At 31.8% G+C, this 60948-nt stretch overlaps 7 protein-coding genes and 3 non-coding genes across 15 annotated transcripts in view; 6 read left to right on the top strand and 4 right to left on the bottom strand.

Moving 5' to 3' along the window:
• The window catches only part of LOC105782289 (hexokinase-1), a 4743-nt gene extending 4030 nt beyond the window's left edge, over positions 1–713 (bottom strand). The window contains exon 1 of the mRNA XM_012606939.2: positions 219–713. Within this exon, the coding sequence (XP_012462393.1) occupies positions 219–490 (272 nt within the window). The 5' untranslated portion in view covers positions 491–713. The remainder of the gene's footprint in view (positions 1–218) is intronic.
• A 6611-nt stretch (positions 714–7324) lies between these two features.
• Positions 7325–12848, bottom strand: LOC105782287 (hypothetical protein). Of its 2 annotated transcripts, none has more exons than XM_012606936.2 (5): positions 12692–12848; positions 10348–11909; positions 9253–9498; positions 8273–8984; positions 7325–8113 (listed from the first exon to the last, which is right to left on the bottom strand). In XM_012606936.2, exons 2-5 carry the CDS (start codon positions 11849–11851, stop codon positions 7480–7482), a joined length of 3096 nt encoding a protein of 1031 aa, XP_012462390.1. In that variant the 5' UTR covers positions 11852–11909; positions 12692–12848; the 3' UTR covers positions 7325–7479. The 2 variants fall into 2 exon arrangements, with proteins under 2 accessions (XP_012462390.1, XP_012462384.1); XM_012606930.2 differs by having other exon boundaries at positions 12591–12816.
• Positions 12849–16021: 3173 nt separating this feature from the next.
• Positions 16022–17175, bottom strand: LOC105781917 (E3 ubiquitin-protein ligase ATL42). The gene has a single exon (XM_012606441.2). It carries the CDS (start codon positions 17132–17134, stop codon positions 16022–16024), a length of 1113 nt encoding a protein of 370 aa, XP_012461895.1. The 5' UTR covers positions 17135–17175.
• A 5488-nt stretch (positions 17176–22663) lies between these two features.
• LOC105783286 (probable plastidic glucose transporter 2) lies at positions 22664–28326 on the bottom strand. 3 transcript variants are annotated; one of them, XM_012608660.2, is made up of 14 exons: positions 28131–28326; positions 27204–27358; positions 26676–26787; positions 26498–26565; positions 26274–26406; positions 25659–25758; positions 25442–25554; positions 25267–25360; positions 24688–24841; positions 24411–24554; positions 24257–24330; positions 23819–23907; positions 23353–23467; positions 22664–23195 (listed from the first exon to the last, which is right to left on the bottom strand). In XM_012608660.2, the coding sequence occupies exons 2-14, from the start codon at positions 27292–27294 to the stop codon at positions 23013–23015; spliced, it is 1470 nt and encodes a 489-aa protein (XP_012464114.1). In that variant the 5' UTR covers positions 27295–27358; positions 28131–28326; the 3' UTR covers positions 22664–23012. The 3 variants fall into 3 exon arrangements, with proteins under 3 accessions (XP_012464114.1, XP_012464113.1, XP_012464115.1); XM_012608659.2 differs by having other exon boundaries at positions 27204–27353; positions 28131–28325; XM_012608661.2 differs by lacking the exon at positions 28131–28326 and having other exon boundaries at positions 26676–26776; positions 27204–27351.
• A 4968-nt stretch (positions 28327–33294) lies between these two features.
• Positions 33295–37640, top strand: LOC105784062 (protein CONTINUOUS VASCULAR RING 1). Of its 2 annotated transcripts, XM_052627185.1 has the most exons (8): positions 33295–33692; positions 34416–34468; positions 34647–34756; positions 35267–35434; positions 35571–35668; positions 36427–36553; positions 36949–37045; positions 37580–37640. In XM_052627185.1, the coding sequence occupies exons 1-7, from the start codon at positions 33552–33554 to the stop codon at positions 37038–37040; spliced, it is 789 nt and encodes a 262-aa protein (XP_052483145.1). In that variant the 5' UTR covers positions 33295–33551; the 3' UTR covers positions 37041–37045; positions 37580–37640. The 2 variants fall into 2 exon arrangements, with proteins under 2 accessions (XP_052483145.1, XP_012465298.1); XM_012609844.2 differs by lacking the exon at positions 37580–37640 and having other exon boundaries at positions 36949–37548.
• A 3080-nt stretch (positions 37641–40720) lies between these two features.
• LOC128036449 (small nucleolar RNA Z43) lies at positions 40721–40822 on the top strand. The gene has a single exon (XR_008193244.1). It is a non-coding gene; the product is annotated as a small nucleolar RNA Z43 (small nucleolar RNA).
• Positions 40823–41062: 240 nt separating this feature from the next.
• LOC128036459 (small nucleolar RNA U83) lies at positions 41063–41147 on the top strand. The gene has a single exon (XR_008193254.1). It is a non-coding gene; the product is annotated as a small nucleolar RNA U83 (small nucleolar RNA).
• A 51-nt stretch (positions 41148–41198) lies between these two features.
• LOC128036447 (small nucleolar RNA snR60/Z15/Z230/Z193/J17) lies at positions 41199–41293 on the top strand. Its single transcript, XR_008193242.1, has one exon. It is a non-coding gene; the product is annotated as a small nucleolar RNA snR60/Z15/Z230/Z193/J17 (small nucleolar RNA).
• A 3889-nt stretch (positions 41294–45182) lies between these two features.
• On the top strand, positions 45183–48484 carry LOC105783534 (protein CfxQ homolog). 2 transcript variants are annotated; one of them, XM_012609051.2, is made up of 7 exons: positions 45183–45568; positions 46368–46478; positions 46584–46682; positions 46775–46885; positions 46974–47277; positions 47392–47531; positions 47610–48484. In XM_012609051.2, exons 1-7 carry the CDS (start codon positions 45428–45430, stop codon positions 48144–48146), a joined length of 1443 nt encoding a protein of 480 aa, XP_012464505.1. In that variant the 5' UTR covers positions 45183–45427; the 3' UTR covers positions 48147–48484. The 2 variants fall into 2 exon arrangements, with proteins under 2 accessions (XP_012464505.1, XP_012464507.1); XM_012609053.2 differs by lacking the exon at positions 45183–45568 and having other exon boundaries at positions 46368–46482.
• Positions 48485–49245: 761 nt separating this feature from the next.
• Positions 49246–55117, top strand: LOC105783450 (3-hydroxyisobutyryl-CoA hydrolase-like protein 3, mitochondrial). The gene is made up of 10 exons (XM_012608916.2): positions 49246–49636; positions 50455–50556; positions 50718–50782; positions 51525–51659; positions 51772–51868; positions 52424–52553; positions 52945–53123; positions 53281–53408; positions 53551–53652; positions 54715–55117. The coding sequence occupies exons 1-10, from the start codon at positions 49537–49539 to the stop codon at positions 54814–54816; spliced, it is 1140 nt and encodes a 379-aa protein (XP_012464370.1). The 5' UTR covers positions 49246–49536; the 3' UTR covers positions 54817–55117.
• The last annotated feature ends 5831 nt before the right edge of the window (positions 55118–60948 follow it).

Below are 60948 nucleotides of genomic sequence, written 5' to 3' on the forward strand. Positions count from 1 at the left end.
CACTAAAAAAACCCCAGTGATCTCTAGGCTTCTTAATCCTAATTTAGTTGAATTTCAATCACGAATCAAACTCTTCTACATTTTTGAATCAACGGACTATATTTAAGCAATCGATCGAAACATTTAAAAGGGAAAAAGACCATTCCGAAAGTATTGGAAGCTAAATTTTGTATTGCGGAAAAAAATGGTTAGTTCATTGAGTTGATTAGTTGATTTACCCAGTGGGGAGATTATCGACGTAGCTGATGATCATTTTAAGCTTGCTCCCGCCTTCCGATGCGAGCCCGGCGTGCATCTCGACGGTCATAGCATCCGCCACCTGTTTCAGCTTCGAAATCGGCGTGCCGCACTTTTCCTCGAAATCTTTCAGTATAGATTGAGCCTGGGCCCACTTCCCCGAACTCTTCATCCGGTGATGTACCACCAACGCCGCCGCGGCACACACGGCCGCGGCACACACGGCCGCCGCACCCACCGCTACTTTCCCCATCGCAACAATGACTAAAAATCCGCAATCACGAAATCAAACGAAAACTTTAAAGAACACAAACAAACAAATGTTTTTTTTGAATTTTTATATATAGCGTTCAACTTCAGCAATAAAGCAGCAGCTATCTTGAGAAAAGCAAAGAAAGAGATTTTTATTTATTTTTTGATAATTATAAATAAAAATTAATTTTGTTATTATTTGAGAGAAAAATAAATAAATCTTGTCTCGACCTTGGAGGCGGATGTAAGAATGAACGAAGATATTTAAATGTGAGAAATTGGGAAAATGGACATTATATTTGATTAAAATTACGATAATGACCCTTTAGTTCTGGGAGTTCCAAGGTAAGACAGCTGTTCGGTTTCGGCTGATTTGCACGTGCAGAATCTCCCCATTCTTGACATCTTTTTTCAATATATCCACTTATTTTTCTCGTTTTATAATTATATTTAAAACATTTAATAAATTAATAAATTAATATTATTATACATATAATGTAATAACTTATATTATACAAGTTTTATTATAGTTGCATTCGTATTTTCTCGTAGACATTATACTTTAATTATTTTTTATTTCATTTTTAAAAAAATATTTTTATTTCATATTACATTCACGGGTGACATTTTGGGTTTTAACTTTATCAAATTTTATATAATATGTTTGTTCTTTGTACTATGTTTTTTTATGCATTTAGTTTTTTTACTATAATTCTTTTTTATTTTTTATTTTGAAATATGTGTTTTTATTCTTAAAGCCAAATACTTTTCGTTAATTTTATCTAAATAATTATAATGATGTGACATATATATTTTAATTTTTTTAAATAGCATAATCTTTTACAATTAAGTAAGACAAAAAGGAGAAAAAGTATGATATTTATTAAATTATAAAAAAATATCAATTAATATCTATCAAATCACCATGTGTTTAATTTTCACAAAATATTAACAATATTATTGAAGTAATATAATTTTATATTGATATATTGCATACATAAATAATTATATTAATTTAATATAAAAATAAAAATATTTATTTATTTAAATATGTACAGTTAAACCAAAACTAAATTCATGTACTAAATTATACATTAAACTAAAAGTTATGTATAAAATTAATATTTATCTTGAAAAACAAACCTTTCTGAACAATATATGGTTTTCTAAATAGAATAAGCATAATATAAAATAACAAATACTAATTAATACAAAAACATAATAGGACAATTTGCATTATTATAAAGGTTTTTTCATGAATTTGACGTTAACTAAATTATTATCCGACCTCTTGTTATTTATAATTATCCATTCCGATTTATATATAATTTTCGGTGGATTTTTCTTCAAGCATGTGTAAAAATATATATTTAGTAGTCGATTGAGTTTTAATTCATTAGTATATGTATTGTTATCAATGTAGGAGGGCGTGAGTTTGAGTGCGTTGAAACGCATTATCCTCTTATTTATGGGTTGGGTTGGGGCTATAGGTAGTTTTAAATATTATATCAAAAAGAGCATATATGATCAGAACCTATAATGAGATGAGATTGTTCAAAAAATATATATATTTAATACAATATTTTTAAAGGTAGTAAATACAATTTTTTTTTAATCTACTAGAAAAAGTTGGGGATAAACCCGAGCATGCAACGAACAAGAAAAATAACGGAAAATTAAAAAAAAATTGAATATACAAATTTTTACGTGGAAAAACTCCTCTGAAGAGGATAAAAATACGGGTAAAGATAACTTCACTAAATCAGCAAAAACGAAGAATACAAAGATTGAGATAAAAAAACTAAACATCTGAATCCATAAATAAGAATACTCAAAACGTAAACACAAAATTTCCTAAAAGCTTATAAAAGCTAATATTTAAACGTGTTATGGGTTATTATTTCTAGAGTTGTAGAAGGCCTATTTATAGTTTAAATTTACAGGTAAAATATATTAAAATAATTTACAGTAATCAATGTTTAAGTGGGAAACGAAAATAATGTTTAACTGAAAGAAGTAAAGACGAGAAAATTGAGGAACACATTGCCATGTTGCAACGTGGCTTTCTTCTCGTCGTGACGAAGTATGGCCGCGTCGTCAGGACGAAGAGCTCCTTCTCGTTGCAACGTCACACATTGTTTATGCTGAAATGCGAGGCATACTTCACAGTAAATGTAAGATTGCTTAATAAAATATGTCAATTTCAATTTTAAAGAGAGTAATCGTAACTAATTTGATCAATTTTAGTTCATGTATTTTTTAAATTCAGGAATTTTAGTTAAAACACAAACAATAGTTGTTAAATTCGTTTAGTCAAAATAAATTTTTAGTCTTGAACTATGTGTACAGTTGTAGATTTAATTCATATTCTTCAATTGGATTATTGTAAGTCACTATACTTTTGAATTTTGAAATTTCGGTCTTAACGTCAATAACAGTTGCTAATTTATTAATTGAATTTTAACAAATAATATATAAAACAATAAGTTGATATGACATAAAGCATATGATAATATACTTGCCACATCGATTTTGAAAATAACTTAATTTAATAAATTTAACGTTATCGTTTAATGATGAGTAAAAATTAAGATTAAAAATTATAACCACTAAAAATAATTAAATTAAAGTCGTAATTTTGTAAATGATAACTCATTTTCAATATTACTTTTTAGTAATTATTGCCGGCATTTTCTTACCAAAATTAAATTTGACTTATTTCATTAAATAATTTAAATAAAAATTAATTAGCTATATTTACAATAAAACAAAAAAAAGTTCATCCACTTGGTGTCAAATTGTAATTAAAAAATTCTGAAATTTGAATTTCATTTAAGAAAATAAAATTTTGAAGGAAGTTCATAATTCATGCCATTCCGGTTTTCAAGTAACGAGAAACGACCGGTCTGCATTTTTGCCTCTTGGTAACAAAATTAAAACCGGGGAAAGTATCTGGTTTTTAAGCCAACGATATTTTTTTTAATTATACAATATTAATTTAAAATATATAATAATAAAATTTATATTATTGGCAAGTTGGTGGATAATTTTATGAGGTCACCAAATTTGGAAAGTAATGTGTCTTGGATGATGATTAATAAGATTTAATTCTTTGCTTTAATTGACAAATACATATATCATACTTTGATTTGCTTACCATTAAGATGCTTGCTTCTGTTCACTCTTTATCCTATTTAGTTAATGAAAATGTATTCTGTTTTTTTTTTTTTCATTAATTACAGTAAACAAAATGTAGTTCAAGAGAGTCATAAAATGGATTTAAATATACCTGATCATAGGTTGGTCTATGTCGATGCAAAATTTTAGATTCGGATTTGGTTCAAAAAATGGACTTAAAATTCTGGTCAAGCTCGTCACAGATTAAAAATATTAAACCTGAACCTGGCCCGCTTGTATTAACTTTTTTTAGATTATTATTTTTATATAAAAATAATTTTAAAAAATATAATACATCAAATACATTAAAATAAATATTTAGTTTTTATACTTAAATAACACTAAGATAGTTACAACTTAGTAGGAAAATACATCTAAACCAGTAGTAAAATTAACAATAAAATAAGAGTTATAAATTATATAAACAATAACAATAACAATAACAATAATAGCAATATAATAACGAAATGAAAGTAAAACAATAGCAAAATGGTAGCAAAACAGTCTAGACAAAAAAATCCTACTCGAGGCTCGGCCCGTTTAGAAAACGGGCCGTATTTTTGTTCAAATCTATTTTTAGGGCCTATATTTTTATCCAAATCCTCTCATTTTTCAAACAGACCTTCAAGTCTAGACGGGTGGCCCAGCTCTTGATCGGGTCTAGCTTCTAAATTTATTTATGGGTGAGATTTTAAATAATGGTGTTAGGAAATTAGGTTGATTTAGTTTAAAATATTATTCAATAATATTAGATTATTGAGTTGATAACATGAATATATTGTTTTGTTTGCATGTCATGAACCACACATTCTCAAACTTTTGTCTTTCGATTTTAAAAAGAGTCCAAAGACATCTAGACTAGTTCGTATGGTATCATATTTGCTCACATGATTTTTATATCCTAGAAGTCACGAGTTCGAATATATTGATGCACAAAACTCTTCAATAATTACAGTTTTTTCAATTTAAGTATCGAAACATGCTCTTAAAATCCTTTCAAAGTTAAGAAATAATCTTGAGAGGATACTAATGATGACTCGCGAACAATGCGTTTATTTAAATTTAATGGTAGATTACGCCGCTTAATATCTTGTGTTCCATTAGGTAGGAATTTTTTTTTCTATAAAAGACTATAACATAAAAATTTAAAATATATAAAAATTTGGAGATTTAGTTTGTTTGTTTTTTTAAATCTATTATTAATCAACATTGTCACAAGAATAAAGGAGACAAAACTCAATATCAATGGTTTCTTTTCCCAAAAAAAAAAAAAAAGCAAGCACCTTAACAAAAAATAGAAAAAAAATGTGGTGTATTATATGTATATTTTTGATATTTTATTATTGAATGAATATTGTAGGTATTATTGTTAATACAGGAGAACGTGGGTTTGAGTGCGTTGAAACGGGTTATCCTCCTATTTATGGGTTAGGGAGAGACTATAGGTAATTCTAGACATTATTAAAAAGAGCAAATATGACCAGAACCTATAATTAGGGGCGAAATTAAGGGGGCTGGTAAGGCCCGTCCCCCCCCTAAAATGGAAAATTTCTATTTAGGCCTTTTAAAGTTTTTAAAATTTAAATTATTATAGATGAAATTACACTTTGGCCTCCTTTAAAAATATAAAAATTTGATTTAATCCTTTAAAAATTATAAAAATATAGACTATTAAAATGGTAAAATTACATTTTGTCATCGTAAAATTACAATTTCGACCCTAAAAAAATTTCTGATTTCGCCCTGCCTATAATGAGATTAATTAAAAAAATTCTTTCTTTTTTATGTTTTTAAATGAGTACAAATTAAAATAAATAAAATATTATATTATAATAAAAACTCTAGAGACTTTTTATAGAATTTAATCGCATCTACATTATTCCAATTATTTTATAATAAAAGAGTTAGCGTATTAATTAGGTTTTAGTTAGGTTTAAGGGCTTATTAATTAGGTTTTTAGTTAGGTTTAAGGGCTTCATCGTCAACTAATATTATCCAAAGATACAACCAACGACCAAAGGAAAAAATCGCAGAAATAATAAATCTATAAAAAAATCATTTCTACTGTTTAAAATTTAACCTATTTTTATAATTTTTCTTTGTATAATTAATATTTTAATAATTTAAGTTCTAACAATTGACTTTATCAATATAATTATTATATATTATATTAAAAAAATTTAATTTCGTTAGTTGACTAATCACTAGTATAATGATAATATTATATTTCTATGCCACTTGAGCACATGTTAGTAGCACAAACAACGTTGACTCTCCCATTGGCTCTGCTTGAAGACAATGAAGAGATGTCATGTTGGATTATCCGTCATAATCAAAGGAGCATCAACCTTTTGCTCTCTCTTGAAAGGCATATATATTTACTTTTTAGGTGTGAACATACTTTCAAAGAGTATAACAATTTCGCACCCATCAAATGCATAATAGAATGGGCTCATAGTGCACGTTCTTCACATATTGCATGATAGCAACTTCTTTAATAATAACTTGTCATGTCGTGTTAGTGGACAAGATGATCTCTCCTATAAATATTCTTTTAACGATTAAAAATGATTGACTTTTTAGCCTTTAAAGTTACTTTGAGCAATTATCTTCTCTTTCAGCAATGCAACCTCTCAAATTTTAGACGGGTCGTTAAGTTTGGGTGGGTAACCCGACCCTTAAACATGTCTACTCTAGACTAAGTTTAATAGCATGGTGGTTACCATTCCTCTCTTCAATATTTTAGGAGAGTTTGCCTAGAAAAAATTCGAGAAATTGATGTTGGTTTGAATCATGGTATTTGGATGATTTTTGAAATACAAAATAAAAATTCGTGATCATTTGAACATAACTAAAATTTATTTTTATTTAATTCATAATTGATTTTAATTTTTATAATGTAAAATTAAATAATTTATATTTAAAATAGTGAAATAACTTAAAAATATAAAAATTATGTTTAGGAAAATACTATATAAAAGTTATTATTTTTATTTACTTAAAATTATTAAATTTTAGAAATATTATTGAAAATTTTTGGAGCTTTATCAAATAATGTTTAAAAGCCATAAAATAAAGTCATTTTGTTGAAATAAAATCAAAAGAAACCAAAATCAATATTTAAAAAATCTAGAATTGAAGCAAACTAAATTATTATAAATGGCTTGAAAAATTCGAAAAAACTTATTAAATCGAAGCAAATTCACTCTTATAGGAGGGAGAAGGTCTGTTATTGACTTCTTACGAGATGATATTATAAAAAAAATCGCATTACATGGGCAACAGAAGTGATAGATACATTTAATGCAACTTGATTGGTTGTTAGGCTCATATGACTAAAGTAATGGGCTTGTCGTTGTCGAGTAAATCTTTCTTGGTAAGTAGATTTATTCATGAGTCAAATTTGGACAAAGATTTTATGTCTTGGGCACACCCAACTTGGCCGGGCTTAAATTCATTTTTAATAATAATAATCTATTTTTAGATTTAAGTTTAATTATAAAACACATGAATATTAATATAAAATGTATTTTTAATATTTTTATTAATTTTTGAATAATGAATATTAATTTTTATTAATATTTTAAATATTTTTATTTAGATTTGTTCAGTATTTTAATGTTGCAAAAATAAACTGGAAAAAGATAAACTGCTGATATCCTACAAAATCAGAAGTTGTTTAATCAAATAAAGAATCAAATTTATTTTTCTCTAAGTTCAAAATTAGTTCTCAATCACCTCCATTACTCAAAAATATTTCCCATTCATATCATTGGAAGTTCATTCTTACGCTTACATTTCCCCCCCCTGGTCTCATGCTTCTGTTCCGGTTTTAGTATCTTCAACCGTCTCTCCGAGAGTAAACCGAACGAACCTTCGGACTTTTATGTTCTCTCCGATTGCAGCAACGGTTTGCTTTACCAAGTCTTTAATCAACACGCTGTCGTCCTTGATGTATGGTTGTTCCAAAAGGGCAAGCTCTCCAAGCCGCTTTGATACCCTCCCTTCGACGATTTTCTCTCTAATGTTCTCCGGTTTTGATGCGAGGTCTTCTCTTTGCATCTCGAGCTCTTTTTCTTTGCTTACCGTACTCACTGGGATGTCTTCGATGGATACGAACTGCACCTGTGGACAGGCCACGACTTGCATTGCTAGATCATCGACCAACTCTTTGAATTTTTCGCTTCTACCAACAAAGTCAGTCTCGCAATTGACTTCAATTAGTACACCGATCCGAGAGTCGTGAATGTAGGAACCAATTCTGCCTTCAGCAGCAAGGCGGCTGGATTTCTTGTCCGCAGTTGAAAGGCCTTTCATTCTAAGGTATTCCTGAGCTTTCTCAAGGTCACCCCTGGTTTCGGACAGAGCTTTCTTGCAGTCCATCATCCCAGCACCTGTTTCTTCACGTAGTTGTTTAACAAGTGCGGCCGAGACTGCTACTGCAGGTCTGTAGAAGACAAATGAGTTCTTCATTTCAGCATTGTCCAACTAAAATAAATGGTTTATCATTCTCAAGCCTATAAACTACGAAGTGCCGTGTTTAGTTCATAAAAACGTGACCATAATGAGTTTGTATTATTACGAAACATGGGAAATATTTACTTACTTCTGATCAGTTTCCTTGGCTTCCAAGGAAGCCGGTTGTTCTTTTCTGACAGTAGAAACTGGCTTTGCTGCAGTTTGGGCAGCCACTTCGGCAGCAAAATCCTGGCTTTTCTTCTCAAGTCCCTCTCCGAGATTGAACCTCACAAATCTTTTCACTTTTATATTTTCTCCAATGGTAGCAATAGTCTGCTTCACCCAATCTTTCACTACTAACTTATCGTTCTTAATGTAGGGCTGCTCGAGTAAAGCCAATTCTTCAAGCCTCTTCCTTATTCGTCCTTTAACAATCTTAGATCTAATCTGTTCCGGTTTCGATAAGAGATCTTCCTTTTGCATCTCTATTTCTCTTTCCTTATTTACAATCTCCTCGGGAACATCTTCAGGAACAAGATATTGTACTTGAGAACTGGCAGCAACCTGCATGGCTAGATCATCGACAAGCTCCTTAAAGATGTCACCTCGGGAGACAAAATCCGTCTCACAGTTAACCTCTACTAGGACACCGATTCTACTATCGTGAATGTAAGAACCTATTCTTCCTTCAGCTGTGACTCGACTGGCTTTTTTATCTGCACCTGCCAAGCCTTTCTTGCGAAGAAACTCTTGCGCTTTAACAATATCTCCTCCGGTCTCCAAGAGTGCTTTCTTACAATCCATCATTCCTGCTCCTGTTTCTTCACGGAGATGCTTTACAAGAGCTGGTGATACGGTTGCTGCATAAATAGAACACAAAATTTTAAATATCATGAAAAAGGAATATAAAATACGAGTTTTAGGGGTTCAAATATAAAAAAGAGAGCATAATTTCAACGCATATCAAGATGGAGTCTATGTTACTCAGATTTGGATATTTTCTTTTATGTTTTTTCATGTATTCAGAGGTTCATATCCTCGTACTTCATTTAGATATGCATCAGACATGGGTACTTCATTTAGCTTTTAATAGGTAGAAACAACTGCCAAAATGGATGAAGTATAAACCTGTAATCACATTTTCCTTCGGGGTAGAGCCATTTGAATTGGTAACCTCGTCATTCTTTTGAGGTGGAGGTTCTACCTCTTCAACTTCCAAGGCAGACAGAGTTTCTGGTGATTCCATCGGCACTTCATCCTCAGTATTCTCAACTTTGTTCTCAGCTTCTTCAATCGCTTCACTTACAGAAGACTTAATCTGATCATCAGCTAATTCTTGAGATGGATCAGAGCTTACATTGTCTTCCGCAGTATCTGAGCAAAAACCGGCAATAAGAATTACAAAGTTCTAAGACAGATCCAGGTCTGAATAGTAATGGGGATATGACCCTCTGATGGATCTTACATTGTACACACCAGTAATGCCTTTGTTTATTATATGCATGCATGTATGCAGGCATGTAAATATCTATGTATTTGGATAATAGTAATGCCTTTGTTTATTATATGCATATGAATTATGATATGCAGATTCACATATATTCAGTTTCCAAATCATCATTTTGGTGCAGAGTTATGATCATATGGTATGTATGTATATATGTATTTGGATAATAGTAATGCCTTTGTTTATTAATGCAGAAATCACGGATATTCAGTTTCCAATAATCATTTTGGTGTAGAGTTACGAACATATAATATTTAAGTATGCATTATGCATCTATGTATTTGGATGATAATAATGCCTTTGTTTATAACATGCATAATATAAACAGAATCACAGATATTCAGTTTCCAATCATCATTTTGCTGCAGAGTCATTAACATAAAGAATGTATGTATGTAATATGCTTGCACGCACTCACGTTTCTATGTATCAATGTATTTGGATAATAGTAATGCCTTTGCTTATTGTATGCATATTATATGCAGAACCACAGACATTTAGTTTCCAATCATCATATGGGTGCAGAGTCATGAACATATTGCATGTATGCAGGCATGTATGTATGTATCTATGTATTTAGATAATATTAATGCCTTTGTTTATTATATGCAGAATCACAGATATTCAGTTTCTGTCATCATTTTGGTGCAGTGTTACGAACATGCTGAATGAAATTCTCCAAATATAGGTTTGCTAGCAGTGTCGTGGATATCTACCTTCAACATCTTTCAAATCAGGAACATCGGGTTGTACATACGTGCTGCCAACACTGCCATTTTCCTTGGGAATAGCTCCAACTTCATCATCTTGAACTGATGTGGCAGACTGGATTTTATCCTCCGTCATGGGTGTTTCTACTTTTACTTCATCCTTTGCATCGGAATCTTCACCAACAACTGAACTTTCTGAAGTTGTAACTTGATCGACTATTTCTCCGGATGATCCCAAAGTTTCATCGCTTTCCACCACATCTACTAGTGGAACTTCTGCGCTACTTTCAGGAGATGAAACTTCAAAACTCTCCTCTGTTTCCTTATCCGTGGTTTCCTCCTTGTTTGCGATATTGGCAACAGTATCCGTTTCCTTTTCAACCAGTTCACCTGCTGCGGTAGCGTCAGACACCGTTTGAACCTCAATTTTCTCCGGCTTTTCTCTCTGATCCAAAAACGCAGCAATCTCCTTGTTATTATGGAAAGCTAGCATGAAGGGATTCGTTGCAGTGTACACCACACCTTGGCTGAGCTGCGAGTCCAAGTTGTCATTGTCCTCTTCTTTCTTCATCGTCAAGGTTACTTGTCCTCGTGTGATGCGCAACACACGTACTTTGACTTCTTGGCCAACCTGCAATGATGGCCCTCCCATCATGCTCATAAGTCCATCATCAGATTCTTCCGATGTAGGCAAGAATCCTTCTTCCCCCTCGGGAAGTGATATGAAAGCACCTGACCGAGTTAAATTCTTAACCGTTCCATCTAGGTCTTGTCCCTTGACAAATTTTGAGCTTTTCATCGGCTCCTTTTTCTGGCCAGGCCTTGAAGCATTCTTCCTAGCTGGCCTGGCCCTGTCAGTCCCGGAAGGACTGTCTTTTTGTGGTTGCCGTTTACTAGCATCATCATTTTCACGCATTGAAAGCGATATCCTCCCACTCTCGGTGTTTACTTCAACTAACCTCACCTTTACCTCTTGTCCAACTGAAACAACACTCGCAACATCCTTAACAAAGCTATCACTTAGCCTAGAAACATGCACCAGTCCATCCGTGAAAGCCCCGAAATCAACAAAAGCACCAAATGGTTGGATTGATCTTACTTTCCCGGTAAACATTGCACCAGGAATAAGCTCCTCGTCCTTAACAGGCGGCATCTCACTTTTCCTTACAGATCTCGTTCGTTTGGACTGTGTTGGTGCATCATTTGAATCTGATTTTTCACTTGTTTCAACTGCATCTACGGGAGAATCAGATTGCTCCACTGCTACATCAGTCCCAGTTGCAGATATACAGGTTCCTGGTTTTCCATTCAAAGCATACCCTGTTCTGTATTGTGGAAATGATGTAACGCGGGTTGACAAAGGTAGGATAAATCTATGTGAGGGTAGAGCATATCTTGTGTGTCTCCTTGAGGAACTGCATCTCGTTAAACTAGTGTTCTTCCTTACCGAACAGGCAGCACCGAGAATAAGCGTAGTATTGCTAGTAGAACACGGGATCACAGGAGTCATAGTGGCGAAAATCGAAGTACAATCTGCACTAAAATAAGTGCTTCATCTGTATCTTCACCTGCAAGAACATGAACAATGCACTCAAAACACATAAATTTCCAAAGTTTTCAATACGGCACACAATATACGAGCACCAACATACCGGAACCAATACAGTTAATATCTTCGATTAATACCCCAGAAAACAGAAAATTACAATCACAGGCATAAATATGGTGATTAAATTTGTTATGCAAATCAAAATTTCATGTTCAACTCAAGGTATAGTAGGTTGCAAGTGTATAACAGTTTGGACTTTAGAACCACAACACATAGATAGCATCTTTCATCTAGTTATTCTAGCCTGCATTACTCGAGCTCGAAACCTTGGACTGTTCTACCCTCGTATCATATCCAAATATGAGTCGGACATGAGTAGCGGATAAGGGTGCTTCAACTAAAGTGCATAATGAACCAATGTAACACTTAAAAGGTGAAAATTAACCAAATGGTGCTTAACATAAAAGGGTTCTTATCAAAATCCATCTCAAGGTAGCTGCATGAACCAATTGAGTTAAACTTTGAGTTCGATAATCGGGTTTTTTTCATCACATTGTTCACTGCTACAGTAGTAGGATTTTCACTTAAAAGAACACCAAGACCCAACATTTCACTTCCAATTCAATAAACAAGAACAACAAATTCATTACCAAAAATACAATAAAAAAATTCATGGTTTCAGTCAAAGAGAAGCAACAACCTGAGAAAATATGAACAACCGAACATTAGAAATTCGATGAAGAACATATAGAAACTTCAAAAATCAATGAGCCATTGTCATATTACAAGCAAAAACTGTACCTTTTTTAAAAAAAAAAGAGATAAAGCTTTCTGGGGAAAATTTTCAGAAGTGAACTAAATGAAAATGAGTACAAGAGAAAAGCCTATTGCTTGCTATTCATCAGAAATGGAAGAGAGGGAAATGAAAGGTTGGGCTTTAGCCTTTAAATCCTTATCTATTTTTTCCATTAATGGATAGGAAAAAGAAAAACAGAACAACAATATGATTATGGGCTCGGCTTGGCTCGGCTCTTGCGCAAGTTTGTTTCTCAGCCTTTAGTTTTTGGTCGGCTAAAAAAATTATTTTAGGGTTAAAATAACATTTAGTCCTTGAACTTGGTAATTTTTCAATTTAATCCCTGAGCTTTTTTTCACATTAGTTCTAATAGTTGAAAATTTTTATCAGTTTTGGTTCATAAGATGACATGATGGTGTGATGAAAGTTTAAATAATGATGTGGTACAACTTCAGAGTATCACATCATCACAAGGACAACAACTGTTGCTACGTTTTAAGACTAAATGTTGCCTAATCCTCTTATTTTATGTAAAATTTTAAGTCTAATGTATATAACTGTACTATTATTTAAATGGTTGATTGAGTTGGTATTACCCATCAACTGGTAGGAGCCTCTGCCCTCTTAAAATAGAAAAATTTTCATTTAGACCCTTTTTATAATTTATAAAATTTTAAATTAATAATGGTAAGATTGCATTTTGGCCCCTAAAATGATAAAATTTTGATTTAATCATTTAAAATTATAAAATATAGATTATTAAAATAATAAAATTACATTTTATTATCTTAAATTATATAATTTAATTTAGTCCTCCAAAAATATTTTCAACTACGTGCTTACCATCAACTCAATTGAAAGATCACAAATAATTCATTTATATTATTATTTTAATGATCAAGTTAATTAATATAACTCATTAAATGAATTATAATTCAATTGTGAAATTACTAAAATTTAAATCCACTCCTTTTAATGTATGAATTGATTCACTTATCCGTCTAATTAATTTTTTATTTTTAAATAAAGGAAAAAGAAAAAAAGTCATTGACGTTGCAGTGATTCCAAAAGTCAATGAAAACTGTAAAATCAAACCATTCAATCAAAAAATAATATTATGACAAAATTATTGAGAGGCCTTTCTATAATATCACCACTCCTTTCCGTCACCGGAAACTGTCTTTTTTGTCCCATTTCCGGCAGCATTCTGAGGATGTTCAATGGCACTTGGTTTGGTTTTGATAACGTGACGTGTCATTTTTCGTTGGTAACTATTTCCGGATAAACTTGGAAGAAAATTATAATTAAAACAAAAAAAAATTACGGGTAAACTATAAAAAATAGTCACTTTTATTTGCTTCACATTATATTTTAGTTATTTATGTCTATGTTTTAGCCACTTACATTATCATCTTGTTACAAAGTGGTCACTCTATCGTTAAGTTTTGTTACCTCCCTGACGACGGTCCTACGTTATTTTCAGTTTAGCAACTGGACATTTAAGTTGACATTTAAAAACCCATTTAGACTGCCGCTAAGGAGGTAACAGAGTTTAACAATAAAGTAGAGGTGTTCATGGGCGGGCGGGTTTGGTCGAACACAGAAAAAGTTTCGACTGGGTCCTAGGCGGGCGGCTTGCCAGAAATATGGGCCTAGAATTTTGCCAGCCCGCCCGAAAAAAATTCATAAGCCGGACTCGGCCCGTTTTTTAAATAAATACCAAAAATTTATTTTAAAAATTAAAATAAAAATTAAAAAAAGTATTTTAAAAATATTTTAAAATTAAAAAAAGTATTTTAAAAAAATTTAAAAAAATTTTAAAATTAAAAAAATTTAAAAAAAGTATTTTAAAATTAAAAAAATAAAAATATTTATTATTCGGGCCGGGCCCAGGTCAAAAAAGTAGTGCCCGAGGCCCGGCCCGTTTTTTAATCGGGCCTCGTTTTTTGCCCAAGCCCATATTTCGGGCCTATATTTTTACCCAAACCCTCTCATATTTCGGGCGGGCCGTCGGGCTGCCCGGCCCATGAACACCTCTACAATAAAGTGACCATTTTGTAACAAAATTATAACGTTAGTGACTAAAGCATAACATCTTAAATATAAGTAACTAAAATATAATTAGAGATAAATAAAAGTGAATATTTTTATATTTTACCCAAAATTTAATTATCAAGATAAAAAAAGCACAAGTATAATTTAAAAGTTAAATAGTGAATTAATAATAATAATAATAATAATAATAATAATAATATAATTGTTTATGTTTCTAAAGAAATAAAAACATAAAACCAGTTCTTTGTCTCCTTTAAACTTTGGGTCTGTGATGTTAAACAAAGAAAATGTCCCCTGCCAGTGACTGTCTGTATCTGTAACGTTTCTCTCTTTTCTTTTCCTTTTTTATTGTCCGAGTGTGTGGCAGTTGCGAATGATCAAAATCTAATTCAATTCCAAATAATAAATTAAACATAAATTTTTAAATTAAATAATTCAATTTATTTAATTTATTAAATCAACTTAAATAATTATAATTTTTGGGTTTGAGATAAATCTCGGATTGAATTGATGCAAAAATTTAGTCTTGTGTTCTAGGACTCTGTTCAGTTTGAAAAATGGACATAAATTTTTGCTCAAGCCCGATCCAGATAAAAATGTTCAACCTAAAATCGACCTAGCTTGTCAGTATTAATCTTTTTATATAAAAATAAAAATTAAAAATATAATACATCAAATACATTAAAAGCATTAAAATAAATGTTTCCCAATAAATTAAAAATATATTTAAAAAATTTATACTTAAATAACACTAAGATAGTTGCAACTTAATAAGCAAATGCCTTTAAAATAGTAACAAAATTTACAATAAAACAAGAGTTAGTACAATATTCAAACAATAATAATGCAATAGCAAAATGGCAAGAAAACAACAGCAGAAAAATAAAATTTAGGCACATTCGAGCTAGGTCTATGCCATAAAATCTTATCAAGACTTGACTCGTTTAAAAAATGGGTTTTATTTTTTGTCAAAACCTACTTTTGGAGCCTATATTTTTTTTCAAACCCTTCATTAACCTTCAGACCTAAGCAAATGACTCGGATTATGATCAGGTCTAGTTTGAGAACTTCCAATAATTACATTGAACTTTTTTCAAAAACTCAAATCGAATCTCTATCTTATATTAGTATGCGAATTTTCCTCCGAATTTATTATATATATAATAATATTCTCAAGAATTTGACTGAATTTCAAAAAATAATGAAAAAGAAATTAAGAAAAAAATTTATAACATAAGGTGCACTAATTACCAAGAAAAAGAACCAAAAAGAAAAAAAAATTAAATTGGCTGAATTCGAGATTTTTGAGGCCTTAATTCTCTGTTAGAAAACCATTGAATTGTTCTTCTAGCAATCGACCACCATTGTCGCCTTATTGTTTCCTCGTTCGTATAATTCTCCGATAACGACGAAGACCGCGACGGTGGCGGCGGCTCACATGTTCTGTTCCTCGTAATCACATCTCGAGACCTCGATAAAACAGTAATGTCCGACATTGATCTTCTTTCACCTTCATTAACAATCCTTGATGATGATGTCGAAGCAACAACAGGACCTGAAACTGTATTGGTTTCATTGATCGAACTGATTTTGATCTTTACATCCTCAATAATCTTCATTTTTTTCTCGTTTTCGATCATGTCGTTCGACATATCGTTAATCATTTCGGAGTTCAACAAAACAATGTCTGAAGAACTTAAATTGCTCCACCGGTTCTTGAAAACCACGTTGAGTTTATGAAACACCCTCCGATCATCGCCGTTGTCGGTGGCCATGTCCGCTGTTCTGGTTTCAAATCTTGATGACCTACCGTCTTCTTTGAGCTCCATGTTTGAGTTCGAGCCGTTTCTTAAGAACCGGAAGCTGTTGGAGTACGTTAAGATTGTAGGCTCGTCGGCGTTGATTTTCCGGCGACAAAGCGGGCAGCTCGAGTGTTTTTCAAGCCATTCGTCGATACATTCGACGTGAAATGCGTGTTTGCATTGCGGCAACAATCTTAAAACCTCGGTATCTTCGAATTTCGAGAGGCAAACCGAACATTCGAGTCCTTGTTTCGATCCTTTGATCGATGAGAATTTGAAGAAAGGGAGTGATTCTATGATTTTCTTGTCGATCCCGGAGAACCCAGATTTTGTTCGACGGAGAGTTGTAGGGAGGTTATCACCGCTGTCGACGGTGGTTCCACGGTGGCAGAATTTTGTACAGGCAACTAGGGAGAGAGTTAAAGCGAACGTGGCACAGAGAATGCCGATGACAATGGCGAGGCTTGGCCGGAAATTAGAGACAGCATCATCGGAACTTGCATCACCGTGGCTGTTGGAGATAGATTCTACATCGCCGACTAAAAGAACGGAAAGAAGAAATAATGAACTGGTTAAGTTGAATCGATTCATTGCAAGCTCAAAATTTTTTCAGAAAATTTATTGCTTCGCTACTGCCGTTTTCAGCTGCAAATTTTTGTATTCATTTCGGATTGATTACATTTTATAGCACACAGGTGGGATAAAGGTGGTATAATTTTAAATCTCGTACCTTTTATTTTAAGAAAATTAAAAGTTAATCCCTTTATATTAATTTATCATTATTTTTTATTCAAAATTCTATTAAACCTGTCATCGAAATTAGAATATCAAATCCATAAGTAAATAATTAACAAAATTATCAGTTCAACTATTTTTAAGTGTATAAAAGAATTAATGGTTCAATTTGATATATTTTATCAATAATTATTCATAAAGTAAAGAGAGAATTTCATAATTAAACCTTTAAAATAAGCTTAACATTAGTATACATATTGAGAAAAAGTAATTACACTATCAGCATACTCAGGAGGGTCCTCCTAAAATAAAGATTTTTCTATTTAGGTCTTTTAAATTTTTAAAATTTTAAATTAATAAAAATAAAATTATACTCGGTCTCCTAAAATAATAAAAATTTAATTTAATCTTTTTAAAATTATAAATATATAAGTTATTCAAATAATAAAATTACATTTTATTATCGTAAAAATTAAAATTTAATTTCGAACATTTAAAAGGATTTCTATCTTCGCTCCGAACACCGTACTAAGAAAACATAAAAACATAAGCATATAAAACTTTTAATAAAATAAATTATAAACTTATCAAAAGATATATATATACATATATATATATAGCAAAATAATTTAAATACAATTATTATAGGAAAAATATACCATTATATAAATTATCTTTGAGGTGGCTGTTATATATAAAATATATTCCAAATCGGCAACGCAGCTTCTTCTTTTTAATTAAAAAATTGGGAAGTGATAACATGGTGGAGAAGCTTTTCAATAATACGATGAACAAAATAAATACAAAATTTGGTCACTAACCACATTTCTCCATTTTCTCCTATAATTTTTGTTTGTATCTTACAATTATAATTATAATTATGATCAATTATTACATTCACATATATATATATATAACACTATAAGGATAATGTCAAAATTTTTATGCTGGGTCAAGATAAAATTTAAAAAATTTAAGGGCAAAGCTAAAAAAATGGTGTTAAAATGGGTTATATTGAATAATTAAAATTTGGAGGGTCGAAAATGAAAGTTTCTCAATTTTCTAGAGTTTAGAAAAATGGATTAAAAGTGAAATTATATATTGAATAATTAGTTGAACTATTAATAATAATAATAATAACTGGGATATATCTAAACAACTAAACTCTCGTTCATATAAAAAAGGATTAGGTTTTGATCTAACTTTTATTTGAATTGGCTTGTTTAGCCTAGTAATTAAAAATCATTTAAATTTTTTATATAAAATTATAAATATTAATATGAAATATTAGGCTAAAAAGACAAGGAAAAAAAACCCACTCTATCTTGATCTTAATTCTTGTACAAGTCCAACAACATGTATATTTTTATTTTATTTTAATGTAAATATAATCTCACGTTTTATAAAATTGTGAAAATCGAAAAAATTTAAATTTGAATTAATCAAATCAAGTTATTCGAGTCAACTCGAATAAATAATTTGAGTTTCGAGTTCAAATCGAATTGAATTCTACAATTCAAATAACTCGAATAATTCGAATAACAGATTGATGTAAATACCTTCTTGGTCCCTGTCAAATTTAAAAATAAGCAAACTAGTTTCTCTCTCAACAAAATTATAAAAAAATTAAAATAAATTTCAAAAGTTCAGAATAATTTTCAAAAGCAAAATATTTATAAAAATTTCCAAATTTATATTTTTAAAATTCTAAAAATATAAAAAGTTAAAAATTAAAATTTTTCTTGGATAATAATTTTGAGATATAAATAAGTTAATCAATGATTCAAGTTTATCATATTAAACTGTTGTTATTATTATTTTGCTTTGAAACTTTTTTTAAATATATATGGTTTCAAATTTGTATGCTTTAACATGGAATTAGCTATAATATAACAAGATTTTAATTTGACACGTTTAATTTAATTCGAACAATTTCACTCGATTTGACTTGACTGGACCCGAATTTTATTTCACTCAATTCGATTTTTTTAAAATTGAGTTAGTATGATAAAATAGGACTCACAGACTCAATTAACTTAAAATCTTTTCACTCGATAGAACGCTCACGTCTAGAGGTAGATTCCAATGGTTAAAAAAGGATATTAAATGCTTCCAAAGATAACAAGAAAGGCACTGGATTTGACTCATAATATTATAAATATTAAATATAAAACATCTATACCATTTGAATTATGAAATAACATAATTAAATTACGATATAATACGAAATTTTAAATTATCAAAATTTAAGTGTAATATACCATTAATTAAAACGATAAAATACGCGAAGTTAATAGAAAAACACGAATTATTGATTTTGTTAATAAATAAATAAAAAATCAAAGTCAAAAAGAGAAAACGTTGAAAGTCACTGGACATATTCTTCAAGTCTTCATTAAACAAGACAGGTTATACCATTCGTACATGTTTACTAGAATGAAGGCAAATGATCTTTACTATATTGCTGTTTGAATTTCTTAAATAAACACTAACTTTTATTAATCTATTAAAATAGTCACTTTTAGTTGTCTCGGGTTACATTTTAGTCATTTATGTTTGAAATGTTATGTTTTAGTCACTGAGCGTTAATTGTCGTTACGTGGCATGTTAAATCATCATTTCAAATGAAAATTTTAGATAAAATTATACAATTGGTCCCTATATTTTTTTCATTTTGAGCAATTTAATTTTTTTTCTTTTACGTTAAAAGAGATGGAGAATGGAGTAAAATAGAGGAAAAGGCAGAAGAGAATGAAAAATAAAGAAAATAAAGGAAAGTTAAAAGAATATAAAAGAAAAAATTTAAATTGCTCAAAAAAAAGTGGGGATCAATTGTATAATTTAACCTAAAATTTTTGTTTGAAATGATGGTTTAACGTGCCACGTCAGCTTATTGTTACATTGTTAACCGCAATTAATGGCTCAGTGACTAAAATGTAACCTGAGGGAAATAAAAGTGACTATTTTGATAATTTACCCAAAAATTCGTATATATAGACTTTTGACCTTTTAAGATATTTCTATTAATCATTAGAACAACTGTTATATAGACTTGTTCAAAAGAAATAAGTTCTATTATATATGAGAGAGAGATTGAATAAAAATATTAGTTTGAAGAAAAATGAATTTTAGTGAAAGGGTTTTGTTTTAAATTTATAATATGCTGGATTTTATTTTATTTTATTTTATTTTATTTTATTTTATTTTATGTATTATGTAATTTATATTATATGAAATATAATTATATTATAATGTAATGTAAATATTAAAAATATATTATTTATATTTAGAATTTTAGTAAAAAAATATGTAATGATAGTAAAATAAATGTATAAATATATAATTATTAAATATTAAATAAAATATATATGCCTAGACTTAAATGAAGTTGAACTAGTTATTTTAAAATATGGGTAAGTTGAACCCTATGTAATAGTCTGATAGTTAAGGGTGTTTAATTATTGCTTTAAGTGTGACCTGGGTTCGAGTTGTACTAGTCGCGTTTGTTGTTCGGGATTTGCCCTATTATTATAGTTCACCAAAAATATATATATGGGTAAGTTAATTTTTTTTATCAAAATTAAGAAAGTTAATATTTTATTAGTGATTATATAGATTTAACTAATATGCAATGTGATATATGATTTTTATTTATCTATACAAAAAAATACATCAATTGATAAATATAATTATTCGTATGGCAATAGCAATATCGGTAATTTAAGTAAATCAAATCAAAGCATAATATATATATATATATATATAATTATACAAAATTAAAATATAAAAATTAAATCCATAATTTATGCAGGGACTAATAGCGAAATATAACCTATTTCAAATAACACTTGGTAACACGGTAGTTGAAATAAATCTTATCAAGGGAGAAGTTGACGAAGAGAATCTTTGTTTTGTGTTGTAGAAGTAAAGGTTGGTATCCAAAGCAAAAATTAAGGGATTAATTTTGAAATGAATTTTAAGCTTTAAATTTAAGGTAAGTGGATGGTTGTTCATTCTATATTGGGAAACTAATATTATCTGTGAGGAATAACACAAACACCCAAAAGACCCGGCAGTCTTATCTGAAGGTAGAACATGGGCAATGGCGACAAAACCCAGAATCAGCAGACTATAACACAAGCATTACAGGTAATAACTAAATTTTGGTCTTCATTTTATGTTTTTATATAAAGGAGCAATTAAACATAGTTATGGTTATGGAGGCTGTCATGTTCATGTTTACTTTAGTAATGACGTAAGAAAACGAAGCTTCTTAAAGAAAAGAAAGAGGAAGTTTCAAGAAATCTACCCCTTTATCGGGAACTTTCTGTTTATGGTTTTACTTAAAATAGAAACTGAGAATTTTGAAAAATTCGACAAAATTTCAAGTTAGAGCCATTTTTGAGTTTTGAATACTTCATGTTTGGATAGTTTTTTTTTTTTTTGAGGTTGGTTTATATATATATTGATAACACAAAAGGAGGGCACCAAAACAAAAGTGCCTAGCTATGTAATGTAGTTGAAGGCTGGGAACCATGAGCGTCGCGACCAAGCTTCTGTAGAACTTCCGGTACAGAGACCTCGAACAAGTATAAACTAGGCCTGTTAGCCTGTTACCCAACGCAAATTTTGCAATTATATTTTTTTTCTTGAAATCGAGTCGATTTTATATTTCTTTTGGGGTTAATTGCTCCAAATTCTAAATTATTGTCGAAAATTTAAATTTATATTTGGTTTTTAAAATTTTATAATTGTATCTTCAACACATCAATAGATTCTATCATAGTTTTTTGTCAAAAAATTAGTTTAATTATTAATTTAAATATTAAATGCAGCTTATATTTGACCTTAAATATATTTAAAATATGTTAATTGAATTATAAATATGTATGTCCCATGGCCAGCTTGAATATGACATAGTATAAAAAATACTGCATCAATGAAATTTAAAATGATATTTTTTAATATGTTAAATTCAAATTGTTTATTAACGTTGTTATCATCAAATATTAAAATTAAAATATATAGTTTTTTGTCAAATACATACACCAAATTAATCATAAAAACACCAATATTACATAAAAAAAATCCAAACTTAAATATCAAATAATGTTTAAAATAATAAATCAGTGAAAGAACCTGCCCACTTGGGCAACTCAAGCTGGGCCTTTTAACTTAAAGAAAATAGATTGGGCCATCAATTATTGCAAAATTTGAAGCTAGTTTGAGCAGATTTTTTATATGTAAATTGATATATGACACTAATTTGTATATATATATATATATATATATATATATATATATATAAATGCATAAAACAAAATAAAATTATTTAAAAGAAAAATTAAGTAACAACGCATAGCTCAATAGAAACAGGACATTACATGAAAAAAATCAAGAAAACACAATTGTAAGGATTTTAATTCGAGAACTCAGGTTCCAAACAGTTAGGCTCAACTGAAAGAATAGATTTTAGAAATCTAATCATTAAGAGCAAAATCTTAGGATTCCCAAAGTACTGGCTTTACAATAAGTGTACATATAACGTCACGGGCTTACAACTTTGATCTAGTATGACTGTGTGGCACCGTGATATGCTTATGCTTGGTGTGCGTGCATGCATATACGATTTTTTTTTTCTTTTCATGTTGGGTGATTGTGTTTTGGCTGCTCGATACTAGGAACGTTAGAGATTGAATTGGAAAGAAAATTTTTGGAAGAAAAATATACCTGCTTATTCCTGTGGGAGAAGAGCAACCTCGATTTCTTGAAGAGACTTCCCTTTGGTCTCGATTACGTTCTTTTTAACAAAGACTACAGCCATCATACAAACGCTTGCGAACATCGAGTATAAGAGTTGCGGTCCAAGTTGCTCGAGCAAGCGCAGGAAGAGCAAGCCAAGGAAGAAATTGATTACCTGAAAGAGCAAGAAAAACCATCAGAAGATCACGGTAATGTTCCGTCTGCATTTGATCGTGAAAGCTGTCGCAATCGCAAGTATACAAGTACGTGTTTGGAAGAAAAGAAAGCAAACAACCAATAATGAAAATGAAAGTAAAGAGGAAAAAAATTACCCAGTGTACTGACATACAAATTGCCATAGCTTTTGCCCTGATTCGACTAGGGAAAATTTCTGGTAATAAGAGACTTGGAACAGGACCAGCTCCTAATGCAAATGTTAAGACAAACCTGCACGTTGTTGAAAATTAGAATTGATATCCGGAACGCTTTTGAGCAACCAAAACTGACATTTTACGTTGTAGGCAATTTATATTTCCGTTTTTCCACAATGAAGAACATAACCAACTTCTCAGTTCAACATTTGCAGAACATCAATTCAACTTCTCAGTTGTTGCTTATTCCACTGGTCAAGGTTAGCCAGCGGCTCAGGTCTGAAAACCCAAGCATATTGAACTTACAACCAAGACTTGATTTCCAACCGCAACTTTCACAAATACTGAATACTTTCTGGCAATGCAGCCATATAAAACCTTGGTGTTCAGAGATTTTTGAAAGCAAGTAATTTGTAGCAATACTTACATTAACATGCCACCAACTGATAGATATAAAGATGCAGAGCCTGACACAAAAGTATTTGCAGCAGCAACTTGAACGAGCATTGATATAGCCTGAGTAAATCAAAGAACAAATTAAAGCCCAATTTCTAAAATAAATTTCATTATGCGGAGCCATGCTTAACACGGTATCAATAGTTATGTTATCTGGAGTTTTCAATTTCTTAAAGTACTAATGTCTGATACATATTCAGGCAAGAGTGACAAGTATAGAGATATGATCTTCCACATGTAAGGAAAAACTTTGAAAATATTTAACATACACATGTCGGACACATATCCTATCTTACAGTCACCCCCGTCAGGTAACATAGAACAACAGTGTATTTTAAAACCATTCTTCCAAATTCCTTGTTATGAATGATATACTTGCCATGAGAAAATTAGTGAAACTACTATTTACCATGCCAAAGAAGCTCCACAAAAGGAGCATTTTCCTTCCAAGTTTATCCATTAAAAGCATAGCGATGATAGATCCTACATGAAGAGAAAATCAGCATCATGAGACTTGGCAAAATGTCAAAATAAAATGTTGACAAGAAAGTAAAAACGTATACCTGATAAATTAGCAACTCCAATGAACGCATTCGCAACATCTGAAGGCACTCCCGCACTTTTAAATACAGATGAAGAGAAATAAAACACAGCATTTATACCAGATAGCTGTTGTAAAGCAAACAGAGTTGACCCAATATAAACAACTGCAAAAGGAGAACATGAATAACAAAGCCCAAAAGGACAGAAGCAAAGCTGAACAGGAAGCAGTAGCTGTAGGCACCAAAAAAGAACTCGGAAAGCCTTTGTACAGGCATGGAAAGAAATGGTACTATTTACCTCTAAAATGGCGGCCATAGAACAATTCAGAGAGTTTTACAGTGTCTGCGTCATCCCCCCTGTCCAATTTGGCTAATTCCACCATGGCATATTTGACATGTGATCCACCTAAAAGCCTCTCAAACTCAGCTTCAGCTTCAGCAATTCTTCCTTGCTGTGTGACATCATCAAGGGAATATAATTATTTTACTCTGCTATAAGCTTTTAATAAAAAGGAAAATATGATTTTATCGAATTTGGTCGTATGCTACAAATGATGGGCACATCTTGGAAACTAACAGAAGATTAGTGCAGTTTCAAGTGGCAAAAGTTGCAAAAATAAGATAACGTGAAAGAATCCAAATTTTTAGTGATTTTCAACAATGAATTGCATCTATAAATAGGAACAAATATAGACATAGAGGACATGGAAACAATACATATCCATGACACAGAATTAGATGATGGGATTATCGCAAAAGGAAAAAAATGATAAGAATCAATATCCAAGGATTTGATTGAATGGTCATTGAATTATATTAAGAATTTAACATTCGAAATAATTTTGCAATTGCAGATAATACGAATCAGAAAGCAAACCTTGTATAACCAATGTGGACTCTCAGCACAAAACATCATGGCAACGACAAGAAATCCAGCAGGAATTGTGGAGACCCAAAAACAAATGCGCCACCTGAGACAATTATGCAATAAGTCTGAAAAGTTACAAATGATTTACAGGAAGTATGATTGATGCCTAAATAATGATTCATACCAGCCAGCAATTTCTTTGACAGGGATTCCAATAAATAGAGCTACCATAAGTCCGAGACATGTGGCAATCTGGATGAAGCTTCCATAAGTTCCCCTTACAGAAGCAGGGGAAACCTACACACATTTAGTACGTGATGAGACAATAGTTTATGTTTATACACAGAGAAAGTGCTATATAAGCCATGATTAATGCAACATAAAATTAACAGTAGGAATACCTCTGTCACATAAAGAGCTACGGCAGATGGACCAATTCCCATTCCAGTCCCGACTAAGAACCTTCCAATGAGCATACCCGCCAAAGTTTTTGTTGTTGCGCTAAAATGAAAAAAAAAATTTTGTCAGACCTAAACCTTATAGATTCAGACTTTATGCAGTGAAACAAAGAGAAAAGAATGATGAGGGGAATGAATAAGTAAACCAAAGTTTATAAAGATAATAAAAAAGTACTCTGTATAACACAGATGTTAACTAGTTCATACATGAACTCTACACAACAAAAGATTTAGGAATTAAAAGGCATTGCAGGTCAAATACAAGAAACGTAATTGCGTAACATCAATCAACTGAGGTCCTAGCTATTCTTATTTCATCCAAAATAGTAGAGCTGAAGTCAGACATAAGTTTTTCTCGAGATTATAAAATATATACCTAATCCATTTTCCTAGGATATATAATAGTAACAACTAAATTCATGAAAGCTAAACAGATATATTAAATAAAGGGAGGGCTTAAATTTAAGTCACAAGCTATTTTGAGCAGAAATAGAAAGAAAATTAAGAGCATATCACAAAATTATTCATTAAAAGCATTCAATTAGCATTGCATATCACCTTGTAGAAGCACCAATAATCATAGGCAAAGCACACAATTGAAATGCCCTTCGACGCCCAACACCATCAGCAATCCAACCACTGAACAAAGATCCAATAAGGGCACCGCCTAAACATGTGCTAACCACCAGACCTATATTTAATTGCAACATATCATTTTAAAGGTCTGGACTCCAGATGCAAAAGTCAGAAGAAGAAAAAAGCTTGGGAAAAGAAAATGTCACCTTCAGCCAGAGTATTCCCAGTGAAACCTAAATCTAAAGAGATGCTTTCAAGCGGTTCATTAACTACCCTGTAAAGAATAGCCAACATGCAAACCATAAACATCTAGCCTTGATAGGAGAATTATCAAATCAAATAACAAGAAAATATGAAGATGACAGTTTTAGATAGCACACAAACCCAAGGTGGTAGCCAAATAGGAATGAAGATAGGGTTCCCACTACAACATGTGGGAAAGAAAGCCACATTGAAGGATTTGTAGTTTCTACATCCATGCTGTCCTGTGAGAAAGCTAAAAGGCCACAATAGTTAAGCACAAAATTCTTCCTCTTAAATACTTGAACAGTCATAATGATTTAAAAAATTGATTCAAACAACAGATTTCCTAACTTGCCACAAATTAGTTAGGTTTCTTAAAACAACTGCAGTTTTTAATCCGTTTTCCAAATCGCAGGTAACCAAATGCAAATTTCTAAATGGTCAATTGAAAAGAGAGCCAAAAACTCTGCCATTAGTTAAAAGTTCCAAATTACTGCCATTGGTTAAAAAATTTCTGCGTACAAAGCTTGCAAAGACCCGTCTCAAGGAACAATACCGGTGAGCGCTTCAGGCAATTAGAATGGAACTGAAGTTTGTTGGTTCTGGGTCTATCAACTCCACAACCGTGGTTGTACAGAAACCCTCAGCTGGTCAATAGATAAAATTTACCTGAATTCTCTTCTACATCCATTACATCTGAACGATCTCTAGATGGCATCCTCTTGTACATCGAGAATGCTCTGCCTTCACGTTCCCACATGCCAAATAACAGCAGCAGGTCTGGCCTTCAAATCACTCAACCTCTGTCGTTTTAAAGGACTGCACTATCATATTGCATGTTGCACATAAATTAGCATTAACATCAAAATCTCATTTCCTTCCTTCATAAGTAGTAATAAATTAATAACTTAACATAAAAAGCTTAGTTCATTTGTTTGTATTAAATTGATGATAAAAGCTAAACACATGTTCAACAACTTGTAATCCACGCTAATTTCCAGCATTCAGGGGGAAAAAAGGTAAATGAGATCTCCAAGCGAATCGTATAAATCTACCGTCACACAAAGATTAATCTGAAAGATAACTGTTTAAACTGCAGTTAACGACTTAGCTAAATAGAGAAAAAAAATGATTATAAACTATTATCAATTATCATAATTTCAATAAAAAAATATTTATCATGATAACACGGAGTTTTCTTACTCCATTTTCATTAATTTCACATCGAAAATTTAAATTGATACTAAAATGATTCAAAATTAACCTGACTTCTACCTTACAGGTCACACTTCAGTTTTTTTTATCTTTTCCTTTATTTTCTAAACAATCAAACAGAAGAAAAACGAAAAACAGATGATCTAAAAGTTGAACTAAGCTAAAACCTATGAAATTAAAAGAAATCACGTATATCAACCAAACCAAATAACTTCAAAAACAATGATCAAATCGCAGTAGAGACCGTGTAATAGAAAGATCATTTCGAAAGAAATCAGACAATGATTAAAGCTAAAAAAGCTAAAATATTCGATCGAAAAACAATTAAAGCTGAACAAGCTAAAATATTCGATCGAAAAACAAAGTTCAAATTAAGTTCACCTTGCTTAAGATGACTTAGATCTGCCGCTTGAAATCAGCATAGAAATTTCGGCCACACCTTCACTGTAACGTAACGAAATCTCTTGAAAGAACGAAAAAACCAAAAGAGGAAAGCTCTAGAGGCTCGAGTTACTTGTAAGTAAATAAAATGAAGAATAAAAAAGGAAGTGTTAGGTACTATCGTGCGCCGGGGTGAGGTGTGCTTTAACAAATTTTACGTAATGAGAAAACGTGATTTATGGTCTTTGACTGTTTGTCGTGTACGAGAAGCAGTGGAGGACTTTGATTTGGTGTTGAAATTGGTTTTTTTTTTCTTAACTGGACATTTGTCGCTAAACGAAAGGTTTACAGGTCTATGGAAGAAGACAATCTTGGGGGTAATCTAGTCATTTAGTGTATCGAATCTAATCTTTTATTGGTGCATTAAGGACAGGTGGCGGGACAAAGACTGTCGGGTCTTTTTATATCTCTTCGTGATTAAAGCAAATCCTTGCCTTGGATTTAGTAAATTTTTTAATGAGTAAATTACGTTACATCATTAAACTATTAGTAAATTTATGTTTTGGTTATTAAATTTTAAAAAAGTTATAAATGGTCATTGAATTATTTAAAAGTTTACATTTAAGTCATTTGCCTATAAAAATCGTTGTCTAATGACTTTCTCTATTTGCACCACCTGCACCAATCAAAAGCTCTTATTTCCTTTTTTTTATAATTCAGTTTTTTTATTTTCATGAAACAATTTTCTTTTCCATTCTTCAACACTAATTATCAAATCAATTTTTATTTAAGATATGTTCTTTCACTCATATCGTTAAATCATTACTTAAAACTTGCTAGTCGAACTTCTAAAAGGAAAATCCTTAACAACTCAAGAACTTAAATAAAACCTTCAAATTATTCATGATTTAAATAAAAATTTTGAATAATTCAATGACTATTTTATAATTTTTTAAACTGAATGACCAATATATAAATTTATTAATAATTTAACAACCTTATTTAGTTCATAAACTTTTGTTAAGTCCACGTTAATATCAATGAAAATTTTAAAATCTTATATAAAATTTAAAAAATATACATAATTGATTAAGAAATTGTTTATAAATTATAAATAAAATACAAAAATTTTAGAAAATATTAAAAGAGTTTTAAATGAATGCATAACGCAGACTCGTGTCATTAGACTTTAAAAAAAATCCAGTTTTGGGGACCAAATGGGGAAAGGCTACTAAGTTCTGGGAGAAATGTGGACAAAAAAAAATCAAGTGGAATGACTAAATGTTACTTTATCAAGTTTAGAGTCTTATCTTTTTATGCAGGGTTAATATATCATTTGGTACATGCATTTGGCTTCAATGTTCAATCTAGTGCTTGAGTTTTTTTTTTCTAATTTAGTACCTAAGTTTGGCTTTGATATTCAATTTGATACCTAACTCAAATGACATCATATGACTCATTGAACGTTTGACATATGTGCTCTAGTAAAATATATAGCTAATTAGGACAAAAAAAAACTCAAATATCGATAAATTGAACATCAACACCAAACTTAGGTACTTAATTGGGTTAAGAATAACTCAGTTATCAATTTGAAAAAAACTTAAGTACTAAAGTGGACATTGAAGCCAACTCATGTACCAAACTAGAGGGAAGAAACTTAGGTATCAAATTGAACACTAAAGTCAAACTCAAGTATCAAACAATATATTAATCATTTTACATATGTGCATATATATAATACTTTTGACTAAAAAACAACACAATAATGATTGTATCGTATGCGCATGGAAATTTTATATTTAAAATATAAGTGTGCGTTTAAAAATAACATCCAATAAATAATAAAATGTACAGTTTTAAACTAGAGGTGATCATGGGCCAGGCCGGGCCAGGCCTAGGAAAAATTCAGCCCGCGTCCTAGGCCCGGGCCCGGCTCGAAATATGGGTCTAAAATTTTGTCCAGACTCAACTCGGGAAAAAATTCCTAAGCCCGGCCCAACCCATTTTTTTAATAAACAGCAAAATTTTATTTTAAAAATATTTTAAATTTTAAAAATAAAAAATATATATTTATTATATTCGGGCCGGGTCGGGCCCGGGCCAAAAAAGTGGTGCTCGAGGCCCGACCCGTTTTCTAAATGGGCCTCATCTTTTTGCCCAAACTCATATTTCGGGCCTATATTTTTACTCGAACCCTTCCATATTTCGGACAGGCTCATGGCCGGGCCGCCCGGCCCATGATCACCTCTAGCTTTAAACTAACTAACAACAAATATATATGCATGTATGTATTATGTATGAAATTAAAATAAAACAAATTAATTTAAATTGTGAGTGAATATAAATTTAAATAGGTGAATACATGTGATTAAGAATATTGAATATATTTCAATTGCTTTCTATCTCGTATTGTCTATTTTTTGTAGCATGTTAAAACGTCATCATGTTAGATAACATTTTATCATGGCATAAAAATGTCATCATGATGGCGAAAGAAAATTTCAATATTAACAATATAATTATCTAATAATTTAATTATAGATAGAGTGATAACTTATTTTAAAAAATATTATCAAACTTAAAATGGTATAAGAAAAATCATACACCCACTGTGTGAGTAAAAAGTAATAAAATCAAGAGATAATAAGAAAAATAAAAATAGGAAAGAAACTGAAATATTTGGTGGTTTAAAAATATTTTTAATATATAGATTTTCAAGTAAATTTATTTTTAATTAGAATAGTAAACTATAAAAATAGTCACTTAATTATTCTTTTGATTTTATTTATTTTTATATCGGATAAATATACTTATTTTTATGTATAATATATAAACATAAAATGATGTTATATTAATAATTGTGTTAATAATTAGTAGAGGTGCTCATGGGCCGGGCCCATAAAAAAATTTTGGCCCGACCAGAAATATGGGCCTAAAATTTTGCCCATGCCTGGCTCGAGAAAAAATCATAAGCCCGGGCCGGGCCGGGCCCGACCCGGCCCATTTTTTAATAAAATATCAAAAATTTATTTTAAAAATTTAAAAAATAAAAAAACTATTTTAAAAATATTTTAAAATTAAAAAAAATACAAAAAAATATTTTAAAATTAAAAAAATTTAAAAAATAAATATATTTATTATATAGTTTTAAGATTTATCTTTTCTTTAGCAACAAATTTTATTATAAGGATATTTATGTATTTTAATAGATTGTATAAAATGTTTAAATTAATTTACTTAAAATATAATTGTAAGAGTATTTATGTATTTTATTAGTTTATATAAACATTTATCTATACTATGCTTTTAAGTGTATCGACTAAGTTGATATTATCCATCTATCAAATCTCAACTCGGTTGTGAATTTACTAAAATCACATTATTTTTATAAAATACCAATATTTTAACGGTGTTTTTTTTTTGTCTTTGTATATATATATAATCTCTCTATACGTAAATATAATAAGACTTGAATTTAAAACCTATGATTTGTTTATACATTGACTTTACAATTTCAGTCAAAGCTTAATTTGGATATTTTATCAAATTTTATATTGTATTATAATTTAATTTATATTAATACTACAATCACGAATATACTCTTTTATAATAGTAACACTTAAAAGGAAGGTGTAATGATAACATTTACATATTTTATCAGTTTGACCCTTATTATTGTTTTTAGGTAAATTTGGTATTTGATTTTTAAAGGAGTTGAATTTGATAGTCAAACTTTCAGAAGGAGTTTTTAATGGAAAATTAACTAAAACGTTAAAATTTTAAACATAGCAATTTACATGACATTTCATATATACTTTATTTTTTTGAATATTTTTATAATTTTTAATTTATTCGTATGAAGTGACATATAAGACAAACAATGTCATGTTAACATGAAGTATATCCGAATTATAACTCTGATAATTGACATATTCTTTCAAAAAATTATTATTATTTTAAATATTAATATTTAAATTTAACTTGGAAAAATAATAAGAAGAAAATTATCATAAAGATTCAAACATTAAAAGCTCAAATTAAGAATATGCCTGGAAAGCACCATCGTCTCCTTGAAAAATCCTCACACGCCTAGGCTACAACATTGACCTTGTCCTCCCTGCTTCGTCTATCGCTCAGAATTGAATTGCGTCTATTTTCTTTTATTTTAATCAATTCGATATGATTTGAATTTTTTTATAAAAAATATAAATATTTAGTATAATGATAAATTTACCTTAATTTTTTTAAAAAGAGTTAATTTATTATTTTTAACGTAAATATAGATTAAAAAGTTGAATTTTTAAATATAATAACTTGCACGACAATCCACATGTATTTCAAAAATTTTTGAATTCTATTAACATTTTATATAATTTTATTTTTAATTTTGAATATTTTTATAATTTTAAAATTTTTATAATATGACATACAATACAAATAGTATTATATTAGTATGAAATATACGTGGATTTAAGGGGCGTAGCTAGGGGCTGACTGGGCCCCGACCCTCTTAAAATTAAAAATTTTCTATGTAGGCCCTTTAAAAATTTTAAAAATTTAATCTAGTAAAGGTAAAATTACACTTTACCCCTTAAAATGATAAAAATTTAATTTAATCCTTTAAAAATTATAATAATAAAGACTATTAAAATGGTGAAATTATATTTTTACTATCGTAAAAATTACAATTAATTTTAGCTCCTTAAAAAATTTTTCTGATTTCGCTTGTAGGTTGCCAACTGCAAGCTTTGATAAATTCTTTTTAATATTTTAGTCAATATTTTTATTTAAAAAATAAATTAATTGTTTTCGGAAGATTAATACCAAAATTAACTAAAAATAAGAACCAAATTAACAAAAGAATACAAACATTAAGGACTAAATTTATTAATATTCCTAAATATATATTTTGAAAAGTACGTACTGAATTAATCTAGTAATATTGTGCGCAGTCGAATTTGAATTATTCCATGACCTGAATTATTTTGAACTTATTCAATTAGAACTTAGCAAACTAATTAAAAGAATCGGTTCTTTAAAACTGAATAATCAAACCGAACTAACTAATTTTTGATCGGTTTGATCCATTAAATCGGTTCAAACTTCAAACGGACTAATTTCTCACCCTTATAAATAACTCTAAAATTAAAATAAATAAATAAGAAATACAGAAAAAGCAGCCAAAATAAGGGAGCAGGTTTCAAAGAGTCGTCCAATGTTCTACCGTCTTTAAAAAGTCAAATGCTGAAATCGAACTGCTCATCTTTTCATTTTCTTAACTCTTAGAAACAGTGAATTTGAGAGGAAAAAGGAAGAATTTTTTTTTGAAAGCGAGATAGGGTTTTTTTTTTTTTGTTGTTGTGTATTTGATAAAGGGATTTGTAGCTGTGTTTCTTTTTTTTTTTGGACTTTTTGGTCATGGGAGATGAGAAATCGACGATCGTGATGGCGAGTAGAGAGAGTAGAGATCGAGAGCTTCTTATCCCAGTCGCTGACCCCGTTCATGATGATTCCTCCAAACCGTCTTCTTCATCTTCACCGCGTCATGCCGGTCACGAGGTCTCTTTTTTTTTTGAATTGCTTGCGTTTGTGTTTTGATTCGATTGACTTGGTCTTTAGCTGTTTATGTTGCTAATTGTGAGATTGTAATTGCAAATTTTCAACTAACAGAGCTTAGTGCGATTTTGATTCAATAAATTTGCTGTTAACAAAGAGGAATTGGATGTTTCAAATTGATTTTTAATTGACAAGTGTAGATTTTGTCATTTTGTGCTAGTTATGGAAATTAAACGATTTAATTGTGGTTTTACTTGGTATTTTGTTGTAGGATTAAGCATAATTTATTGGAGTTGTTAAAAATGGGGGGATGGTTTTTTTCCTTTCATATTCTTTTTGGAAAGTTTTGGGGGATATAAGTAAACTGATGTCTGATAGGGACTTCTCCTACATTTCTGGTAATGATTGCCTTTTCTTTTAGAGGCTTCATATGTATCTGGGTTTTTTTAGCTTAAAAAGCTGAGGTGGATAAATTTAAGGTTTAGAATTACAGGCTTACATTTAAATCCACCTTCTGCTTACGAGACTTGATGACATTATTTTTTGGGGTTGATGAATTGGATGAAGTCCTGAAGAAAATTGTTACAGTTCTTAATGAAATCTTTCAAAACAATGTTTCAGCTTGATGCCTACACGGAAACTGAATGCTTGTTCTTGTCTATGTGCTTTTGTAATGAGGTGTGTACATTCCTTTTAAATATGACTGACAAGCTTTGTTTTATGCAGACCTTTTACAAATTTGTCAGGAGTTGGGCTTCTAAGAAGTTTATGACAGGATGGTAAGTGCCATTCTTATATCTCCTTACTTAGATTTATGAACTCATGATTCATATTTGTCCAATCTGTATGATATTTCCTTGTAAAAAGAATGATATTTTCTGGTTTAGCATCTTGTCTTGTATCTTTGAAAGTGTGTGAAAATGATGATTTACCTAATGATGCATAGTTGTTTTGCAGTGTCATTTTGTTTCCTATAGCAATCACTTTCTATGTAACATGGTGGTTTATTCACTTCGTGGATAGCTTTTTCTCTCCAATTTATAATAAACTTGGAATTGACATATTTGGTAAGCATCTCATTTGTTGCTAGCTAAAAGCTTTTCTTTGCTCTTCCCGTCTATTGTAAACACGAGAACAGGATCGAGTCACATGATGATTGGCGGGGAATTCAATTTTCTTCCCTGTATCTCAATTCTTGTAATGGCCTATTGTGATTGACAGTTCAGCTCTTCAAAGGGAGACTGAAACCTTAGGACTTGTTAGTAGTGAGAGCTAGATCTCTTTAGAGATTTCGGTAGAAGTTTTCCTTAGGGTCCTATTCCATACGCTACTTTAAATAAGGATCGGTCTTATCACATAAATAAGGTATCTAATATCTTTAGAGGTTATCTTGCTAAACTTGGTATGTATGGCAAGAAAGCTAAGAGGATTTTCCAAAGTGGCCTTTGCAACTGGTTTACCAACATCGCAGATGTATCTTAATATCGGTCTTTGCCTTTTTTATTAAATGTGTCTCCTTTGACAGTATATACCATCCGGTTAACTAATAGGTTTCTTGATGTCTGCTTTCGTGATAGGTCTTGGATTTATAACTTCTTTAACATTCATCTTCTTGATTGGGGTATTTATGTCATCTTGGTTGGGAGCATCTGTCCTGGCCCTTGGTGAGTGGTTTATCAAGCGGATGCCATTTGTTCGACATATCTACAATGCTTCCAAGCAAATTAGTTCTGCCATATCTCCAGGTTTTTATCTGCCTTTATTACCCATTTTTCAAGCAAAATAAATTAATTTGGCTGGTCATGTTATTGAAATTGGTTCACGCAGTGACAATATATTGCTGCATAACTTTTTATGATTTACTTATTTATTGCGTTTCAGATCAGAAATCACAGGCCTTCAAGGAAGTAGCCATCATAAGGCATCCACGTATTGGTGAATATGCGTTTGGATTCATCACTTCATCTTTAACTCTGCAGGTTGGCAAATCTATTTTTTGTTCCAGAATTATCATTTGGCATGGATTCCCTTGTTTGCTATTTTACTAGCATGCCTGTTTCACAAGCCCTTCTCTTTGACGGTTTTTTGGACCGCCTGTTGCCCTGTCATGGTTCCTGCTTCCATGACGTTGTAAGAAATAAATGCTCACTGGGGCTGTGATTGAGCTGAATCGAGCTCAAACTGTTAGAAGCTTGAGCTTGATTGAGTTTTACTAAAATAATTAGTCTCAATTCAATATAACAATCAAACTGCTTGAGTTAACTTGATTAGGCTTGTTAAGCTCGTTTACTTAATAAAAAATGAGCTCAATAATGATTGAGAAGAAAAAAAAAGGCTCTATAAGGCTGATGAGCTACTCGAGTCATGCAGTAGGACACTCATATTTAGATTGCTTGATAGCTTGAGCTTGCCAATGATTGAGCCAAAATCAAGTATTCTAATCGAGTTCGAATGGCTTGCAAGCACAACTGTCTTATTTACACCGCATTTATGTGCACTGCACGAATAGTTTCTTTTTCTGGTGACGTTCAGCTAATGTTTCTCCTCTGTTTTGTCCTAACCTTGTTGAGTACATTCAATGTCACAGTTTCCAAACCGAAGTTCAGCTGCATTTGCATACGGCAGCAATATTTGACTTCTAATCATCTACTTTTATCTTCTATTAGCAGTTAGCTGAAATTTGACTACTGTTTTTCTCAAGAGTGCTGTTCTTATTTTTTATTATTTTGAAATGCAGAGCTACTCTGGTGATGAAGAGCTATGTTGCGTCTATGTTCCCACAAATCATCTTTACATTGGTGATATATTCCTCATCAATACTAAGGATGTTATTAGACCGAATCTATCAGTCCGTGAAGGAATTGGTGAGTGATCAGCTTCTTTTGTTATTATTTACAAATGCAAAGAAAAAAAAAAAGAATGAAGCTTGGGAGGGGATTTGAAATTACCACTTCACGCGAGGATGGTTTCTCTTTTTGTGAAGTGGTGATCAATGTTGCTGAACATGGGTGTGAATGTCCGATATGTATATGTCCAACACATGTATTTGTTTTGTTTCTAAGTTTATCCATGTGTTTGGAGCATTTTCAAAGGTCATATTACCACACTCAACACCCGGTGTGTAGGACACGGTTGTCAGTAAGGGTACTTCAACAACAACAAAAAATCGGAGTAGCACCTGTTCGGTTGTGATCTGATATAATTATGGAATATTTTAATATTTTACGCTCGTGTCTCATTCACATTCTTTCCATTGCAGAAATTGTTGTTTCCGGGGGAATGTCCATGCCCCAGATCCTGTCAACAGTAGACACACGTTTGCCTCTAGAAAGTAGATCCGACAGAAGCTAAGATAGGTAATGGTTGTAGAGTTGTATTTTCTCTGTTTTCAGATTCGAATCACCGGATCACCCCACACAATCAATGTGTCGGCTATACAGGATTCAATATTTTGATTTTGTTACTGTTGTATGTCTGATTCTGGTGGCATACGTAACGTCGCTTGTTTACGTAGAATGTAAAACTATTTGCTTTTCAAATATAGTTTGATCGAAAATACAGACCAGGTGCCTGGTAGGTGATTTGGTCTCGGATCGTGCTTCTTTCAACTGTTACAACAGCAATGTTTTTGTAGTGCATATTTTCGAGTTTCTTCTGCAGTCTCTATGTTGTCGAAGTTCTTGAGCTTTGATTTGATTTAGTTATGTATCCCCCACTCTTTGGGACTTGAAAGTTTCAAACCCAAATAGTGGGTGTAAATAAGAAATTTGTGCTCACAAGTTATTTGATTCGGGTCGAATTTGAGTTTTCTTATGAGTAAATCGTGAATGCAATTTTTTATTTAGTTTCGAATTTCAAAGTCAAGAGCTTAAATTTTTTTCGTTTTACAGATATTGCTTAGTGGGAAAGCATCCATGATTTGAAGTGAAATGGCAATGTAATTGTTTGACTGGAGCGGTTAGAACATGAGTGAGCTAGATGTAGAGTGTTTTTATCCTAAAAAAATTTAACTAATTTATATTTAATATATTCATATTATTATTAGAGTAAATTACAAAAATAGTCACTTTTGTTTATCTTAGATTATATTTTAGTCACTTATGTTTAAAATGTTACGTTTTAATCAGTTACATTATGATTTTGTTATGAAGTAATCATTCTATTGTTAAGCTTCGTTATCTCCCTAACGACAGTCCTACGTGGCAGTCTAAATGAGTTTTAAATGTCAACTTGAATGTCCTACATGATGGTCTAAATTAAATTTATTTAATTAAAACCTTATTTTCATCTCAATTTGACATTCAAGTTGACATTTAAAACTCATTTGGACTGCTACGTAGGACTGTCGTTAGGGCGATAATAGAGCTTAACAGTAGAGTGATCATTTTGTAACAAAACGATAATGTAAATGATTAAAAAGTAGCATTTCATACATAAATAATTAAGATGTAATTTGAGGCAAACAAATGTGTTTTTTTATAGTTTACCCTTATTAATTTGATGTTAGGAATTAATTAAATAAATAAAAATTGTATACTCCCATAACACGTGTTGTTGTTTGGTAAATGTGGATATAAAAAAATTGTATTTAATTCACCGCCTAAGAAGGGTTCCAAATTGTATGCCATCGAAATGAATTTTCTTTTAAAAAATTATAAAAATATTTTTAAACGAAATTTTAAAAATAAAACAGATAATAAATTCTTAGATCTAAACCCTTTATCTGGAAAGCAAAGAGGATTAAAAAATATTAAATTTTATACGCACTGGATTTCCATTGTAAAATTGTTTGATAGATTAGTAAAGTAATTTTTGATTTTTGAAATATCATTATTTCATAATTTTAATCTTATTAATATAGTGTTATTTATTTTATTTAAAGTAGTTTTAGATAAAATTTAAAGATAATAATTTGAATATTTTAATTTGTAATAAAACGAGGAAATAAATTTTTCAAAAATAATATAAACTTAATTTGTTTAACATGAAGTGATAAGTAGCTATCTACTTATTTACCATATTCAACACTTTTTTTTGTTAAAATTTTTTCAATAGTTTATCAAGCACACCTTAAATCTAATCCATTATTAGTAAAAGTAAAATGAATTCACGTCAACTTTGAATCTACTACAAATAGTAATTAGAATATATAAATCTACAAAATAAATTGAATATCTATAAATTCCCGAATCCATGTTATCAATTGTCATCCTTTCTAAATAATAATTAAAAAAATCATATTTTTTGGTTAATATTCCATTTGTCACTTGAGTTTAGTTTTAATATTCCATTTGATAGACCTAATGAATGTTCAGCATATGTATTCTAAGTTATACCATCCTTATGAATAGGGACATGTGACAGGTTAAAAGGTCGCTTGAGGGATGTACTTCACCTGCTATAGATTGGGAGATCGTCAGAAGCTTCACTCATTGTCTTAGCCACTCGAAAAGGCTGAAGGTGGCCATTCAAGGAAGCTAACCGTCTATTTCTTTAGCCACTCAACCTTCTGTTAAGAACATGATCCCCAAACTCTACTTGAGTTCAACTGCTCTATACCTTGAATCAAAACAAATGACAAAGTATATCTCGTCACAAACATCTTCGTCCCATGAAAGACATCTGCTCCACGTGTCCCACAATGATGGCTTGATTACAGATCCAATACATTAACGTCATCTTGCACAGTACCTCACTTATAAATAACTCCTAAAACGATGAAGAGTGGATCAGTTCCCAGACTCACTTGCCGACACTGCCAACTCACCTCCAATAGTCGGTCTTCATACCTTCTTCACCTCTACTCTTTATAACCTTTGATGCTTCATCTTGATTGGGTGAACCGACTTCCATTAGCACCACTATACCTTCATTCGTATATCTTCTTTGTTGTATCACTGTATCTACTAGTAAAAAAATATATGTACTTTATTGAGATATAAAAAAAACTTAGGTACAAATTTAAACAGTTAAGTTAAAAAAGTCAGATAGCAAAGTAAACATTGAATCCAAATTTATATACCAAACTAAACATTGAGGGTTTTTTACTAAATTATTATAAAAAAATAAAAATAACCAAAATATTATAACTTTTTTTTATTTACCAATATATTATAATTTTTTATTTATCAAAATATACCAAAAAAACATAAAAGAAAAAAAAACCTGCACTGATTTGACAACACCCTAGTGGTGCCAAAGTGATTGGCGACACCAAAAGTGCCAAAGTCATTGGCGGCACCAGTGCTAACTTTAAAAAATTAAGCAAAATGTTGTCCGAGTTATGATCTTCATTTTCGATGAAGGAGCAAACCTGGTATACTGTATACACGAGCAAGCATGAGTAATGGAAGGGGACTGCTCACATCATATAGCTAGTGTTGATACACATTTGGAGCAATTAAAATGCTGAAAATAAGGATAATTTGGATGCAATTTTAATGGGCATTTAAAGGCTATTCGGGTGGGCAATCAGCAACAATTTTGGCAATAAATCCAAGCAAAATGCTGTTTTTTTCCGTTTTTTTTTTTGTATATTTTGATAAATAAAAAAATTAAAATATTTTGGTAAATAAAAAAATTTCATAATATTTTATTTTATTTTTATTTTTTATAATAATTTAGTAAAAAACCCAAACATTGAAGATAAAATTCAAGTAGCAAATAATATATTAACTTTTTTAAAATCAATATCCTCTCTTAGCCCATTTACCTTTTGTCTTCTTTCCTATGCCCAGGCCCATTAGTTAATTTCAGCCCTAAACCCTATCTATACCATTTTTGTTTTTCACAAAATCGCATCCAGCAAAACCCTAGTTCTCATGATTCAACTCTCTATATAATGTACGCTTTGGTGGCTCATAACACAACGTTGTAAGCTTCTTCGTCTCTCTTCTTCTATTGCTCTTAGCTGCTTCTTTTTTTCTAGGGTTACTCTCTTCGCTCCTCATTTATCACAGATCTATTCTTCGAGTTTTCAACTTTCTATTTTAACTTCATATAATTTTGTTTTCTTTTAAAAGTGATTATAGGGACGGTGACGATTTCTACAGATAGGTCTCGTTCGTCGTAAATGGCTGTTTTAATGGCCTTTGCCGACCATCCTGTTATATCACCACCCATATTCCGAGTCCCCTTCTTTTATTTCAATTTTCGAAATATTTATATATTTTTTGTTTTAAGTTTTTAGCCTTAGTGATTCGGATTCAAAAAAATCGGCCGATGATTAAATATTTTTTTAATGACAAGCATATGTCTGAATTATTTCTTGTTGAAATTCCTAATCTTCTCTATGAGGCTGATTAATCGTTTTTTAAAAATTATTTTATGCTCCTACTTCTGATTTAAATTTTTAATTGAATGTTTTATACAGTTGCCGATGATGAAGAAAATGGTATAATTGTAATTTATGAAAATTAATGATTACATAAATACCTCTACTGCCTTCCTTCTGAGGTTTTTCATTTTAATAATTTTTTAAAAATAGATAGTATTGAAGTTTTTAAGAAGAGTGGTCAGGTGATGATTTAAAATGCATAGTTCAGCTGATAATCTCCATGATTATTAAAACTGTTTTAGTCTTTCGCTCCTATCTGATGACTGCTCTTTCCATCATTAATTTTAATCAAATTATTTTCATTTTCTAAATTTATTTAGTTTTTGAATAATTTTGGACTGAAAACCGAATAATTTAATTAATTAATTTTAAAAATTAAATTAAATTAATTAAATTTTATAATGTAAGGATTTTCCAATTTAAAATTTATTGATATTATAATTTTTATCCTTAAATTTATAATTATATTTATTTTGGTTTGTGATTAGTGTTAATTTTATCGGATAGATTGAGAAATGATGTTATAATGGTAATAAAGGGTAAAATTAATCGACTTGAAAATGGTTAAATTGAAATTTGGGACAAAAATTAAGAGTTGAATGGATTTAGTTGGATTAAGTAATTTTTATTTTATAATTTTATGAATATTTTATCTTTTATAAGCATTTTATACTATTTAAAAACATTAGAACCCTAAACCTATGTGGGGATATTGAATGGTTGGAAAAGGCTCAGGCTTACTTATGAAAAGTAGTAATAGAGATTAATCAGTTCTATTTTGAGATAGAAGATGAAAAATCGAATTGTGATTAATCCAACTATTTTGAAATAATTAGAAAATTACAAAAATGAAATTGACTAACAAATATTGGGCCAATTATTCAAACAAATGAGATTGGGTTCGTTCCTTGATCAACATTGGGCCGATTGGGATTGAGACACGGCCAAACTCTTACGGGAGGCAACAATGGGAAACTCTCTACAATTGGTGAAAGCTTGACGAAGCAATGTCGCATGGAGGTGGAAGGGGCACTGGCTGTGGACTTGGTGATATATGGGAAATAAGCATATGAGTTTATCTGCGGTTAGTGTAAAAATAGTGATGGCGATGAGATTAGATATTATAACGATATTGTAATGTGAGACAAAAAGTAAGTTAAACGTATCGCACTGTACTCAATCGTCCGTCTAAACCTTTTCTAAATTTATCCTGGTAGCTGCAGTAAATGATTGAGGTGATTTTTTTTGTTATCAAATTTCAGTGCTTAAGGCTGAAAACTACCAAGATAAAAATATTCCTAAATAAACACTTTTTGAAGCAAAAAAAGGATTTTTTTTCCAGGTAAAAAATTGATCAAAAATATTTTTTTGGTAAGTTGAAAATCTTAATTTTTCTTTAAAAGATATTTTTTAAAAGTTATAATATGATATAATTTTAAATTGTCACATTATTAAATTTATATATATTTTAAATTTTAAGTAATAATATGGTACAATTTTAAAATATTATATAATAAAATTTTTAATTTTTAAGTTTAGAAATCAAATATTTAAATATTAAAAGAAAATTACCAAAATTAATTATTGATAAGAAAAAGTCCATGTGCAAGTGCAACCTGTGTTTACATTTTCTAAATTTTTATTTAATTTGTAGATATATGTAATCTATGAACTGGCTACTTATGGGTTTGTCTAATAATTGTTAGGGTTTTTTTTTTTTTGGTTAGGTCAATTTAATTATTAGTTGGGCTTAGTTTTTAATACTGAAAGTCCTAAGTCAGCTTTTTATTTTTATTTTTATGACATTATTTTTAGTTTTGTATAAAATATGTATATTGTTTCTTTATTACGTGCCGCAATTTAGAGTTCTTTTGTTAACTAATTTTTCATAAATCGTAAAATGATGAATTATCCATTCCATTATTTATGATAAAAATAAATAAAATATGTTTTGGAAACCATGCATATGCTTCATAAATTCTTTGCCACCTGTGACTGTGACAATTACAGTATTGGAAACTCATAAAATACAATAAAGGGACCCAAGTGACATTACTTGTATTATTATTCTTAGAATATGAATATTTTTTAATTTTAAAATAATAATATTGTTGATGGTCAAAGTACAAGTTGGAGGAGGATAGTGGACGACCGAAGAGAGACTATTTACACTCTAAAATCAGAGTTGCGTTAGAAGTTTTTTTGAGAGTTGGAATTAAATTATATATTTTTATAATAATGAAAATATAATTTTATTATTTTAATAGTTTATATTTTTATATTTTGAGAGTTAAAATATAATTTTATTATTTTTAAATTGTAAATGACTTAAATAAAAAAAAATCATCATTTTAGTGGTTTGGTCATTCATCTTAAAGGGAAGAGAGATGGAAGAATGAGTGTCATTCTCTAATAGGTTAATTTATCATTAAAAGTGGTTCGATAATGTGGTCATTAAAGAGCAATTGACTTGAGTACCCTTGAACCTTAACGGAGTAACTCTTGTGGTGGCAAGTGATGGCAAGTAGATTTGATCGTGGCAGAGTATGTCTAGTTGGGTGATGTGATGAGGTGTTCTTGATTGAATATGCGTAATAAGTATAAATTTTTATATAAACTACACCTAAGTTACTAAATTATTAGTAAGTTCACATTTTGGTTATTTGCTTTCGAAACGTTACATAATTGTTATTGAATTATGGGTAAACTACACCTATGGTCACTTTTGTTTACCTTAGGTTACATTTCAGTCACTTATGTCTGAAATGTTACGTTTTAGTCACTTACGTTATCGTGTTGTAACATTTTAGTTACTAAGCCGTTAATTGTCGTTAATGGTGTAATGGTAAGCTGACATGGCACGTTAAATTATCATTTCAAACAAAAATTTTAGGTTAAATTATACAATTGGTCCCCATAATTTTTCATTTTGAGCAATTTAATTCTTTTATGTTCTTTTAACTTTCTTTCTTTCTTTTTCTTTATTTTCCATTCTCTTCTGCTTCTCCCTCTGTTTTCCTACCTTCTTTATTTCTTTTAACATACCAGGAAGTCGAATTGGTAGTGAAGAAATAAGCATGGTATGGGTTTATGGGTTTTGGTTGTAGGCAAATGATGACAGTCGACTTCTTACTTCTTTTTTCACTGCCAATTCGACTTCCTAATATGTTAAAAGAAATGGGAAAAGTATGAAAACAGAGGGAGAAATAAAAGAGAATGGAAAAAAAGAGGAAATTTTAAAGAACAAAAGAAAAAAAATAAATTACTTAAAACGAAAAAATATGGGGATCAATTGTATAATTTAACCTAAAATTTTGTTTGAAATGATGATTTAACGTACACGTCACTACCATTACACCATTAACGATTTATTAATGGCTCATTGACTAAAATGTTACAACATGATAACGTAAATGACTAAAACGTAACATTTCAAACATAAGTGACTAAAACGTAACCTAAGGTAAACAAAAGTGACCATGGGTGTAGTTTACCCTTGAATTATTTGAAAGTTTCTATTTAAGTTACTAGATTGTTAAAATCGTTGTTGTATAGCCTTTTTTGTTTGCATCATCAGAACTTCTCATTTCCCTTCTCTACCACAATTCAATTTTTTTGATGAAATAACTTTGAATGCCATTAATTTATGAACCAATATTTAAACAAAATTTTTCTCCAATCTTCAACACTGATTGTTAGATCAACTTGGATTTAAAGTATGTTATTCTACTCATCAATGGGTACTTATCCACCATGCTAATCATTGAATTATTGCTAGGCGCTCACTAGCTAAACCATTTTTAAAAGAAAAACTTAACGGCTTGATAGATAATTTAAATAAAAATTTTCTAATAGTTCAAGGATCATTTTGTAATTTTTAAAAATTGAGTGACTAAAATATAGGCTTACTAATAATTTAGTGATGTTGAATATAGTTTACTTAATATATATTTACTTATTTTAATCTTAATCATTGAAGCTTTTTTAATTTTACTTATTGTTGGGGTTATTGACAGCTTAAAAGTAGTTGGAGCAGCAGGTGGCCGGTGGCAACTGGGAAGCTTTACTTGTTGAATAAGAGAGGCTGGCAATTAGCATCACACGCACCACACTTATTATAAACATGGCAAAATCCTCCATGGACCACGTAAATTATTTGTCATTTTTTTTCTTTGGATAATATAACCCACCGCGAAAAATGGGGAGAAACCAATAATAATGCATTATATCTATATATAGTCTAAAGTTAAGGAAAGGGGAAGATGAAGAAGAAGATATACGCCGACCATTGTTAACGTTCTGAGTCGACGACCTTTTGACCCGGGAGGGAAAGCATTCTCATCGAACCCTCCCCACCCCTTTGACTCTTCTTTTTTCTTTTGCTTTCTTTTGTTTTTCAAGGATGAAGAGGCGTCATCAAGATCAACTCTCGAGACCTTCAAAGCCCACCACCATTCATGGGTTTGCTCAGTATGGGGATCTTGATGCCCTCCGCAAGCTTCTCAACGACAACCCTTCTCTTCTCAACGAGAGAAACCCTGTCGTATGATCCATTTTCTTTTTTTTATCGCTTTTTTTTAGTAGTTTGTAAATGGACGAAATTTCTCCTCTGTTTTTCAGCTTTAGTTTTGGTTGAATTTTGATGTTTTAAGATCAATGGGTTACTTGCATTTCGTTTCTTTCTAAAAGAGTGTTGGGTCTCTTTAGTTTTTATCAACAGATTTAATCTCTAGCAGCCTCACCAGATCTAGCAGCCACTTGGGCTCAATTTTCTTTTAATTTCATTTAGGTACTAAAAAAATGTTTTGGCATAGATCTATTCATTTTTTTATTGTTAAAGTTTTGTATATGTGTGAAGATTTATATGTATGTGCTTTACAGAAAAATGTAGAGTTCATGTGACATAGATTTTACCTTATATATGAAGTTATGAATTATGGGTGAACAATGCTGGTCCCTGGGGCAAGCATAAGTTTTCTTGATCATTCATTGATATGCAAAATTTAACCTACATTCTAAGATTGCCATGAAAAATTATGGTGATAGAAAGGGCATTTCATAAGATGTTGACCATAAATAGAACATAATCCATAAACAGCTTGTGAGGCGATTTCCGATGTTGGATGAAGCTATCCTTGCCCTTCTCTGTTTGACTTAATATGCTTCTGCTTTATTTGCTTGTAACTAAAGCTTTTGCCAATTTTATTCTTTTTGTTTTCTTTAGTCGTGTCTTGATTGTACGTCATGGACTTGTAATTTCAAGCTTCAAACACTGAACTTTAATGGGGAATTTATTCTGGCTTAGTCTTCGGTCTATTGATTTCATTTGGTTAAAATTGCAGATGGCGCAAACACCATTACATGTATCCGCCGGATATGATAGGGTTGATATAGTTAAATTTTTGCTTGACTGGCAAGGACCCGAAAAAATTGAGATGGAGGCAAAGAATATGGTAGGTAAACGATTTTCTAATTCTCCACTATTTTTTTTTCAGTGTTGATATTTTCCTCTGAAAATCGGATTCCTCGTTCTGAGTTGTATATGTTGACTTTTGCAGTACGGGGAAACTCCATTGCATATGGCAGCCAAGAATGGGTGTAATGAAGCTGCACGGTTGCTCCTTGTTCACGGTGCTTTCATTGAAGCCAAAGCTAATGTGATTTTTCTTGTCTCATTGTTTCTGGTTTTATCGTTGTATGTGATTAGAATCGGATGGAAAGGTTTACTTCTTCCGTGTTATTTATGCAGAATGGGATGACACCGTTACACCTTGCTGTTTGGCACACAATTCGATCCGATGACTATGCAACTGTTAAGACACTACTCGAGTACAATGCCGATTGCAGTGCTGAGGACAATGTAATATTTGTTGCATTTATTTGGTTCCTTCCATTCTTGCTTTGATATACTGACTCGTGATAGTGTTGGTTTACCATTTGCATTACAGGAGGGTATGACTCCGATAAAACATCTTTCGAAGGGCCCCGGAAGTGAGAAGTTAAGTGAGTTGTTCCATTGGCATCTTGAAGAGCAGCGAAAGAGAAGAGCACTCGAAGCATGTGGTGAAACAAAGGCTAAGATGAGTGAACTTGAAAACGAACTGTTGAATATCGTGGGCTTAAATGAGCTGAAAGTACAACTTCGGAAATGGGCAAAGGGGATGCTCTTGGATGAAAGACGCAGGGCGCTTGGATTGAAAGTTGGTGCTAGAAGACCACCTCATATGGCATTCCTTGGCAATCCCGGAACCGGTAAATGCAATTGGATCATATTATATGTCTTGATATAGATTACTTGTCTTTTGGTTTTATACTTTGTAGGATGTTTGGTAAGTATGAATGACAAGATGATTATATGGCCAACAGGTAAAACCATGGTAGCTCGAATTCTCGGGAAATTACTTCATATGGTTGGAATTCTACCTACAGACAAGGTAACAGAAGTGCAACGGACTGATTTAGTCGGTGAATTTGTCGGACATACTGGGCCAAAAACGAGGAGAAAGGTGCTTCCTTGTCCCTTTCCTTGACCGCAGATTATCATGCTTGCTTGAATGAACTAATTTATGGCTGTTCATATGCAGATCCAAGAAGCAGAGGGAGGAATCCTTTTCGTTGATGAAGCATATCGGTTAATACCGATGCAAAAGGCTGATGACAAAGACTATGGTTTGGAGGCCTTGGAAGAGATAATGTCAGTAATGGACAGCGGAAAAATTGTAGTCATATTCGCTGGGTATAGTGAACCGATGAAGCGTGTAATTGCTTCTAATGAAGGGTTCTGCAGAAGAGTAACAAAATTTTTCCATTTTAGTGACTTCAACTCAGAAGAACTCGCCAAGATCCTCCATATCAAGATGAACCACCAAACGGAAGAGAGTTTGTTATACGGATTCAAGTTGCATAGTTCTTGCAGTGTAGATGCAATAGCAAGACTAATAGAGAAAGAAACAACGGAAAAGCAGCGTAAGGAGATGAATGGAGGTTTAGTCGATCCGATGCTAGTTAATGCTAGGGAGAACCTTGATCTTAGGCTTGATTTCAACTGTATAAACGCAGACGAACTGCGTACCATAACCTTAGAAGATCTCGAAGCAGGCATTCAGCTTTTAACACCATAAAACAAGGGTTGAATCTTGGCCTTACAAGCATTTGTGTTTTATCATATACATTGGTGAAAGCTTGATGGGGATCTCATCGAATTGAAAATTAGATATGTTTCGTTCATTATATTCTTTTCCGAGTATCGGTATCGGTTAGTTTCGAGTACTGGTGAAATCCCAGAATCTGGTTGGTGATTTATAAAGTCATACATATATGTGTTTCTTCCCTTAAAAGGGCATTCTTTTTTTAGGTCATGTTATAGGAGGGAGTATTCATTTGTAAATCTCATTTTCCAGCATCTCTGGATGAATGCTTGATTTTATCTTCTTAAAGGAATTCATATTCATTGAGGTCATGCTAATGCTAATTATTATGGTCGTTGGTAGTTTTTGATAAAATTTGTTAACTTATTTTTTTTTATTTTCCATCAATCATGACATGTCACGTAATGGCAGCTTAATCAATAAGTCAAATTAACAAATTTTGACAAAAATATTTTGATTTTATTGATTGAATTGAAAATTTTAAATCAAAGTAGTTGAAAAGCTTAAATTTTAATTTTTTCAAGTACAAGGACTAAATCTCAAATTTGGTCAAAGTATAGGATTAACTCTTTTCAATCCACTTTAGATAACAAATATGGGTTAAATTACCTGGAAGGTCCCTATATTATAGGAATTTGATCAAATTAGTTTCTCTATTATTAAATGGGTCAATTTAGTCCCTATACTATTAAAAAGAATAAAATAAGTTCAAATCGTAACAAAATTAACATTTACTGTATAAAATATGTCTTTAAAATTATTTTTTCATTTGCAATTCAATTACAAAAAAGATTTCATTTATAGAACAACAAAAATTTTAAAAACATTAAACCTGTTAAATAATAAATAATATTTTTTAAACAGTAAATATTAATTATATTCGAACTTGCCTTTATCTGATTCTTTTTAATAATACAACGGCTAAATTAATTCATTTAATAGTATAGGGGCTAATTTGATCAGGTCCCTATAATAGAGGGACCTCTCAAGCACTTTCACCCAAATATGGTTATATGGCTGTGAATAATTAGCCCACCGAACCCAATTTGTCGAACCGTACCAAGGAAGCCTTTGAGCAGAACCGGACCAGAAGTGGATGCAGTAACTGACACTGATACAGTCATGACAAAATCAAAGTTAAACACTTCAACTACGATAAAGCATTTCCATGTTTTGCTTATCAGCGTCTAAAAACTCGCCACCATATCTTTCCTTGAGGTCTACACTATTCTTGTTACCAAACAACCCCGCTAATCGGCGGTTATCCCCGCCACTGCTCGCTCCGCCGGTTCTTTGCTTGCGGTGACGCCTCGGAAGCGGTTCTCTCTATCTGTTGGTCGTCGAATTTCGAAACTTCTTCACCATGGCTGGCGCTGAGGATTTTGTTAAAGGAAATGTCTATCCCAACGGCGTCGCAATCATTACTCTCGACCGTCCCAAAGCCCTCAACGCCATGAATTTAGGTCTCTTTCGTTGTTTCTCCTTCATTTACATTTCAATTTCTCCTCTTTTTTCTATTACTATTTTAATTGGTTCTTGTTTGAGCTAAAATATTAACATTTGCTTGAAATCAATTGAATTCGAGTTGACTTTTTTTTTCTCGATTCTGAAGTTACAAAAATTATCCTTGATAATGTCAAGATGATATATTATGGAGTATGTTGCTCCAATTATTAAAGTACTCATGTTCTTGTTTTAATTCGCTCTTGTTTGAGCTAGAATGTTAACATTTGCTTGAAATCAAATTGAATTCGAGTTAAATATTTTTTTGTTCTTGCTCGATTCTGAAGCTACAAAATTTATCCTTGATAATTTAAAGATGATATGTTATTCGTCTTTATTGAAGTACTCATGCTCGCTGATTGAGTCTTAGCTCAGAAGGAACCATTGCTATTGCAACAATTAGGAGGACTTGGTTCGTGCTTAAGTGTGGATTTAGAAAAAAAAAAAAAAGTACTCATGTTGTCGGATACGATTTCAGGCATACCTTTGTTGTACATCGGATAAAACTGTCAGAAATAGTTAAGGTAAAAGAACAAAAGTAAGCCAAGGTTCAAGAATTTTACGGCATTAATATTGGAGGAGAATAATATAATTTGGATATGAGTTTAAGAAGAATCTATTTTTTATACACAAATTTAGCACTTTTTAAGAAATAATGGACAATTTTGTTTGTGTAATTTTGCTATCTCGTGACATTTTCTTTGTATTATATATATAAGTTAATGGTTTGAGGATTAGTTTTGTTGATATGACAGCGAGTATATTTTGATAAATGCAGATATGGATGTCAAGTACAAACAAATTCTTGAAGAATGGGAATCGGATCCAAAGGTCAAATGTGTTCTGGTTGAGGGCAGCTCATCGCGTGCGTTTTGTGCAGGTACTTGAAGTATTAAGCCTTCTTCTTTGGTTGGGAAAAGATACTTGTAAATAGCATTTTGTGTTTGTAATGAAAAATGCGTATAGATATCATTGTAGGCTATGTTTCGTTTTGCTACTGTTAAGGGAGTTTTTGGGGCTAACCATTCACTGGTATCACAGGAATGGATATTAAAGGTGTTGTTGCTGAAATCCAAAAGGACAGAAACACACCTCTTGTGCCAAAGGTTTTTCTTTTTCCCTTCCGTCTGTAAATGCATACTATCTAACCTGCAAACTTGCTGTGCTAATTTGTTTTCTCTCTGTTTTTTTGTTTTTTTTTAATTTTTGGTTCAATGTTGCGTTCTTTACTTAAATTAAAGCACTCAATGCTTCTCTCATTGATAACTTAGATCCTGGCTTAGAGGTCAGTGATGTATAGCACATTACAAACAAAAATACATGCATTCTCAAATATGATTCAGGTTGAATTATATACCATCTTAATCACAAACGTTTTCAATTTGCTAAAATCAAGCCAACACACAAGACGTCTGTTATGTTGGTCCAAACTTGGAATAAACTCTTGCTGTGACTATGATACAATTAACCTTCCAAAAACCTTTATGATTGCTCATATCAGTGACAATAAAGAACTATCCTTCTCCTTTTTCTGGAAAAAGGAAAATGAGTCCGATTTTACTTGCATGCTTCTCAGTTTGAAACCCTCACCCATTTTCTATGTTCTTTTTTCTCTTAGTACTAATTGCATGCAATTTTGATATCCCATGTGAACACAAACATTCGAGATGGTTGGGATCAAATAGTTGAGAGAGAAGGGAAAGGAAATCTTTGACCGCGCATGTAATACAACTTGTATAATGTATTAATAATTTTGCCTCAATTGGTTATCAGATGAAATTAACTCCGCATGTTGCATATTACCATGCCATCTGAAGTTAATATCTTTATCTTTTGTTCTTTTTCCAGGTCTTCACCGCAGAGTATTCTCTAATATGCAAAATTTCTGAGTACAAGAAGCCTTATATATCATTCATGGATGGCATAACAATGGGCTTTGGAATTGGCCTATCTGGCCATGGTCGCTACAGAGTGATAACTGAGGTGCAAACTAATCTCCTTGCTGTGTTGAGAAATATTTGTCTTGCATTTTAAATTATAATATCTTTCTCAATTTCTCTCTCTAATGTTGTACTCTTCGATATATCTGGCTCAGAGGACTGTTCTTGCTATGCCAGAAAATGGAATTGGTTTGTTTCCTGATGTTGGGTTTTCATATATAGCAGCACAAACACCAGGAGGGGGTTCTGTTGGTATGTTTCTTTTACTCTAAACCAAGCTCCAAGAGTTGCAAAAATGGTTTGTGATAGGAAGCTAAAAGTTAAACGAGAAGCAGTGGGTTGAAGTTGGAGGGTGGTAGGATTATTTTTAGGCTTTATTAGTAAATTGGCCCCTAAACTATACTCCGATTCCCCGATTGATCCTTGAAGTTATTTTTGGTCAGAAGTAGCACCTAAATTATCAATTTTGTCCCATTTTACCCCCAAAAACAATACCAGACAATAAAAAACGTGACATATGGACATCATACACTTTTTTGGGTAAAATGAGATAAAATTGATAGTTTAGTGAACACTTACCAAAAAAGAGTTTAAAGACCAATCTGGTAATTGGGGTACAGTTCAGGGGCCAATTTACTAATAAAGATTTATTTTTAATCTTATAATTGCTTTAAGAACTTTTTGTTGATGCTGAATCCCTAAAGATAAACTTAATACTGCATATATGCACAAATAGTTCTTTTGCTCTCTTCAGCTCACTCTACATTGCATTTCTCTATTGCCATTTACAATTTTGTAGTTCTGCAGGTGCTTATCTTGGAATGACCGGGAAAAGGATATCAACACCTTCAGATTCTCTATTTATAGGTCTTGGAACACACTATGTGCCATCTGGGAATCTAGGTTCAGTAAAGGAAGCCCTTCTAGCCAGTACCTTGTATATCTCTTATATTCTTTCTATTTGGCTTTCTTTTTGAGTGGAAATCAATAATTTTAGGATCGTATTCTCTCTCTTGTTGCTCGCCATTAATATAAATGGAGACAACTTGCAAATATTTCTCTAGAATTGGGAGAAAAGTATTTCTGACTTGATATTCCAAATCAAATCAGTTTTGTACGCCATGACTTGATGTTTCCATGTTGGGCTGGAATTCGTGAACTATTATCTTCAATTCTTCATATTATTGGTTTATTTCATTTTGTAGGTTGCATTGCAATTGCCTCCTTTTCTCTGATAAGATAGTTTCAGATTTGTTTCTGTTTTTCAATAACTTGCATGTATATTTTCTTTCCAGCATTCTAATATATGAATATGTATATTTTCACAGCTCGGAGGATCCACACAAGGATGTTACATCACTGTTGGCAAAATACAGCAGTGACCCTGAGTCGGAAGCTCAATTGAAGTTGCTTTTGCCTCAGATAACTTCATGCTTTAACGCAAATAAGTCAGTTAAGGAGATAATTGAAGAGCTTAAAAAACATCAACAAAGTACAGAAGCTTCAGGTAAGCTTTAATTAAATCATGTTAATCCAAACAGTGAAATGAACTGCATAGTGAATATACACCATTATTGCTCTCCTTGGATTTTCCCTCTTGTGGGTGTTGTTGAATGAAACTGAATCTATCAATCTAGATATGTTAACCTTGTTTCATTCTGCAGTGGTCGAGTGGGCAAATGAAGCTCTGCAGGGTCTCGGAAAGGGTGCTCCATTTTCTCTTTTCTTAACACACAACTATTTCTCTAGAGTTGCATCTGGATATGGTAAACAGAACAACGAATTTACGATGGTGAGTTTTGAGATGTTTAACTCAACTGCCTTCCTCCATCTGATGTGTTATCTCTTGTTTCCCTTCTGAGTAAATTTCTGCTCAAGTAGCTAAACTCTCAGTAACATCTGTATTTATGTTGCATGGATTGTTGTTTGTCTAGCTAAAAGGCGTCATGAAAACTGAATACCGCGTTGCGCTACGGTCTTCTCTGCGGAATGATTTTGCTGAAGGCGTCCGTGCAGTCTTGATTGACAAGGATCAGGTTCGCTCTTCATGATGCTTCTCCTTTTCTCTCCAAGATAGAAGATCATCCCTAAGATTATAATTTTTTAATATTTATAAAAAATAAATGTGTTAGCATCTGTGAATTTTCTCATCTCTTTTTTTCTTGTATTCTTTAAAATCTTAATGATACCCAAATATGTTGAATTGTTCATGCATTTGTAACATATATGTTTGCCTGTGTGGATCTGCATGTTCCTATATGCTCTGCCTTTGGGACTTAAAATCTGATGTTAAATTCTATGTTGGTCCAACTCTTTGTTTTTCTTAAAATACTAATGTCTAACTGATGCGGAAACCCCGGATCTAGACACAAGTCACCTCCTTGGCTCGTATCACTAACACCCATATCCAACATGGATATGGGGGATATGACCCTCCATCCCTCGAAAAATATAAGAGAACTTAGAAAAAATTGAACATGCCCATGTGAAACACGTTCTATCTCAACATTAAGGGTTAAAACACTTTTTGGGGCCTAAACTTGGTAACTTTTCCCATATTGCAGCCTAAACTTTTTTGGTTCAAGTTAGGCCTTGAACTTAATTGTTCCCACGTTGCGGCTAGAATTTTTTTTTTTGTCTTAAGTTAGTCCTTGAAAACCTTAAAGTTTGGGCCCCAATGTGGGAAAAATTGCAAAGTTTAGGCCCAGTATAGGAATAATTGCCAAGTTCAAAGACTAACTTGGACAAAATAAAGTTCAAGCTCTAATGTAGGAACAGTTGCCTAGTTCAGGGCCTAACTTGGACAAAAAGAAAAAGGTTCATGCTTCAGTGTGGGAGAAGTAGCCAAGTTCTGACCCCAAATAGTAATTTAACCCCAACATTAACAACCAAGTCCGAGTAACATGTTAAATTTCTTTTTTGTACAAAGAGGGCCACATTCTAAGATATAGAAATGAATTACAAACGTTTAGATTTGAATTTTGGACTTACTAGGTGCCATCTTTTAAAAGTGGTTGTGTTACTTCCCGAGTTTATAGCACATGTATTTATCATTGCATCTTTACGGTTCATAGTTGTGACTTGCATATGTTTTGCAGAATCCGAAGTGGAACCCTGCCACCGTAGACGAAGTTGACCAAAAGGAAGTGGAGGCAGTTTTTGAACCTTTAGGTCCGGGAATCGAAGAGTTGAAAGTTTAAGGTTCACACTTCCACATAATCAAGTTCGCTTTCCTTGTTTTCGTTTGCGAAGATGAATGAAAGGTTCGTGGTTGTAGAAATATGAACAATGAAGCTAAAGAAAAATAAAAGAACATTTACAAGCGCAACTACCTCAGTTTCTGGCATGAAGGTATGTTACGTATTTATATACTTGGATGACACTTATGGCTTTAGTAATATTGTCATGTTAAAGCACATTCATGTTTCCTAAGATGTTACACTTTTGGACTGCCATTACTATAATCAAATCTTTATGTTCAGTCAGTTTTAAGGCTGAAAATTTGTGCTTTTTTGTCTTTTTGGGGCGGGGGAAAATTGAAAGAAGGGGAAATATACATTAATGTTTTCCTAAGATGGTGGCTTATATTCTAGCAATATTGTTAGGTTATTTTTATAATTTGGAACATCAGACCGTTATTTAGAAAATCGGACCAATTGGTTCATTTAATCAAGGGTAAATTATATTATTGGTCACTAAATTCTGTGTAAGTTTTGGTTTTGATTATTAAAATATTTGAAAGTTTTTATTTAAGCCACTGAACTATTCATAAGTATTTCATTTAAGTCATTGAGCTGTAATTTCTTTTTAAAAGTTTTGCCTGCAAATTTTAAATGACGATTCAATGATCAATATCTATTGACAAGTAAAAAAATATAGGGAAAAAATTATTTGGATTTTGGATTGTAATTTGTGACGACTAAAATTGTTCCATAAAAAGAATATTGAATTGTAGAAAAGAGAAAAAAGGGGGTTTTCGATTGGTGCAGGTAGTGCTAACAGTTAAATTCATAATATCGATTTTATTCAATGATTTAAATAAAAATTTTTAAATAATTCAGAAATAAAATTATAATTCTTTTAGTTAAGTGATTAAAATAAAAATTTAGTGATCAAAGAAGTCAGTCAGAATGGGGAGATTTAATACCAAAATATACACAGTGAGATTCCTGGTACGAGCCAAGGAGGTGACACTCAAGGGGTTGTTTTTCCTAGTGGTCCAATTACTCGAAGCAAGGCACGACAATTAAAATTAAAGATGAATGCTTTTGTCCAAGACTTTGTTGCTACAAATTTAATTCATCCTGTTCGTGACATTGACAAATACGAGAATGCAATTCACTGGACCAATCTTGGAATAGTGAAAGCCCATAAATTGGTGGATTAATCTTTTATGTATATTATTATTATTATTATTTACTTAATTCTCATTGGTTGGGACACATCATTTATGAGTTAAGTAATTTTATTGGTTAGGTTATTATTTATTTATTTTCTTAGATAATTTTAAAGAGTTTTATTAGGATTCAATTACTCTTTAAAGAGTTTTTATTAGGATTCAATTACTCTTAAAAGAGTTTTATTAGGATTCAATTACTCTTGTAATTTGCCTATAAATAGGCTTGTTTTCTACACATTGGGAGGAGAATAAAAAGAAGAGTATTTGTTTTCTTTCAAATTTGTGTGAGGCAAATTTTTTGGGAGTAGAGTGATTCTTCTCTTGCTATTTAGTTTGGAGTTTGTTACTTTGAGGGTATTTGAGTTGCAAATATTCAAATTTCTTTCCGTTCATCGGTGTTTCTAGAGGTTATTCTTCTAGGGGTTTCGTGAGGAGCCGCTCAATCATTAGCGTTTTGGTTACAAGTTAACCAAGGGTTTCATAGGGCAAATCTATCCTTTTTATTATTTATTTATTTATTATTATTTTAAATAATTTTATTTATTCTCGTTTTATTTCTAATTTGTGTTTCTCTTGTGTCTAGATCCGGGATTCCGTATCAGTTGGTATCAGTTTCAGGCCATTCGGTGTTATTTTCGAAGCTCAAATCAAATCCGAAACGAGTCAAAATACCTAAAACACTTTTCATCGATTTCTTCGATTCTCTTTTTTGTGAAGTTTGTGTTTATTCTCCTCTTATTCTTTAAAAAAAAAAAGAAAAAAGCGCAAAAAAAAAGTGAGTAAAAAGCGCAAAAAAAAAAGAAAAAAAAACAAAAAGCAAAAAAGTGCAAAAAAAAAAGTTGCCTACCTTTCATACGTAGGTTTCTTCTTTTCCTATTGTTGTTATTATTTTTATTTTATTTTTCCCAAAATTGAATTTTTTCCCCCTTCTTTTCTTGACTCAAGTATAATTAAAGCTTCAAATTTTGAAAATCTTAAGACATCAAACGTTTCTGATTTTTTTGTTTTCCTTTAAATTGGGTAGAGTTTTCTTAAGTTTTCTTAAGTTTTCTTCTTATTAAAGCTTTTCTTTGACTCTAGAGTTAGGGATCGTTGCAGGTCTACGTTTTTTTATTTCTCTTACGTTTTCTAACACTTTGTTTCTTCTTGTGTTAGCAAATATTAAAGGCACGCACAATTCCTTCATCCGTGTAGCCTCCATTACAAATTGCTTCGTCAAGTTTCTTGGCCTCTTAAAGCAATTAGGATCTTCATTGTTTCTTTGAAGTTTGCACCTCCATTATTTGATCTTGATTAGTAACCCTCTCCAAACATATTTACAAGTTTTGAATCATTCAGAGAGTTATTCTTTTGAGAGCTAACGAGTGAGGTTATTATTATTTTTTCTTGTTCCTGTTTGTGTGATTTTTTTCACAGATACCATGCCGATCACTAGATCCCAAACTAGTAAAAATGAAGAGGATGAGCAAAAAAGAGATAACGATCCTTTGGTCGAGTTGTTACAAAAAAAGATGAAAAAGTTACAAACTCAAATCGAACATCGCATGACCCAGATGATACAAGAGCAAAGGGAGTATCTTGATGCAAAACTTACAACTAAAGAGAGATACATTGCCGATAATTACAAGAAGTTGAACGAAGCCTTTATAAGCCGATCAAATTCGCGCGATCGAACTTTTAAACGAAGGGAGGACCATGTTTTTGATGATGACTTTGAGTCCGAGTATGTACCTAGAGAAAGGGTGGAACGAAACAATGACACCCCCAAACCAAAATTTCCTTCTTTCTCAGGGAAGAATGATCCTGATGCTTACCTTGATTGGGAGGAAAAGATGGAAGCAGTCTTTGCTTGTTACAATTACTCTGATGAGAAAAAGGTAACATACTACTGTCATTGAGTTCATTAATTATGCACTAACATGGTGGAATCAATTATGTAAAAGTGGGATTCTTTATAGAGAGCAACCTGTTACTACTTGGGTTGAAATGAAGCGCATCTACTAAAAACGGTTTGTTCCACCATACTATTATCGAGAACTCCATCAAAGACTCCAACATCTTGTTCAAGGAGATAGATCTGTGGATGACTACTACAAAGAGATGGAGACTATTCAGATTAGAGCCAATCTTGTTGAAGAGGCTGAGGTGACTATGGTTAGATTCCTTGCTGGCCTAAAGCCTGAGATCACAAATCGAGTTGAGTTACAACATTACATGGATGTTGAAGAGATGCTTCAAACCGCACTCACCATTGAAAAGCAATTATGAAAGCATGGGACACCGAGGGGTGCTAGTTCAGTTTCTAATCCTGCTTGGAGAGGAAATTGGCAAAAACAAGATGATAGATTGTGGAATGGGAGAGATGCACGGTTCAAGCCAAATGAGCCTAAAACTTACTCCAAAGATAGAGGTATGCCTAATTCATTTAAAGGTTCTACTTCTACTAATCGAGCTCCATCTTCTTCTTCTACTTCTCCTAGTGCCATTAAGCGACCAAAAGATATTACCCGCTTCAAATGCCAAGGAAGGGTCACTATGCTCGAGAATGCCCTAATAAAAAGTCTTTGGTAATTCGAGAAGATGGCGAGGTTGATTTTGAGTCTGATAACGAAGATGAGATGCCTCCTTTGGAAGATGCTGATGATGTGCATACTCATGATGAATATGAAGAATACTTGGAGTATGGTGAGAAAGCACTTGTTGCTCGAAGGGCTTTAAATGTCCAGTTTAAAGAGGAAGGGTGTGAACAAATAGATAACATTTTCCACACGAGATGTTTGATTGGTGGACAACCTAGTTCATTGATCATCGATAGTGGAAGTTGCACCAATGTGGTGAGTTCTTCCCTTGTTGAGAAACTTGGCCTACCTTGTATGAAGCATCCAAGGCCATACCGCTTACAATGGCTGAATGATAGTGGGGAGGTAAAAGCATCTAAACAATGCTTAGTTTCATTTTCTATTGGTAAATACTCTGATAAAGTTTTGTGTGATGTTGTTCCAATGCAAGCTGGGCACATATTACTTGGACGACCATGGCAGTTTGATCGACGAGTAAATCATGATGGTTTCCTTAACCAATATACTTTTGTGTTCCTTGGAAAGAAGTTTACTTTGGCTCCACTTCCTCCTCAAGAAGTCTACAATGATCAACTCAAACTTGCTAGTGAGATGGGTAAGGGAAGTGAGGTAAAATCATTGAAAAAGGCTGAGAGTAAAGAGGCCCTTAGTGTTAAAAGCCAACTTAAAGGCCCAACATTGGTGAGTGATTGCACACACAAGTCACGAGATGAGAAAGTGAGTTTATTCGCTAGGTTTCGAGATATCAAATTTGCTCTTTGTACAAAACAAACATTTGTAATTATTAGGTTTAGGGAGAACTTTATTTTGACTAACCCTAATACACATTTGCCTAGTTGTTTTGTTGATCTTTTGCAGGATTTTGAGGATGTATTTCCTTCTGAAATGCCTAAGGGATTACCTCCTTTATGAAGGATTGAACATCAAATTAACTTTGTGCCTGGTTCGAGTATTCCGAATAGACCAGTCTATCGAAGCAATCCTGAAGAAACTAAGGAGTTGCAAAGGCAAGTTGAAGATCTCTTAGAGAAAGGGTTAATTCGTGAGAGTCTAAGCCCTTGTGCGGTCCCTGTACTTCTCGTCCCAAAAAAAGATGGTTCTTGGAGAATGTGTGTTGATTGTCGTGCTGTCAACAAGATTATGGTAAAGTATCGATATCCAATTCCTCGATTAGATGATATGTTGGATGAGCTTAATGGTGCATGCATTTTCTCTAAAATTGACTTAAAAAGTGGTTACCATCAAATAAGAATGAAACAAGGTGATGAATGGAAAACTGCTTTTAAGACTAAGTATGGCCTATATGAGTGGTTAGTTTTGCCATTTGGCTTAACTAATGCTCCTAGCACATTCATGAGATTAATGAACCACATACTTAGACCTTTTTTAGGAAAATTTGTCGTTGTGTATTTTGATGACATACTGATTTATAGCAAAACTTTGAATGATCATGTTGGGCATGTTAAATTAGTATTGGATGTGTTAAGGCATGAACGACTCTTTGCTAATCTTGAAAAATGCACCTTTTGTATGGATAAGCTTGTTTTTTTGGGTTTTGTGATAAGTTCTACAGGAATCCATGTGGATGAGGAGAAGGTAAAGGCAATTCAAGAATGGCCTATCCCTAAAACTGTTTCTGAGGTAAGGTCTTTCCTTGGGTTAGCCGGTTTCTACCGCAGGTTTGTTCGTAACTTTTCCACAATTGCTTCACCTTTGACTGCACTTATTAAAAAGGATGTATCTTTTCATTGGACAGATAAGCAAGAATTAGCATTTAATGAACTTAAAGATAAATTGTGTAATGCTCCTATTCTTGTTTTACCTAATTTTGAAAAGACCTTTGAGATTGAATGTGATGCTTCTGGTGTAGGTATAGGTGCCGTCCTCATGCAAGATAGTAAACCAATAGCCTACTTTAGTGAGAAACTTGGTGGAGCACATTTGAACTATTCGACCTATGATAAAGAGTTGTATGCCTTGGTAAGGGCATTAGAAGTTTGGCAACATTACCTTTTACCAAAGAAGTTTGTGATTCACACTGACCATGAATCACTTAAGCACTTAAAGGGACAAGGTAAGTTGAACAAGCGACATGCGAGGTGGGTTGAATTTATTGAATCTTTTCCTTATGTTATAAGGTATAAGAAAGGTAAAGATAATATTGTGGCTGATGCTCTATCAAGGAGGTACACTTTACTTAGTACTTTGCATACTAAGTTATTAGGTTTTGAGTATCTCAAAGATTTATATGCAACTGATTCTGATTTTGCAAGCATTTATGACGCATGTGAACATGGTGCATTTCACAAATTTTATAAGCATGATGGCTATCTTTTTCGAAATAATAGACTATG

This window comes from Gossypium raimondii, chromosome 13, assembly GCF_025698545.1.
Source record: "Gossypium raimondii isolate GPD5lz chromosome 13, ASM2569854v1, whole genome shotgun sequence".
NCBI classification, from domain to species: Eukaryota; Viridiplantae; Streptophyta; class Magnoliopsida; order Malvales; family Malvaceae; genus Gossypium; species Gossypium raimondii.

Excerpts from the sequence above, each read along its gene's own strand:
- LOC105783286 (XM_012608660.2), bottom strand. The coding sequence starts at position 27,294 with ATGTGGGAACGTGAAGGCAGAGCATTCTCGATGTACAAGAGGATGCCA. Across the intron at positions 25,555-25,658 it reads TAGCTCTTTATGTGACAGAG|GTTTCCCCTGCTTCTGTAAG; the intron begins GTATTCCTACTG and ends AAATGTGTGTAG. Across the intron at positions 23,196-23,352 it reads TTTGTATGTCAGTACACTGG|GTAATCAATTTCTTCCTTGG; the intron begins GTAATTTTTTTC and ends TTGCTCTTTCAG.
- LOC105783450 (XM_012608916.2), top strand. The coding sequence starts at position 49,537 with ATGGCTGGCGCTGAGGATTTTGTTAAAGGAAATGTCTATCCCAACGGC. Across the intron at positions 50,557-50,717 it reads ATCGCGTGCGTTTTGTGCAG|GAATGGATATTAAAGGTGTT; the intron begins GTACTTGAAGTA and ends CTGGTATCACAG. Across the intron at positions 53,409-53,550 it reads AGAACAACGAATTTACGATG|CTAAAAGGCGTCATGAAAAC; the intron begins GTGAGTTTTGAG and ends TTGTTTGTCTAG.
- LOC105781917 (XM_012606441.2), bottom strand. The coding sequence starts at position 17,134 with ATGAATCGATTCAACTTAACCAGTTCATTATTTCTTCTTTCCGTTCTT.
- LOC105784062 (XM_052627185.1), top strand. The coding sequence starts at position 33,552 with ATGGGAGATGAGAAATCGACGATCGTGATGGCGAGTAGAGAGAGTAGA. Across the intron at positions 34,757-35,266 it reads ACTTGGAATTGACATATTTG|GTCTTGGATTTATAACTTCT; the intron begins GTAAGCATCTCA and ends CTTTCGTGATAG. Across the intron at positions 35,669-36,426 it reads CTTCATCTTTAACTCTGCAG|AGCTACTCTGGTGATGAAGA; the intron begins GTTGGCAAATCT and ends TTTGAAATGCAG.
- LOC105782287 (XM_012606936.2), bottom strand. The coding sequence starts at position 11,851 with ATGACTCCTGTGATCCCGTGTTCTACTAGCAATACTACGCTTATTCTC. Across the intron at positions 8,985-9,252 it reads GAAGGAAAATGTGATTACAG|CAACCGTATCACCAGCTCTT; the intron begins GTTTATACTTCA and ends CTATTTATGCAG. Across the intron at positions 8,114-8,272 it reads GCCAAGGAAACTGATCAGAA|ACCTGCAGTAGCAGTCTCGG; the intron begins GTAAGTAAATAT and ends TGTCTTCTACAG.
- LOC105783534 (XM_012609051.2), top strand. The coding sequence starts at position 45,428 with ATGAAGAGGCGTCATCAAGATCAACTCTCGAGACCTTCAAAGCCCACC. Across the intron at positions 46,479-46,583 it reads AGATGGAGGCAAAGAATATG|TACGGGGAAACTCCATTGCA; the intron begins GTAGGTAAACGA and ends TGACTTTTGCAG. Across the intron at positions 46,886-46,973 it reads ATTGCAGTGCTGAGGACAAT|GAGGGTATGACTCCGATAAA; the intron begins GTAATATTTGTT and ends TTTGCATTACAG.